Here is a 72,089-nt window from a genome sequence, read left to right on the forward strand (position 1 = left end):
GAAAGTGTTATAAATGTTATAAATTTCCCATTTTGGGAAATTTGTAGTTTTTTCACCACGACTGAAGACACTAACTTGCGCCGCCGTCGGATTATTATTACGTCACCTAGTGGAAGTGCGGTCCGACTGTCACAACAATGTGATTGATCACCTTTCACTAACACCTTTAGGAAGCCTCTTAACACCTTTCTTTAGCCCCGTGATGTCATCCACTGGGTTAAGGAAAAGTGGATATTTAAGGAGAAAGGAGGGGCTATTCAGATGTATCCCGAGAGACTCAAACACCCAGAGACACAAACACCCGGAGCCTCAGACTGAGTTCAGTCTGATTGGATGATTCCTTCTGTTAAGTTTTATATTTATAATTAACTTCTCTAGATTCTGCATGTTCCACAACTGTGGCTGACTATAGAAACAACAGATCTGAGAGAGTTATGAGTTTACACAATTATTTATCAAACAAAGATATTCTCACCACATGGTCAGCTGCACAGGTCACAGCCCTGCTCCCCCCCAACTTAATGATTGGAAAGAGAGAGATGCTACACCAACATTTACTTTTGAATCAGAGAGGCGGTCCTCCTTCCGTCTCTGTGACCACTTCCTGTTTTACGCTCTGCACCAATCACAATGGACTCTGTCCTCTGAGGCGGGCTCCAGTTTGCAGTCACTTCCTTGTTTACACATCAGCAGGCTGTTGTCTGAGTACCAATGAAACTAACATGGAGGTAAAAACACGTGGGAGGATGCAGTCCTATTGTCTCTAACAGTGAAGCTAGAATGGCAGACTGCATAGAAGAATTCTAGTTAAGATAATCTTCCTCTTATTGATTCACACATTTCATTTTCACTGATTTTTGTGACGTCACTCAGTTTGTGTCAGTCTGAAGTTGTGGGTGGGGGGCGGGGGGGGGGGGGGTGTACTATAGAGTGACTGCCTAATGTGGGGGGGGGGGGGGGGGGGGTTCTAGAGTGGGGGGGGGGGGGGGGGGGGTCGACAGGGACCGTCTCATGTGGGGGGGTCGACAGTGATTGTTTCTTGTGTGTGGGGGGTCACAGTGAAGTGGGACACAGCAGGAGAACCACACATGGATCGTTACACAACCAGCAGCTTCGCCGTCGCAGCGTCGGTGACCTGAGTTCAACGTCTGAACCAAAACATCAAACCACCTCAGAGTCTCCTCCTCGAGGAGCAGGAATCACTCCAGAACAAAGAAATCATTAAAAACATCCTTCATGCAGTGAAGTTCAACCCTCCACTGGCCAGTCTGTCCTCCGTCCAGGTAAAAGCCTCACGTGTCAATTACAATTGATCAATAGTATCAGTTTGATAGTTTCCACAGCAGCAGCCATGTTTCACCTCAATTAAATCAAATAACTCTATCCTGAAAGTCACCACAGGATAAAACTGAATTACAATAAATATTTCCAATGTGGAATTTGTAACGTGAGTAACGGAGAGTCAATATGAGGCTTCATCCTCAATAGTTGTGAACAGTCATAAATATTACTATTTAACAATGTGAGGAACAGGAGTTCTGCCCTTATTCCACCTTTGGTCGTTGAATGTGATTTTACCCTTTAAATGACTTTTTATGGTCACTTTCAGCTTTTTTCTTTAAAACTTTATCGTTTGGAAGCAGGCAGTGAGGATTTTAGCCTTTCAAGAGAAACTTGAACGTTAAATTGGTCAAAAGAATCAATCCAGATGATTCCGCCTCCCATCACGAGGTGAGTGAACGATGGTCAGGGCTGAGCCAGGAGAAGGGGCCAGGGCGGGGTCAGGGCCGGGGTCAGGAGACAGGACCAGGCTGGAGAAAGGGCGGGGTCAGAGTTGGAGGGTGGGGCTGGGGTGCCGTCAGGGGGCGGGGCGGGGTGGGGTGGGGCCAGGGGTGACCGATGGTAGCAAGGTCCCACTTACAGGGAGCTCACACAAGACAGCACAGGCCCCCCTGCTTCAATGATATTATGACAAAATACTGTGTCTTCATGGTAGAAACAGATGGTGGACAAGTGGAGAGACAGGCCCTCTCACAGACAGAGGAGACAGGCAGCAACAGGCCCCCTCCAGAGACAGAGACAGGCAGGTAAAGGTAAAGTCCAGGATACAGGTCATTTCCTGGTCGGGTAACTGGCCTCAAATGAAAATATGAAAATTGAATGTAACAATACATCAGTATCCGTATATTTTGTTTTGGTTTTAGAAATGAAAATTGAGAAAACAAGTCCGTTTTTTTCATTTTTGGTTTGATATCCACGTTTCATTCATGAGTGAGTGAGTGAGTGAGTGAATGAAACATGGATTTAACTGTTCAAAGAATGAACCTTTTCAGAGGATCAAACTGTTCAGAATTAGACCTGAAGAGGCTCTAATCCACTGTCATAAACAAAGAAAGGAGCTGTCCCTCGTTAACGATCCTGTCAGATGAAGCGTCTGGAGCTCTGGTTCTGGGCCTGATGTCTGACTCCTCTGTTGTAAAGGATCTGACATCAGGATGGACTGACGTTCGTGAACACAGGCGGAAATGTTAAAGAAACAAATGCATGAGGTTGTAGATTGAGTTATTGACGCTTTGTTTACGTACAGAAAACTGTGAGTAATGAAAACATCTTTGAGAAGTGTGACCGACTCACATGATGCTTGTTTGGATCCTGATGACTCAACTGAGCTGGGAGGTCTTACAGCTGCTCCACTGACCTCTGACCTCCAGGATCCACAGGCGGCATTACATAACAGGAGCTGTGAAAACACCAGATACCCTGCTGGAGGTTCCTGGAGGAGCTGAAGCCTCACGTCACGCCGTATCGTCACTCAGCCGGACTCAAGTAGGTTAGTTAATGAAAAGCACCTGTTTCTGTCGGCCTCCACGACCACGTGGACTTTCCTCAGAGGCACTAAACAGTCCCTACAATCATTCACCTGGGTTATCACCCGAGCCCTGCCCACCTCACCTCACTGTCTCACCGTGGCTGAACCCGGCTCACCAGACTCATAGGAGAAATTGCAGAACCAGCACCAGAGGAGAAACCTGCAGAACCAGTACCCCACTGTGCAGCCTCGGTGCTAATGCTGTTTTTCACTGGATCCACAAATGGAACTGAAGTCAATATTGATAGAGTTTGTCTTCGAATGTGGTCACAGAGTCGTATGTTAGACATCTCCTGTATTTTATTTTCTTCACAGGTGCACTAAAGCCAATTGATGAAAGTTCAATTGATATCAGGAAGTGATCTGGGGCTTCATTTATAACGGTTGCTTATGCACAAAGCGGACCCTGAAAGATGCATAAGCCACTTCCCACGCAAATTTTGTGATCTAAAATAATCAACTTTGCGGGAGAATGTGCGCAAAGCTGCACTGTAGACGCTCTGGTACCGCAAAGCGCTCTGGACGCTCTGGTGCTGGAGACAGACGACCTCCTTGTGAACCACCTCCTCCAACTCCAGTGACTGAGGACACAAGACAAAGTCCACTGAGCCTTTTCACAAGTCCCTGTTCAAATATGTAATTTATACATTTAGTAAACAGATAAAACACATGGTGGCCGTCACAACCATGTGGGTTGTTTTGGTTTCCAGCGTTGTGCTCGGGTGCTGGACACCATGAGGTCACTCTCCTCCATGATGTCACTCTCCTCTGGCCTTCACCTTCAGATCAGACTCTTCTCCACCTCTGCAGTCACTGATCTCCCCTGCCTTCCCGAATCACCTCTGTATGAGAGAGACCCCCTGCTGCTTTGTTTAACATAGAGGTGATCTCAAGTAGCCGGCAGCCTGGTCAAAAGCCTATCAGTAAGAACAAACACACAGTTACTATCTAATCTGATAACACTTGTGTGTCAGCCTCAGTGTGAACCCAGTGGTATTTATAACACACGACAATTTGGTCTACTTCATGTTAGGTCTCTGTCAGGCAAGTCACTTTTAATTAATCATCTTATGACTGAGGATAAAATAGATTTTATGTTTTTAACAGAAACTTGGCCAAATGAAAACAACAGTGCAGCAGCTCTTATTGAATCAGCTCCTCCACTCGTCAGGAGCTCCTCCACCCTTCAGTTTTATCAGCGAGGTCAGAGTGTTGAAGAAAGGAGGTGGAGGAGCTTCTTTGTATACTGACATGTATGAATGCAAACAACTGTCGTATGGAAAGTTTGACTCTTTTGAACATGTTGCTCTTCAGGTGAACTCTTCCTGTCGGGCAATATGAGCAACCATCTCCACACCACCCAAATACAAAGCAAACTTCTTTCATGACTTTAGCAACCTGCTGCCTGTTGTAGGTCTTGATTATGACTCTGTTGTGGTAATGGGTGATTTTAATATTCATTGTGATAATCCAGAAGATAACAGTGCTCAGGAACTTCTGAACATCCTCGGAAATGTTGGACTTTTCCAGCATGTGACAAATTCCACACACAACCAGGGACACATCTTAGACTTGGTTCTTTCTAAAGGCCTAAACATGTGTGAGGTTGTGGTGAAAGATGTGTCTGTTTCTCACCATTACCTTGTCTCATTTGAAGTCTCTATCTCAGCGGACGTCAGTAGCTGTAGCATGCAGCTCTGCCTGCAGCGTCTATCAGCCACCTTGTAGAGAACTTCAGCTCTAAAGTTAGAAACATCATTGATACCAATAGCTTCAGTCAGAGCTAAAGTAGTGTGTGATAGGAGAAAGTTCCATGGAGGAATAATAGACTGGTTAAGACCCAAAAAAGAGAGTGCAGACAGGTGGAGCGCAGGTGGAGAAAATCTAAGCTCCACCTTCATTATGACATCTATAAAGAAAGGCTTCACATGTAGAACCTAGAATTAAAAGGGGCCAGACAATCTTTCTTCCCTGAGATCATCAACAAACACAGTACTAATGCTGGTACTTTGTTTAGTGTGGTGGACAGACTGACCAATCCCTCGCCAACAGTACCTCCTGAACAGTTATCAGATACAAAATGTATTTTTGTCTTTTTCAGCCATCAAATTACAAAGAGTCAGTCAGTCAACCTCAGGCATTAAGACTGGAACCCCTGAGCCTCCACACAAAGATGTTCCGTCTAGTCTGGCAGATTTTCACCTGTTAGACTGAGCAGCACTAACCCACATTGTTCACCAGCTCAAACCCACAAGAGCCTTGACAATCTACCCACAACGTTTTTAAAGATGTTTTTTACTGTGTAGCTCCAGATGTACTACAGAGAGTACACAGCTCTCTTCAGATGGGCGTTTTTCTTAAAACTCTAAAGACAGCCGTTATCAAAGCTCTTTTAAAGAAGAGTAATCTGGACGCTTCAGTAATTAGTAACTACAGGCCCATATCAAACTTTTCTTAAGTAAGATGATTGAAAAGGTGGTTTGTACACAACTTAATGGTTTTATGGGACAAAACAATGAGCTGAATGTTTTCCAGTGTGGATTGAAGTTAAAGCACAGCACTGAAACATTCTGATTAAAGAGCTGAATGACGTCTACATGAGCAGGGACACTTCCAGAGTCTCAGTTTTAGTGTTACTGGATCTTAGTGCTGGTTTGGACACAGTTGACCACAATATATTGTTGGACCGACTGGAACAATGGCTGGGAACTTCTGGCTCTGCACTTCAAATTTACTTGCAAGATCGTGATTATTCTGTGTCAAAGGCTGATTATTCACTGGCTCAGATCATGGAACATTACAACATCTCTTATCATAATTACCAGATGACGCTCAGCTCTATATATCAGTGTCAGTGAATGACCACGCCCCCTTATACCGGTTGAGGAAATGCATAAATGAAATTAATGAGTAGATGGGTCAGAACTTTTTACAACTCACCTGGCCTTGAGCTTGTACAAAAGCCCAATAATGAGCTTCCTATTGCAATCAGGTATGCTGGAACTGGCACGTAAAGCATGTGGGACAGTGGCTCTCGAGGACACATGTGGTGGAGGGGAACCTGCCGGTAGCCATGGGAAAGGTCGAGTCTGTTGAGCTCTGAAACTGTGTAGAGAGCTCCTCCACTGTGGGTAGAGGGTATTTGTTTGGGACCAATGCAAGGGCACAGGCCGTCCATCTTCTTTGCCACCACTAGGTTGGTGATCCAAGCCAACGTGTCGACTCGCTCGATGATGCCAGCCTCCAGCAGTTTCTGCAGCTCGACTGTGACATCATCACTCAGGGTGAGGGGTAGCCTACGCAGAGGTTGGATGATGGGGTTCACAGCTGGGTCGATGAGTGGCAGGTGGTTGAAGACAGTGAGGCAGCCCAGCCCAGTGAAAAGCGATGGCCAGCGCTGCCGCCATGGCATGGTCACTGTCAGGATGGTGGCACGCAGGTTGCCAGTGATGGAGAATCCCAGGGAGCAGAACAGATCGGATCCCAGGAGGTTAGCACCATGACGAGACACCTTTACACGAAGGCTGGGAGGACTCTCGAGCCATAACAAACAGAAAAGACGGGGGTGCCGATCATGTTAATTTCGGTGTTTCCATAGTCATATAGTTCCTCTGCAGCAGCTTTAATCATCTGTGTGGGAAATACCGTTAGACTGTGGCTGACTGAGAAGAGACCAGGATCCTGTACCATGACACTGGATTCTCTCTCATCCAGATAACTTCAAGGATTAACCCTGGGTTTTCTACACTACGGCGCTCGTTCACTTCTTACTGGGATAAATCACCCCGGAAACTTGCTCAGAATGTCTAACCTGCTCCGGAGCAGGATACTGTACATTCGCGATAAGATCACAGCTCCGCCTCTCGACCAATCAAATCTCTTGAAAAATGACCTGCCCATTCTTAAAAGATCGTGATTGGTGCACTGTTTCAAAACTTTATTTATGTAGCACCAAATTCAACACAGGTTCAGTGCTGAGGGCAGCAGGGAAGAGATAAGAAAGTATTCAGAGCAAACTTTTTGACATAATAAAATAAATCCTGTTTGAAGAATGTTTTTGTTCTTGTTCTTAACTTGATCCTCGTCTGTTTAGCTCCACGAGGGTTGATCTGTGATAATGAGGTCAATAATAATAGTCACGTTGACAGAACTGCAGAAACATAAATGGAGTGCAGAACTTCTCAGGCTGTCGCAGTGATGAATTAATATTCCAACACAAAACAAACTCTCACAAGAGAAACTCAGGCTCAAAACAATGGGATGGAAAATCGAAACTAAAAGAAGAGCAGTGAGGAAGTTCAGCCCGACACGTTTCTACTGTAATACAGTGAAACTGAGTGATCACAGTGCTGTTCGTTTATATTGTCTGATGAATTAATATTGTATAATCCCACAAAGTCAAACGTGAACAAGTCAGGAATGTTCTGGCTTCGGCTGCAGCAGCAGTGTTGCTTTTAGCTGCTGGAGGGTGTGTTTTAATTCTTCATATTCTCAGAGAATAACTGCTCCTTTAGTAATCTGTAGTGATGGCCAAGTGAAGCTTCATGAAGCACTGTCTATATTTTCTGAAGCCACTAAATGTCCTTTTTAACAAATGTTTGAAAGTACACTTCATCGCCAGTCTTTCAGACTCCATCTTCAAACCAAGAGTGCCATCTAGTGGAGTCAGAAAATAAAGAAAGTGGTTCATGAAGGTTCATTGAAGCTTCATTTGGCCTTCACTAGTAATCTGTAAACTGCACAGCTGGATTTCTCTGTGTGTGATTGGTCAGACCCTGCAAACTCCACCCCTTTCATGTGAACGCGCAAACGTAGGTCTGGGTTGAATAAGTGAGTTGATAACCTGCTTCGCAGTAACGGTTATCAGGATGTCTGGGTAAGTTAACCCAGGAAACAGAGAGATCCTGGATATGGTGATCATGGTTCGTGGTACAGGCCCCGGGAGGCAGTCCAGTAGCAGTAGCAAGCACACGTCATCCAGCTCCACTGTGCACCAGATGAAAGATTTGTTGTTGGCGCCCACAGAGTGGTCGGGCTCCGTGGACGGGATGAGCGACTCTGGCCACTCGTGGAAGCGGGCGATGAGCCGCACACTTTATCAAAATGATTGAGCTTACCGCAGCGCTGGCATCTCTGTCCTGTGGCAGGGTGCAGGTGTGGGAGGGAAGAGGAGCCACAGTTCCCATGTGGACGGGGTACTGAGGGGTCCTGGGGTCTCACAGCCTGGAGCTTGTTGTTAGGATAAGTGGGGCCGGGAGCCTGAGCTGCCGGATCCACTGTCTGTGGCAGCGGGCCGCTGTCAGTGCGGTCGGAAGACGACCCGCCGGACAATAACGCTCTGTGGTGCAGCTTTAATTTAGAAAATAATTTATAGTTTTGAGTCTCAGTCACTCAGTAAAGATTGGATTAAGTTAAAGTCACATTTTAGTCTTTTAGTTTTACTTAGTTTTATTTAAAATTGAGTCCATGGAAATCAGTTTTAGTTTCAGTCTCATTTTTAGCCACAGTTTAGTCTTTTTCAGTGGCGTTTCTAGATGTAAATACTTGGTGGGGCAAGATTTTATTTCAGGTCTAGTGACGCCAAAGTAAAGTGGATGCACAACTTTTTAGCCACAACTACATTAATAATAATAATAATAATAATAATAATAATAATAATAATAATAATAATATTAATAATAATAATAATAATAATAATAATAATAATAATAATAATAATAATAAATAAAATTCTATTGAAATTAGGGTGTTGAACTTTTGTCTAGTGTTTCAGAGATGAAAGTATCACCATGAGACCACCAGCAAAGTTATTCAACAATGAGATACTTAAAAAGTGTTCAGCAGCGTGTCACTCAGTTTACCACCATTTACTTCCAGTTCCTCTCTAAAGTAAGAGTTAAGAGTAAACTCCTACTCCAGTAAATAATTATCCTAATTAATTTTGCTTCTTAACTGTTTGTTCTCGCTGGTCACGACTAGCGCTGGTTCTGTGAAGCAGTACTGGAATCAGCACCAGCCAATCAGCACTGAGCTTCTAAATGACGTTGTTAGTGGGGCTTCGGGCTTCAAACCCCACTAGGGATAAAAATCACGTGATCTGAATGAACATTACCACAGCCTGAGCATGCGCACTTACACTTTACTGCATGCAATACGCACTGCATGGTGAGAGAGGGGCGAGTTACACTCAGTGTGGATCAGGAGGAAACAGCCTGTAGCAGCAAGAGGAGACCAAGAACCAGGGAGTTGCAAAAGGATGTGTGTCATGGTAGTAAATAAAAAGCTACTGTAAGCAGAACTATAACTATGTGTTTTATCATCTACTCAGAACAAAAATATTATTATTATTATTATTATTATTATTATTATTATTATTATTATTATTATTATTATCCATCCATCCATCCATTTTCTTCCGCTTATCGGTTTCTGGGTCGCGGGGGTGGCAGTCTGAGCACCGTCACCCAGATCACATTGCACCTATTAAGAACCTTCCTGCAGGTGGTGAGCCCACAGGAAGTATTATTATTATTAGTAGTAGTGTTGTTGTTGTTGTTGTTGTTGTTGTTATTAAAATGATGTTGTTGTTGTTGTTGTTATTGTTATTGCTATTATTATTATTATAATTAAAATGTCTAAGGCCTGTTAGACAAAAGTGCACACAAGTTCTTGTTTATTTTCTGTATATTTGAACAAATGACTTACAACCTTCAAGAATAAAACTCCAGTCAAAAGATCATAACTGCTTAACAGCTTCATTCATTTTAATGTAGTATTTTTTTACATGGGCATCAAAACCCAGCCAATACATTGAAGTTCTTCTCTATCTGGGTGGTACTTTAATGTAAAAGTGAACATGTTTGAAATCGTTGTCTGTTTTGGCTTTTGTTTTCCTTTTCACTGTCCATCTTCTGTAGTACAGGTACAGTCTGAGTGTCCGGAATCTGAAGGAGGGAGAGAAAACACTTGTACTGCCTGAATTATTTCCTAATCATATTTATACATACCTAGAGCAATCAGGTTTGCAGGCTAAAACATAAAGAACACCATCATCTCAAATCAGATTACAAACATTAACCAGAACACGTGCTGGAGTCGCTGAGAATGTCCTAGCACAGGCCAAAAAGTTGTAGAACAAGTAAAAAACACCTGGTCCAATGTCTAAACATGTGGAGTTAATCACTTTAACAAATGTTACTGGCAAGGGCAGAAAAAACTGAATACTCAAATGTTCTTAAGCTATGTAAACGTTACATTATTATGAATAATGCAAAATCAAATCTTCAGACTGACATTTTTTTCCCGGCCAGGAATGTGTCTTTTATTATTATAAATATTATCAGTAAATCAAAGCACTTTTTAGTTTATACGTATTTCTTTTAGACCATCATTATTATTGTTAGTAGTAGTAGTAGAAGCAGCAGTAGTAGTGTCATTACTATCATTGGTTTACATAAAATAAGAACAATAAAGAATTTGTTTTTATCCATCTTCTATTGCACTTATCCTTTTCAGGGTTGCGGGGCGCTGGAGCCAATCCCAGCGTACTGTGGGCGAGGGCAGGATACACCTGGACAGGTTGCCAGGCTGTCACAGGGCAAACACATCGACAGACCGAGGAGCCCAGAGGAGACCTTGAACCCTCCGTGAGGCGAGAGCACAAACCACTGAGCCACAGTGCAGCCCAGAGGGTTTTATTTGAACAAAATGCCTTTCAGAACCAACAAATGACATTATACATTATGAAAAATATACAAATTACACAACAAAGAAAACATATAAAATACCAACAAAAAAAAGTAACAAAGCACCATGTCTTAGTTATGTCACATAAATAACGTATATCTGTGCCATCAGAGTTTGAATTAGATTTTTTTTACCATTGAAATGAGACTTTGATTTTCCCCCTGTGCTGCTGCACATTCTACAGAGCATGTACCCAGCAGACCTCTGTGTTCACTCAAAAATCACACTTCCAGTTTACTTAGATGAACCTAGTTTGAAACCTCTTTACGTAAAAGCGACTTCATACTCACAGTTCACGAGTTCACTGAACAGAATAGTGAGAAATAAGTCAAGTACACTAATGTGATTTAAGCAAGCACCGGTATAACCTTTTACAGTGTACCATGTCGCACCAATCTCATCAGAACAAGTTGCTCATATTGCGTAAACTAAATCTGGCAATAAATCCTTGTATCATTCTGATTCTGGTGATCTGACATGATGACATGATAATTTGATGATCTGATGATCTGATGATCTCAGACCCATTTATACTGTCAGCTTCACTGATCACATCTGGACACAAACTGTCAGGAACAGGAAGGACAAATCACTGAATCCAGCCTGAAAGCAAAGTGTGGAATCAGAAGTGTGGCTAGTTTGGTATCGATTACGGCTCGTGACTACATTCTCTATGATTCCCCAAGTGCGTGAGTGAGTGAGTGCGTGTAATTCATTAACGGAAGACCCGCCTCCCAGGAGTAAACCCCGTAAACCCCCCCGCAAAGGGAGAGTCGAGAAAGTCCGCTGGTTGGACGCACACACACACATATAAACACACACGCACACAAACACACACAAACACACACACACTGATCCACACACAGACCAGAAGCTCAGCTCAGGACCAACGCACAGACCCGGATCAGTACCAGATCACAGACCCGGATCAGGATGGAGAAGGACGCGCGTCCGAACTGGGACAGCCCGGTGCAGTTTGTCCTGGCGTGCGTCTCTTACGCAGTGGGACTCGGGAACGTCTGGCGCTTTCCGTACCTGTGCCAGATGCACGGTGGAGGTAAGAGGATGTTCCTTCTGCTTCTGCTCCCTCTGACGCAGAAAACAGTTTATTCTCCTTATATTCACCTGCCGCGTGACGGACACCTGCTCCAAATAAGCTGGAACACCTGAGCAGGTGGACGGAATCCAGAACTCTCCTCCTGTCTGCGCCTTTTAACTGCAGAGTCCGAAAACACGATCTGTTGTTATTAAAGAGAAGACGACGCTCTCATACAGAAACATCATCTTCATCTAAAGTCTCCATAAAAACTCCACAACCGAAGACGTGATTAGAATCATAATCAGAAGAACGTTATTATTCCCTGGGGGGATTGTTTGACAGCTCCACACAGAAAGTTCAGTAAAGTTGAATTTTTTTTTTATTGGGTTATTTGTCCAAATGTAGTCAAACTCAGTGGTGTAGCAGTGAGGGTGTAGCAGTGATGGTGTAGTGGTGAGGGTGTAGCAGTGATGGTGTAGTGGTGAGAGTATAACAGTAAAAGTGTAACAGTGATGGTGTCATAGTGATGGTGTAGTGGCGACAGCATAACTGTGAAAGTATAACAGTGATGGTGTAATAGTGATGGTGTAGTGGTGAGAGTATTACAGTGAAAGTATAACAGTGAAGCTGTAGTAGTGATGGTGTAGAGGTGATGGTGTGGTGATGATGTCACAGTGATGGTGTAGTGGTGATGATGTCACAGTGACAGTGTTACATTGATGGTGTAGTTGTGATGGTGTAATAGTGATGGTGCAGTAGTGATGGTGTAGAAGTGATGATGGCACAGTCATGGTGTAGCAGTGATGGTGTAACAGTGTAACAGCGATGGTGTAATAGTGATGATGTAGAGATGATGGTGTAGTGGTGATGATGCCACAGTGACGTGTAGCAGTGATGGTGTAACGTGTTTAGTATAACATGTTCAGTATAATATATTCAGTATAATGTGTTCAGTGTAATATATTCAGTGTAACGTGTTCAGTGTAACGTGTTCAGTATTATATATTCAGTATAAGGTGTTCAGTATAACGTATCCCTCCTCAGAGTGAAGGTTCTAAGTCTTGAGTTGGTGGATGGAGGAGTTGTTCTACTGCTGCTTTCTGAAAGCTGATCCAAACTGGTGCTGCTGCCAGGCTCAAATCTTACTTTATCTCCATTGACATAGTAAAGCGCATGAGAAGCTGATGAGAATCTAGTGAGAAGCTGATGAGAATCTAGTGAGAAGGTCATGAGAAGCTGAGGAGATCTTTAAAAGCTGTGTGACATTAAAAAGGCAGATTGGGTGTTGAAACTCTCTTTTGGAAATGGAAATCAATCCTCTGTTGCTCTGTTGGAAAAGAAAAAGAATAACGTTTCCCTGTTTCCTCTCTCTCTCTCTCTCTCTCTCTCCTAATGTTGACCTTTACCCTCAATGTGAAGATACTAATAATGTTGCTAATAGTTAACCTAATGGGGGGACTAATAAACATTTCCTACATGACTGTGTGTGTGTGTGTGTGTGTGTGTGTGTGTGTGTGTGTGTGTGTGTGTGTGTGTGTGTGTGTGTGTGTGTGTGTGTGTGTGTGTGTGTGTGTGTGTGTGTGTGTGTGTGTGTGTGTGTGTGTGTGTGTGTGTGTGTGTGTGTGTGTGTGTGTTTCTAATCGTTGTAATTGGTTCTGACGTCAGAAGAAGTTTTCTTTGGAGAAATCGTCGGTCAGCAGCTCGTCTATAATGATTCAGGACAACAACCCACAGAGTCTCGTCCAGGAGTTAATCCAGGAAGGAGGTTCTACAATCTCCGAGTCTCTCCCTGAAGCCTGAGTCCACTGACCCTGAGGAGGGACATTCAGAGTTTCCGGTTCCAGAACAGCAGATCTGAATTAGTTCAATCAACTCTCAGTGTGTGAACCTTGAGTTAAGCGCGTGCACAACCACAATAAAAAGTCATCATCAATGGAGCCCCGATACCACGAGTCACCATGGCAACAGACCGAAAACCGAATAATTCTGTCTTAAAAGTCTCATCGCTGCAGCAGCGGAGGAGAGAGACGACTGGGAGAAAGTTGCTGCGTGAAACAACCCGTAAGTTTGAATGAGCTACTCCATTGGCTAAACATTTATAACTTAAGATCGCAGCACACAGGTAGAAATAATAAATAGGTAAACTCAGAATTTCATTTAGGTGCAATCCAGCAGGAGGAAGGCGACTTGGAAGCAGCTAACAATGAAATATAAAAACATCTTTCAGGATGTAAAGGCATATATGTAGATATGCTCTGATTGTATCTCATTTTGATTTTAATTTTAGTCTTTAAATTGATGTAGGCTATTAAATGTAAAGAAAATATTTATTCAGGAGCAACTTCAAGTAGTAATTTAAACCAGCAACAAAATGTTGTTTGAACTCGTCCTCTGTTAATATCCTACTGAGTAGAGTAACTCAGTGTTCAGACAGTTTTATTATACTGGGGTCATTTAAAATGTGACGGTGTGGACAGCAACACTCAATAAATTAATAAAATACTACACACACAAATACTACGTCGACCGAGTTTGGAAATAACAGACAATCCATTTCTAGCAGCTGCTTCAGGTGGGAGGAGCCAGTAGAACCTCAGGTTTTCCTCTACAAAACCTGCCGGCAAGCAGGTTCTGTTCAGAGTCTGTTACCGTGGTGACTGACCCCGAGCTTCATTCAGCTCTCTTTCTGGAACGGAAAACTCTGACATTTCCCTCATTTCAGGTTTAACATGCTCAGAGTTTTCACAAAACCCTGGGGGTCACCTGGAGGTCATGTAACACCCCGCTTGTAGTGCTGGACCAGGACCAGGACCAGGACAATTATTACACCAATGAATTAAAGTTTGTTTTTGTTGCTGGTGTTTCTACAGCTTGAACCAGTTCTGAGTAAACTGTAACATACACGAGCTTCATACAGGTTGAATGTGTGTGTTGATAGCCGCTTGAGATTAAATGACTCGTCTCACTCTGTCCTGTCTCACTCTAACTTGTCTCACTGACCCTTCTCACTGTGACCCATCTCACTATACCTCTGCTCATCTCACTCTGACTCATCTCAACCTGACTTCTCTCACCCTGACTTGTCGCACTCCGTCCTGTCTCAAGCTGTCCTGTCTCACTTTGTCCTGTCTCAAGCTGACCTGTCTCACTCTGTCCTGTCTCAAGATGACCTGTCTCACTTTGTCCTGTCCCATGCTGTCCTATCCCACTCTCACTTGTCTCATTGACCCTTCTCATTTTGACCATCTCACTCTGGCTCTACTCGTCTCACTCTAACTCGTCTCACCCTGACTCGTCTCACTCTGACTCGTCTCACAGTCAGCTTGTCTTGACTCCATGTAGAAGAGAGGTTAAAGGTCAGCTCATCTTGACAATAACAAAATCAGCAGGTTGAATTATTGTAACAGAGAGTTTGTCTCGGTGAAACATCTGTCAGACAGCTGGAGCTCATCCAGAGGGTGGAGCACATTACACTTCTCCAACATACTGGTGGAGCATGTTGTGTCTCACCAACACACAGAGGGTGGAGCTCGTTACACCTCACCAACACACAGAGGGTGGAGCATGTTGTGTCTCACCAACACACAGAGGGTGGAGCTCGTTACACCTCACCAACACACAGAGGGTGGAGCACGTAACACTTTACCAACACACAGCGGGTGGAGCATGTTGTGTCTCACCAACACACAGAGGGTGGCGCTTGGTGCACTTCGCCAACACACAGAGGGTGGAGCATGTTACGTCTCACCAGTGCGGCAGAAGAGAGAACTTTTTTAAAAGAGACAATATTCTAATCTCTATCAAGGCTCACCGACACTGTGTGATGTTCAGCCGTCGCAGATGAAAGGTTGGATCGTGGGAGAATCATTAGTAAATCTGTGATCGGGGCTCTGATTGGTGGTCGCACCGTGTGCAGGGTTCACCAGACAGCCCAGTTGGTCCTCATAAGCCTGCGATCAATACGAAACAATGTCAGATGTTTGGGGTAATTGTAGCTGCTGCTGCGACCTGCAGCCTGTTTGTTTGGTTTACATGGAGTGTGTTTTGTTTGTTGTTGTTGACCACAACAGGAAATGTTAACGTAAAATGCTGGTAGATGCTAATTGATGCTAAGTACCCGGCTCAAGCTCCGGTTGCAACATTACCCTCCAGGTCGTCCTCTCTCTGAGCCACGGCCGCATCCATATTGTCCTGCTTGTCTTTTTTCAGGGATTTCTTTCCAATCACAATGCTGAGGCTCCGGTCATGTGTATGTTTTGGCAGTTATGCAACCAGTTAACGGTATTACTCAATACTCAACACATTCCGGCTGTGAGCCAGTGTGTGTTCCTACAGGCTGCAGTCATGATTATTTACATTCCTCCCACGCTGTGTGAGAGGCTGTGGCTACTAAAGATTATTAAAATCGCGCAGTGTGGGGAAGACTTGAAGCACAAAGATGTCAACAACACATACTGACGTTTTTATCACGAATCGCTTCACTACGACGCCACTGGACCATCGTTCTGAATCACTAGACCATACTATGATATCGTTCTGAATCACTAGACCACACTCTGATATCGTTCTGAATCACTGGACCACACTATGATATCGTTCTGAATCACTAGACCACACTATGATATCGTTCTGAATCACTAGACCACACTATGATATCACTAGACCACACTATGATATCATTCTGAATCACTAGACCACACTATGATATCACTAGACCACACTATGATATCATTCTGAATCACTAGACCACACTATGATATCACTAGACCACACTATGATATCATTCTGAATCACTAGACCACACTATGATATCGTTCTGAATCACAGGACCACGCTATGATATCGTTCTGAATCACTAGACCACACTATGATATCACTAGACCACACTATGATATCGTTCTGAATCACAGGATCACACTATGATATCGTTCTGAATCACTAGACCACACTATGATATCATTCTGAATCACTAGACCACACTATGATATTGTTCTGAATCACAGGATCACACTATGATATTGTTCTGAATCACTGGACCACACTATGATATCGTTCTGAATCACTAGACCACACTATGATATTGTTCTGAATCACTGGACCACACTATGATATCGTTCTGAATCACAGGATCACACTATGATATCGTTCTGAATCACTAGACCACACTATGATATCACTAGACCACACTATGATATCGTTCTGAATCACTAGACCACACTATGATATCGTTCTGAATCACTAGACCACACTATGATATCGTTCTGAATCACAGGATCACACTATGATATCGTTCTGAATCACTAGACCACACAATGATATCACTAGACCACACTATGATATCATTCTGAATCACTAGACCACACAATGATATCACCAGACCACACTATGATATCGTTCTGAAGCACTAGACCACACTATGATATCATTCTGAATCACTAGACCACACTATGATATCATTCTGAATCACTAGACCACACAATGATATCACCAGACCACACTATGATATCGTTCTGAAGCACTAGACCACACTATGATATTGTTCTGAATCACTAGACCACACTATGATATCACAGACCACACTATGATATCATTCTGAATCACTAGACCACACTATGATATCGTTCTGAATGTCTTCCGACTGGAGGAAATACATGAAACTTTTCTGAGTCAGCTGATTCTTTGTCATCTTTCAGGTGGTTTCCTGATTCCGTATCTCATCATGCTGGTCGTGCAGGGCGTGCCGTTATTCTACATGGAGCTCGCCATCGGCCAGAAGATGCGTTTAGGAAGCATCGGAGCGTGGACGTCCATCAGCCCGTATCTAGGCGGGTTAGGTAAGAGTCTCTGCCTTCACATAGAAACCTGCCTGCCTGCTGAACACTTTAGACACATTCCATGGAGTTGATGGTTTCATCTGGTGAAGTGCTGAACACTTTAGACACGTTGTCATCTGGTGAAGTGCTGAACACTTTAGACACGTTTCACAGAGCTGATTGTTTAGTTTAGTTCTTATCTGAATCAGAATCAGAATCTAAGAATTATTGATGTATGTTTGCTGTATTTCTTTAACATTTTAGTTGTTTTATTGTGGTTTCCTCAGTATAGAGTTTTTGTTTACATGTCATTAAAAATGTCTTTCATTGTGTAATTCTTGGATTTGAAGCAGATTGACTGCCTGGTGAACTTTGCTCAGACGCGTTCAACAAGACGGGAACAACAGTGTTTTGGTGAAACACTGAGACTCTTTCGTCTTGATCCTGGACTTATTATTGTTGTAATGACTCAGAGTTGGTTTCTGTTGTTTGTAAAACAGCTTCAGTATTCCTCCCAAAGCTCTTTATTATGTTAATGATGTTGTTAAGCTCAAAATTCTAGCCCCTTTTGTTTGTCAAACTTCATATTCAGGAATGAAAACAAGGTTACTTTTGAATGGAGATGGTATGACACAGCGTGAGATGGTGTGAGACGGTGTGAGACAGTGTGAGATATGTCAGATCATATAACACAATGTGAGACGGTGTGACACAGTGTGAGACGGTGTGAGAATGTGAGACGGTGTGAGACAGTGTGACACAGTGTGAGACGGTGCGATAGTGTGAGATGGTGTGAGACGGTGTAACACAGTGTGAGACGGTGTGATAGTGTGAGATGGTGTGACACTGCGAGATGGTGGGAGGCAGTGTGAGATGATGTGAGACAGTGTGGCAGTGTGAGACGGTGTGACAGTGTGAGATTGTGTGAGATTGTGTGAGGCAGTGGGAGACTATGTGACAGTGTGAGATTGTGTGGGACAGTGTGAGATTGTGTGGGACAGTGTGAGATGGCGCACAATTCGGTATTTGTGGAGTGTCCTTTTGGTTTCAGTCGACTTAACTAAGCTGCTGGTAGTGGTGAGGAATTTACAGATGTGTCTGCGCCCATTGGAGCAGGCGCTGGCTCTCGGTCTGTCGTGGACACCAGGTCTGGCACCGGCTGAGGCTCAAGGTAAAGATGACGTAACGTGTCACTACAGTAAGAGGCAGGGCATGTCATCGCTGCTTGTCTGGTTGTGGTGAGAAAGGACGCTAAGCCGGTGGCTTCAGTCCACGCTGTGAACCGCATGAACCCATCAAGTGAGTCTCAACAACGCAATGATCTTGCTGCCTTCAAGCCTTTTATGATGGAGGGATTTGTGTCTCTATGCGGCGCAGGTGTCAAGGTCCTGGTGACGATCCTGTGCGATACAGCAGCCTCTCAGTCTTTCATCCTTGAGGGAGTGTTGAGCCATTGAGTCATGCCACGGCTGTTGGTTCACACGTTCCTGTGCTCAGCTTTGATATGCAGGACATCGGTGTTCCCCCACACAGAATTGTGCTTCAGTCGGACCTGTGGTCGAGAGGCGCTGTGGTGGGTGTGCGTCCTCGCTTCCCGATATCGGTTGTGTTGGTGATAATGGGGAACGACTTGTCAGGAGGCAGGGTGCTAGTTACACCCGAGGTTACGCCTGTCCCTGTTTGTGAGCATCTGGACCAGCTCACGGGGGCTTATCCCAAAGTTCTCACGTCTGGTGCCGTTGCGCATGCGGTGGCAAGACACAAGAAGAGACATAAACCCACTGTGACTCGGAGGAGCAGTGGGAAACAAGGAGCGACCACACCCGATGTGGATGGCTTCCCACGATTCAGATGGGAATTGTGCAGCCATGGTCATTCTGAGGAGGTTGCTGTGTCCGGTGACGCGCCCGGCGGTTTGAGTGACAGATGCGCTCAGCCTCGTGTCACTCAGGTGACAGTAGACCGGAGCTGTCCAATTCAGCACCACCTGGTGAGGATGGCTTCGCGGTGGCAGTGACTTGAGGATGAGGATTGTAATCATGCACATTTGGGCGAGGACAGTGTGGTTGCAGACGCACTGTCCCGCCTTTAGCTGAGTGCGACTAAGAAGTGGGATCAGTCTTGTGTGGGCCATTGCCGCATCTGTTCGGTTGGTTTGGCCGGGCAGTCACGCCCATCTTTAAACTTCCCCTGTTCCCTGGTTGTTTGTTTACTTTTTGGACAGGTGGACGAGGTCTTTGTGGGTAGGCTGCCCGTGTACCCTCTCTTCGTGAAAAGAAATCAAAGAAAATAAACTAAACTGTGTGAAACTTATCTTTTTGTCTCTAGTGAACATCAACAGTGTGGGCACACACTACAAGATTTTTCAAACCTTCACAGATATAAAGCCACGCACTTGATGATGACAAAATGCATATTGCGCAAAATCTCTCTCCTCTGATCTGGGAGTGTGAGGTGTGAGTATCAGGCTCTTCATGCTCAATATTCCAAATCTTGCATAGACAAACAAACATGGCATGTACATGTAAACAAATATGTTCCCACAAATCAAACTCTGGCTTATATCACAACTTAAGATTTTCTCTTATTGAGATAACTTCAGGACTAACTCTGGGTTTTCCATACCGTAAAGCAGATTCCCTTTTTACTGGGATAAATCACCAACATGATGGAGATGGAGTTTTTAGAGCAATCTTTTTGACAAAATAAAATAAATCCTTGTCACTGAGGCCTGAAAGGATGTTCTTGTTCTTGTTCTTGTTCTTGTTCTTGTTCTTGTTCTTGTTCTTGTTCTTGTTCTTGTTCTTGTTCTTGTTCTTGTTCTTGTTCTTGACTTGTTCCAAGTCTGTTTATCTCCACGAGGGTTACTCTGCCATCACAGTGATGAATTAATATTCCAACACAAAATGCATTCACACAGGGGAAACAGTCTCAAAACAAACTGATTGAAAATATAAAGTTAAAGAAGAGCAGCGAGGAATAATAAATAAAGTAATACTGAGTTATCTCAGTCCTGTCCAGGTCTGCTTATATTGTCTAATGAATTAATATCATATAATCTCATGAAGTCACACATTAACAAGTCGGGAACTTTCTGGCTTTGGCTGCAGCAGCAGTGTTGCTATTAGCCTGGTTTGTTTTCATACCGGTACACATGACGTCACACACCCTGCTGCTCGGCTCCTCTCGGAGCAGAACACACACTACAGGATTTCTCTTCACAAATATTCAACATATCTATGATCTCTCTTTCCGAGACCGTCTGAGCAGATGGGACCGAACAAAACCACTCTTAACACTCCCCACACCACGGGAAAATCACACACAATTTGTTTTGCAGACATCCGACAATCGGGCCTGTGCTCCCGATGCTCGGAGGGGAGATCGGGGCAAAATTCGGCCCGATAATCCTGTAGTGTGTGCCGGCCTTACAATGTGAGACAGTGTTGGTGAACATCAACGGTGTGAGACAGAGTGAGACAGAGTAAGATAGTGCTGCTGAACATTAACAGTGCGATTCTGAAGAGCTGGAGTCTCATGTGATGTTCTTCTTGCAGGTCTGGCCAGCATGGTGGCGTCAATCTATCTCTGTCTTTATTACAACGTCATCAATGCCTGGAGTTTCTGGTACCTGTTTAATTCATTTCAAGTGAGCTCCAACTAACATCTGTTTACTGAGCACCTTCTCCCGCTGCATGAACTGAGATCAACCCATACTGTACTGAACAACCCCCCAGGCCACACTGCCCTGGGCCGTCTGCCCCATCAACTCCAACCGGACGGGCTATGTGGAGGAGTGCGAGACAGCCACATCCACCCAGTACTTCTTCTACCGGGAGACTCTGAACATCTCTCCGTCCATTGAGGCCAGCGGCAGCATCCACACGGGCCAGGTGCTGTGCTTCCTGCTGGCCTGGGGGCTCACCTACCTGTTTATTGTCCGAGGAGTCAAGTCCACCGGGAAGGTACGACTCGCCGCCACCGGTGAAGGTTGCACTTTAGTTTGCTGGAAGGTATGGCTCAGCAATGCCAGCGAAAGTTGCGCTTCATTTCGCTGGAACGTACAATTTGCCACCACCAGCAAAGGTTGCGATTTAGTTCGCTGAAAGGTACAACTCGCTGCCACTGACGAAGGTCGTGGCCTAGTTCGCTGGAAGGTACAACTTGCCAATGCCGACAATGGCGAAGGTCCCACTTTAGTTTGCTGCAGGGCTCTGAATCAGCACAGAGACGGAGGACTGGTCAGCTGGACTTCCTCTCAGCCAATCACAGCATGTTGAAGTCAGGAAGTCTGTGCGTGATGAATACAATCTGGAGTTCATTAAAAAAGCGGGTGGGGCCTTCATGCTTCTTAACAGTGCCATTTCTATAGGCAGTAATCTTGACAAGGGTTAGGGTTATCATATTTCCCTCACATTCCGCATTTCACAACTTTGTTTTTGGATATTTAGGGACAAAGCCCGAAAGGCAAGGCCTCCGAAGGACCCTATTGGAGGCACAGACACTATTGTATTTGTAGTGTTTCTTTCTTTCAACCTCTCCAGATGTGTAAATCAACCAAAATTTGACCCAGTAAACACACTCCAAAACTCACCAAATGTGGCACACTAACCAAGACTGGTGAAAAATGTCAAATGTAAAAAATTAACCCCCCCGAGTGCCAAAATGTGTTCTATGGCCGGCACTGGGTACACTAAGGTCACCAAGGCCCGTAAAACTGGCAGAGAGCGATCAAACCAAAACTCACTTAATCAAGACCTAAAAATCTCAGCCCTGACCTAAATCCAACTGGAAGTCCACAACTTGCCCTTCAAAATAAGATTCCCACCCCAATTTGGCTCTCGCATAAAAGTTTTTTCTTCTGAGGACAAAGATCGTGTCGGCTTCAAAACACTATGAAGTGACAGAGGAGATGCTTTTGATGAAAACTTATATACACCTTAGTACTCAAGCAGTTTGGATTTTATTAGCTGTCATTATTTGTTCCTTCAGTGACTTATGACTGGTGTTGTTGGTTATATCTGCACTTCGGTTTACTAAAACATGCTGTTGGGAGTTATGTTTGGTTATTTGCAGTAAATTACTGTCAGTAATAGAATACTGAAACTAAGAAATCCCTGGAAGTAATTTATGAGAATATGAATTGGAATAAATTGTCATTTATTCATTGATAATTACAGAAAGTGATAGAATAACTATTTACATATGGCTAACAAATCACTGAAAGTAATGATTTCATTTGAATTGTAAATTAAAATAAATTTGTTGTTGATCAATTAATAATTTTGGGGCAACACCTGGAATCGGACAGTAATTACCAAACCATCGGTTGAAAGAATTCACTTCACACACAGGTTCTTCTGATACGGACGTCCTTTGTTCACCTGAGGTCTGAGTGTCTGGTTGAGTCATCAGTGTCATGTTGCCTCCTGATGGAGGTTGTCATGGTGAGCAGTAGAGAATGTTTTGGTTGAAAAGGTGAGGAGAGCAGTGTTAAGCGGGTTGTCCCTGACTAGGGATAAAGTCGGGTCGTCAATGATCGTCAACATCAGTTCAAGATCGTGAAATGAACTGTCAGTCAGCATGTCCAATGACTGCCATGCGGTCACTTTGGTCTGAACATGTGTCGGAATGTGAGCCCCGAAATCACATGAACCAGTGACTTTGCTTAAGGACTGAGAGGGACTGCGGAGAGTGAGCAGCAACTGCACTGCATGTGGACTCAACATTAATTAACGCTAGTTCAGAACACCAAACAGCATGAAATTAACCAGAAACCTGCTGCTCTGGGACTAATGTCAAGTTACAGGTGTAGGTCTTAGTTGACGCTGATGTCATTTTACGTTTGGCAGGTTTTTGTGGACACTGATGTCAGGTTACAGTTGGCAGGTAGAGCTCCATGCGATCACTGAGGGAGCACATGGAAACAATAACACTTGTTAGGGCTCGTAGTATTAACTGTTGATTCATCTGACCAGCCTGACCAGCAGTTTCCCTGTGTGAGCGTTACTCAAGTAATGCAGGTGTCTGCAGGTCAGGCATCGTGACTGAACATCCCCATCAGACTGGTGTTACTGCAGTTCTCTCTCTCCCCTGCAGGTGGTGTATTTCACAGCCATATTTCCATACATTGTTCTCTTCATCTACCTGATCCGCGGCTTCACTCTGCACGGCGCCATCAACGGAGTCAAGTACATGGTCACACCCAAGGTATGTGTGTGTGTGTGTGTGTGTGTGTGTGTGTGTGTGTGTGTGTGTGTGTGTGTGTGTGTGTGTGTGTGTGTGTGTGTGTGTGTGTGTGTGTGCGTACTTCACTCGGGTGTTTGCATGTGTGTGTTCAGATGGAGGAGCTGGCCAACCCCACAACGTGGATCAATGCGGCCACGCAGATCTTCTTCTCTCTGGGTTTGGGCTTCGGTTCTCTCATAGCGTTCTCCAGCTACAACCAATACAACAACAACTTTGAGCGCCAGGCCATCATAGTGTCGATCATCAACAGTGGAACCTCCATCTTCGCCTGCCTCGTCACGTTCTCCATTTATGGCTTCAAGGCAACGGTCAACTTCGAGAACTGCCTGGAGAGGTGTGTGTGTGTGTGTGTGTGTGTGTGTGTGTGTGTGTGTGTGTGTGTGTGTGTGTGTGTGTGTGTGTGTGTGTGTGTGTGTGTGCATGTGCATGTGCGTGTGTGTGTGTGTGTGGACAAAGGTGGGAGGGCAGTGGGGGCTTTTCCACCAAAAAGAACCAGATACTAGTTCAGGGCCAGTTCTCAAATGAGCCCCTCCAAAGAACTGATTGTTTTTCCATTGTCAATGGAGCAAAATGAGAGCCACGTCATTGCATCACTCCAAAGCGTCGTACGCCACTGATTTCACCAATGTAGCGTGCATACAGGAACAAGGAGACGGACTGTATTCATCGGTTTGGTCCGGGTCGCTCCATCTAGTTTAGCCTGAACCTTGCTTGCAGACCAAAGAGCAAGAAAACATTGCGTCTCCTTGTTGCTCGATTGCTGTTTTTTCACGTCCGTCTTTTTAAAATAATAACACATGAATGAGCCTGGGGCTTATTTGTCAACATAAGGGCATTACATTGTGAATTTCTGCTCATTTCACTTTATGTCTGGATAGAGTGGAAGTGTGAGTCTAAAAGGATGAACGTCAGGGTTCCTCTGTAATGCTTCCTGTTGTTCTTCCAGGTCTCGCATCCTGCTGATGAACACTTTCGACCTGGCAGAGGACAGCATTTCCATCAGCAATGTGTCAGACTGGATCCAAGAGCTGGACTCCCTGTACCCAGTGGAGTTTGCTGGGATCAGTGGAAAGCTGGAGAACTGCAGCCTGGAGAAGGAACTGGACACCGTATGTATCCGATGGCTTCATTTGCTCTGTCCACTCAGTCACCTCTGATCCGTCTCGGGTTGCAGGGATCCAAACTGAGACCAGGGCTCAAAACCAAAACAGATATTCATTAGTTCTTTAAAAAAAAACAGAAGACTAACCGCAATTAAAATAATGTAACGGTACACAAAAGTCACGGTTCGGTACATACCTTGGTGTGAAGGTCACGGTTCAGAACATACCTCGTGTGGGGGTCAGGGTTCGGTACGGGTTTGGTTCGTACTTGGGTGTGGGGGGTCATGGTTCGGTACCTCCCTCGTGTGGGGGTTGGGGTTTGTTACAGCTTTGGTACAACTGAAAATGCAACAAAAAGTCAGACATTTATGAGGCAAGCTTTTTTGCATTTATTTTGAACAGACAGCATAACTAAAAACAATCTCCTGTAATAACAAAATAAAAGAATAAATAGAATAAAACATAAAACAAATACATTTGGGAGGGTTCTCATACCATTCATTCCTATAGCACTGTGAATTACCCTGTTTGAATGGTGCTCTATAAATAAATTTGCCTTGCCTTGGCATATAGAGGAAAAGAAAGCAGTACCTTGTAGGAGATGCGTTTGTAGATCTTGTCTTTGTCAACAGGATAATTAAAAGCAGCGGTGATAAGTTGTTACACACGAGTAGCTTTTTTTCCTGCCAGTGATAGACATATCGAAGTGATGCTGTCTTATGAGCGTTGGAATGTTTTGCGTTTTTCTAGCGACATACCGCCGCACCTTCATGAGACACGGGCAATGGACGGTCTTTGTCTTGCGTGCCAACACAGTTATGTTGCACTGGAAAGCCAAAGTTCCGATACGCGTGAGTTAAATGAAGCTGACAGCTCTCCCTCCACGTTAGCCATCACTTTTCTTCTTCATCTGTTTTTGTAACTGTTTCTTCTTCTTCTTCTTCTTCTTCTTCTTCTTCTTCTTCTTCTTCTTCTTCTTCTTCTTCTTCTTCGACACCTCATCAGCAGGGTAAAACTAACCTGTCTCACGGAGGTCTAATCCCAGCTAACGTTCCCTGTTAGCGGGTGAACAATCCAACGCTTGGTGAATTCTGCTTCACAATAATAGGAAGAGCCGACATTGAAGGATCAAAAAGGAACATTGCGATATAAGAAATACTTTTATACCCCTTGTAAGTAATAATCCAACTCAAGCTGAGAGGTCTGAAGAGACCAATGAAACATCTCAAAGGTCAGAGCAGATAAACATCTCCTGCAAATAAACAAGTTTACAGTCGTTCACACAGATAAAAAGGCTTCTAACTTTTACAGAATCAAGTTTATTCATTTTTACCCAAGCAAAGAAAATCTGACAACTGTTTCCATTTCAAAAATCAAAGTCGGAGCTGGAAGTGTTTCCCAAAATGACTATGTCTGATTAAAAATCAAACCATGCATGATATTGAAATATCAGCAGTTCCTATTTGAAGTTCATCTTTGTGTCCTGAAATGTGAAACCCAACAGTTCTGGCAAATATTCCCAACCAGGTTTAGAAGCTATGTTATCTTTATTGTGAAATCAAGCATTGTTGGATAGTTGTGAAGATTGTAGCTGTGAATGAAAAGAAAGCCTCTCTCCTTCCTCAACTCCCTTCCTCCCTCCCTCCTGTCCTGTTACTTCCTTCCCTCCCTTCCCTCCCCCTCCCTCTTGTACGGTCCCTTGAGGAGTAAGTAGTGTTCAGTGACATGTGGGAGTGTTCATAGACATGTAGGAGTGTTCAGAGTGAGGAGTGTTCAGAGGGACTGTCGGAGTGTTCAGAGACATGTAGGAGTGTTCAGAGTGAGGAGTATTCAGAGGGACTGCAGGAGTACTCAGAGGGAGGAGTGTTCAGAGACATGTAGGAGTGTTCAGAGGGAGGAGTGTTCAGACACATGTAGGAGTGTTCAGAGGGAGGAGTGTTCAGAGAGACTGCAGGAGTATTCAGAGCGAGGAGTGTTCAGAGACATGTAGGAGTGTTCAGAGCGAGGAGTGTTCAGATACATGTTGGAGTGTTTAGAGCGAGGAGTGTTCAGAGACATGCAGGAGTGTTCAGTTGAGCCTCCAGGGACTAAAGGCTCTGTTCCTGTCATTCATCTGCAGGCGGTGGAGGGGACGGGTCTGGCCTTTATCGTGTACAGCGAAGCCATTATGAACATGCCAGTGTCTCAACTGTGGTCAGTGCTCTACTTCTTCATGCTGCTGCTGCTGGGGATGGGCAGCATGTTGGGAAACATCATGGCCATCGTCACACCGCTGAGAGACTTCAAGGTCTTCTCTTTCATGAGCACGGAGCTGCTCAATGGTAAGATCCTGAATCTCGTCAATCCACGACACCAAGACTGAGACTCGTTCTGACAGGGAAAACATGCTCTCTTTGAATCGGTGTAAGGTGTACCTCATAGTCAAATGTAATGTAACCTGGGGTTGTTGGGTGTTTCGGACCGTTCAACATCAGACACCTTTGCCCAGACGACCCGACCAAGGTTGATCAGATTCCATGAGACCCGACCAAGGTTGATCAGACCCCAGATTACCTGACCAAGATTAATAACACCCCAGATGACCCGAACAAGGTTGATAAGACTCAGGACAACTCAAGATCAGACCCCAGCCTGGGTCCCAGCAGTTTTTGTCCATGGCTCTGCCCTCTTGGTCCCACCTTGTAGCTTCCTCTGCTCTGCGGCTTTTGATGCTGATGCGATGACCTTCCTATTTGTCTTTCTTTGAGGTCCAGCAGCCTGAGCACTTTGTAGAGTGACTGCCTTGCATACCCTTTTCATTCCACCTCCAGAGGTTCACAGCAGTTCTCCAGCCTCAACTTTTGCACTCATCCACCAGCTCCTGGTACTTGGCACATTTCCTCTGGTTGGCCTCATCCACGGCTCCTCCCAGAGCACTATGGGCTCCAGAATGATCAGCTGCGAGGTGGACTCTGACACACCGACCATATCTGGTCTAAGCTGTGTTGATGTTCTGCTGGCTGGGAACTTCCAAGGGCGCACTGAGAGTTGCCAGTCGGTGACGAAGATGAGGAAGTTCAACTTTGTCTGAGGGTTGTTTGCTGTGTTTCTATGGAACATTATCTTCTTTGGCTTGTTCTGGCCCTTGATAGTATTAATGGCAGTGGCTATGCTGTCAGAAACTACCTTGAGTTTGAGCCACCTCTACAGCTTGGTCGTAGCGCCAGTCTCCAAGAGCTTTTGGGCTCAGTTAAGGAAGAGTTCTAGGGATCCCCGGGTTGGGCATTGGGGACAGGAAGGTGTTTCTGTATTGCCCCAGATGTGAAGGTTGGCTGGAATTGGTAGAATGTCGTTAACGAACTGGACTAAAAACCTGATACACTGGAAATGTTCTTTCCAGATGTTAGACCAGGTGATCTTGCATTGCAGACTATTGTCCCAGTTAATCCATGCTCCTTGTCGTCCCATTCCTTCCATCCTGCTGGCTCTTGATTCTTCTACACTTCCTCCTGCAGAAGATGGCACCTGTCTTTGTCTTTGGCCTTGTCCACTCTGGTTGCTCTAGATCCCACCAGTGTCTTCTGCCTCAGTCATGTCTCAGCCACCTCTAGAGCTTGGTCTGGCCTCCATTTCCTGCCCATTTGCACCTGGATACAAGCTGATGCCACCTTTCGATCCTTTGACACCCTGTACTGCAACCCCTCTGGTGTTCTGGACATCAAGAACTCCTTGGCAACGCTGTTGAACAGGAGCTGCAGGGTGGTGCTTGTGTCATAGAGGGCAACACTTCTCAGATAGGTCAAGCCATCTGTGCATGTAGCTGCTGATCTCCCTTTCCATGAGAGAGGGAGATCAGCAACACATAATCAGTTGAGTAAAATGGTCTAATCCCAGCTCATGTTCCCTATTTGTGGATGCCAATTCAATGTGGTCGACCCACCAGTGACTCTTAGCCTGAAATTATTGTAGTAATCCATAATATGGCCTAAAACTTTGACATGTTGTTGAAGGGTGAGCTCAACAAGCTTTGTGAGGTATGGAGCCGTCTGCATTGGCTTGGTCCAGCCAGAGTACAGTGAGGCCTCTTTACCATTCATGGGTTTCCCTGATAGGTTGTGTCACCACCCCAGTGTGTGAACGCCAATCTTTAACTCGGACCACAGATCATGATGTCATGATATCCCTTGGATTGAGGTCTTGGCTTTGACGAGGCCATTTTCTAATTTCCCCTCAAACCCCTGATGTTGTTTTAGCAGGATGCTTCATGTCATTGTCCTGGACGTTGAATCTAGTCTCGGACACTTACAGTCTGGTACAGGATTTTCTAAACAAAAAAAAAAAAAACTTTATTCAGCACCAAATATCCTTCCTTGGATTCAGCTAGTGACCCAGTTCTTCCTACTGAAACACATCCCCGCAGCATGATGATGCCTCCACCATGTCTCACTGTGAGGATGGGGTTACAGGATGATGCTGATGTCTCACTGTGAGGATGGTGACAGCATGATGATGCTTCCACCTTGTCTCACTGTGACAATGGTGGTGACAGCATGTTTCTACTTCTACCATGTGTCACTGTGAGGATGCTTCTACCTACAGGTTTGGTGGGGGGGCTAATCTGGTCCTAGGGCTTTGCTTCTCCCTGCAGGTCTTATGGGGTGGGATGTGAACGTGGTGATGGTTTGGTGTAGGGGGCTCTCTGCTTACCGGGTCCTGAAGCTTTGCTTCTCCCTACAGGTCTGGTGTGTCTGTTCTGTGGACTGCTGGGTCTGGCCTTCACAACCCCTCCTGGAAATTACTGGGTCACTATATTCAATGACTATGGAGCAACTTTCTCTCTGCTCTTCATCGTACTCATCGAAGTCATATCTGTCAGTTACATATATGGAATCAAGAGGTTTGTGTTCTGTTGTGATGTTATTATTAAAGATCATGAATTAAATGAAACTGAGCGATGCCTGAACAGAGTCCGTTCTCTTCTCCTGCCAGGTTTGAAAAAGACATAGAAGATATGATTGGCCATCGTCCCAACTGGTACTGGAAGATCATGTGGACCTTTGTTAGTCCTGTGCTCCTTGTCGGCCTCTTCATCTTCTACATCGTGAACTACATCATGGGAGGGGTGCCTACCTACCAGGCCTGGAACAAGGAACTGGTGAGTTTGGTTTTCACCCTCTGATGTGTGTGTGAGGATGCAAAGTGTGAATCAAACGGAGCAATGCCCAATCAGAGCTGCTGTGAACGAACCAAGCAGAGTTGCTGTGGTTGATTACTCATGGACTTTAGAAAGACCATTGATCTTCCTTATAACCATCTTCTTTGTAAATCTTTGTATTTATCACCAATCATATCGTTATCAAACTCCTCAACCTGATGTTCACCTGATATCAAGCTCTATAACTCTACAACTATAATCCAACATCATAAAGCTTCTCCTAGCACACATTCAGGACAGCCAACCATCACAGGGTGATGGTTGGCTGTCTCTGATCAGACGATTCAGAGACAGTGATACTCAGTTTGACCTCCCAGGTAAATGAGAGGAAACACCCCCACTCCACCCACTCCTGGTGATAAGCTCTTTGACCACTTTGGCACTATGTTGAACAGACATGTAGTGGGCGTGGCCAGACACAGGTCTCTCTCATTGTCGGCCAAGACCAGCACCTCAAGCAGGGTGTTTTATACTTTTATACTGGGGAGGATCTAAATACAAATGGAAGTCAAAACAAAAGTGTCTGTTCTGTTGAAACCTGAAGCACCAAGAAACACTTCAGAAGCAAATGTAGAGAAACAAAGTGGAAATCCAAGCAGATCAATGGCAGAAGTGCAGAATCGAGACTGAGAAGAAGTTATTTTGGACAAACAGACTGCTCCCAGCGGATAGACTGAGCTCTGCATGGCGGCCGCCTCCATTGGTGTGTGAATGAGTGTATGAATGGGTGAATGTGACTAACAATGTAAAGTGCTTTGGGACTACTCAGGCAGCACTAGATAAGCACTATACAAGTTAAACCCATTTATCATGCAAAACAGCCGAAACAATCAGGCGTGATCCAGGTAAAGGGAAAAGAGTCACAGGTGAATTTTCTAGAAACATGATCAGTGAACTAAATGAAACTGGACAAAGAGAGGAAGACAGGAGCAGAAAATAATATAGTTTAAAGACCAAAACAGGAAGCACAAACTAAATACTGAAGCTGTGAGACTTAACGTCGGTCATTACATGAAGCAAACTATGAACTTAGACATGTGCACTGTGCAGACTCGACTCCCGTTGCAGGAAACATCCGTCCTACTTCTGGACGATCCAACTGACTGTGGGCCAAGAGGAGACGTTGGTCAGGTCGTCAGGAAGGTCTTCAGTCCATCACAGAGTCATCCAGTCATTCATCGGACAGAGGACATGTTAGTCAGGTCATCACAGAGTCATCCAGTCATTCAGCCATCATTGCCACTGTTGACTACCAGGAGAACATCTACTCAGAAAATCTCAAACGTTAGATGTCACCACGATGAAGGGAGAGTTAAAGCCCACCGACAATGAATGCTGGTTAACATCAGTACTCGTGTTTGTTCAGGTTGCAGTTTCTTTGGTTATTATCTCAGTAAACTCTGCAGTCTGTGTGTTTGTGTGAAGAGAAACCGTCAGCTCCCGATGTAACGTTTGGTGTTTAGTTGCAATCAGCAGTGTGGACATTGAGCTAAGTGTCCCTGTTGTTTCTTCAGGGGAAGGCCGAGGTGACTCCTTATCCTCTCTTTGGTCAAGTCGTCATCGGGCTGCTGCTGGCGTCCTCGATATGCTGCGTTCCCCTGGTGGCTCTCTTTGTCTTCTGCAAGAAGAGAAGGGCTGGAAACCTTGTGGAGCGCCAGCGTACTGTTAGCACAGTGTCTAAATAGACTGTTGGAAAGACTCAGCCGCGCCCCCTTCACCCTTCACCCCTTCATCCGTTCACGCTTCACCCTTCACCCATGACCCCTTCAACCTTCACCCTTCACCCCTTCACTTCTACACACTTCCACACACACATCAGCCTTTCTTCAATTCCTCATCAACAGTCATCACTTTTACATGAAGGATGTTTGAACCACGTGATGTCGTTCATCTTGAGTCGGCTAAATGGTGGTTTGATGTGAGCTTGATCTGTGTAGATATGGATCATAGTCACAGGTGTTTACTTTCAGGATCTTTGTGTCGTAGAAACTACAAACCTGTTGGACTCCTGTTGATAATCAGACACAAACATTCCTTCTCTGAGCAAAGTTTTGACTTCCTGTGTGGAAACCAAAGTCCCACAGTGGGATTACCGTCCAGCAGGAGGATTACAGCACACCAGCCCCCCCCACCCCCCCTTCACTCACTCACACACACGCACACACACACACACACACACACACACACACACACACACTGATGTTTAACACTCTGTCTGACCACAGGAACGTTCTACAAACATTACAACAACATCACTGATACCAACCAGGAGAAAGCAGCTGCACGTGTGTGTGTGTGTGTGTGTGTGTGTGTGTGTGTGTGTGTGTGTGTCCCAGCTGTTATCTCAGAGCAGATTTCTATGTGATCTTTGTAAGAAGGTGTATAAATTCTGTTTTTCCTAAAAGAAATGTATTTTTGATAAGAAGTTTTGTATCTTTTGTTTGATTGTGAAGCAGGAAGTGGCGGCGTCGGCTTCCTGACGTGGACAATCTGTAGTTGGTGTTTCTCTGTTAAACTAAAACCGTCGTTTGATGATGTTTGTCAGTAACTTCTAACCACTTTCAGCTGTATGGGCTCACTTTTATTCTTATATCATAAACATTGTGTCTGATGTTTCTATTAATAAAAACCTGTATGCTTCTTCATTATCTCTGACCAAACTGACATGATGACGTTAAGAAAGCCAACAATACTGACACACACTGTTCTGACTGATCCGTCTGGGTCCATGAGGAGTCCTGACACTCACAAGGACATGATCACTGCTCATCTCTGCTCCTCCTGCTGAAGGGTGTTTGTCATCGAGACGTGATGAAGGTCAAACTGAGGATGAGGGGGATGAAGAACATGATGAAGGTCAAACTGAGGATGAGGAGGATGAAGAACATGATGAAGGTCAAGCAGGATGAGGAGGATGAAGAACATGGAGATATGATGAAGGTCAAACTGAGGATGAAGAGGATGAAGATGAGCTGATGAATGCCAAACTGAGGAAGAGGAGGATCAAGAACGGTAAATAAAGAGACTCTGAACCTTCATGATTGTTTATCAGAGTATTTGATTTCCATCATGATGTCGAACAACGTGCTTCACCCTGCTGATCTTCTCCATCATGATGTAGAACAATGTGCTCCAATCAGCTGATGTTCTTCATCATGAATTAGAACAACATGCTTCACCCAACGGATCATCACCATCATGACGTAGAATGTGCTCCACCCAGCTGATGTTCTCTACCATGACGTAGAATGTGTTCCACCCAGCATTTTTTTCTCCATCATGATGTAGAACAACGTGCTTCACCCAGCTGATCTTCTTCATGATGATGAAGAACAATGCGCCCCACTTCGCTGATGTTCTTCATCATGAATTAGAACAACATGCTTCACCCAGCGGATCATCTCCATCATGACGTAGAACGTGCTCCACCCAGCATTATCTTCTCCATTATGATGTAGAACAACGTGCTCCACCCAGCTAATGTTTTCACTTTGAAGAGCACTCATGCAGTATTTTGACCCTATTGAGAAGAAGCCTGAAGGTCCAGCCTGGTGTATGAACAGTTCAGAGGAGCTGCAGCTCTTCTCCATGTCGGGAACATGAAGAACTTGGAAATGCAGCCACATCCACATCCCACTTTACTGCCCTTGTACTACTGGAACCAGTACCACCAGAACTGATACCAGTGGTGGAACTCTTACCACAGTGTGAGAATCAACATGTTTGATTCATTTCAGGAAGGTGGAGTAGATAGACCTTTGATTTGTTTATTTTTTTCTGAAACTTCCGTACATTAAGCACACATGCTCATCATAACGATGCATTAAGTTTGTCGGCAGCTTCCATGGATCTGTCTGGATACCAGAGGTCACAGTACAGAATACAGTTAACAAACAATAAAATAAATTTTAAAGGTCAGGAATTTAGCAGACGGACATTCAAAATGGATAAAGGAGGTCAATGAGGTTATAGAAGAGATCAATGAGGTTATAGAAGAGATCAATGAGGTTATAGAGGAGGTCAATGAGGTTAGAAAGGAGGTCAATGAGGTTAGAGAGGAGGTCAATGAGGTTATAGAGGAGGTCAATGAGGTTAGAGAGGAGGTCAATGAGGTTAGAGAGGAGGTCAGTGAGGTTAGAGAGGAGGTCAATGAGGTTATAGAGGAGGTCAGTGAGATTAATGAGGAGGTCAGTGAGGCTATAGAGGAGGTCAGTGAGGTCAGTGAGGTTATAGAGGAGGTCAGTGAGATTATAGAGGAGGTCAGTGAGGTTATAGAGGAGGTCAGTGAGGTCAGTGAGGTTATAGACGAGGTCAGTGAGGTTATAGAGGAGGTCAGTGAGGTTAATGAGGAGGTCAATGAGGTTATAGAAGAGATCAATGAGGTTATAGAGGAGGTCAATGAGATTATAGAGGAGGTCAATGAGGTTAGAGAGGAGGTCAGTGAGGTTATAGAGGAGGTCAATGAGGTTATAGAAGAGATCAATGAGGTTATAGAGGAGGTCAATGAGATTATAGAGGAGGTCAATGAGGTTAGAGAGGAGAGGAGGTCAGTGAGGTTAGAGAGGAGGTCAATGAGATTATAGAGGAGGTCAGTGAGGTTAATGAGGAGGTCAGTGAGGTTATAGAGGAGGTCAATGAGATTAATGAGGTGGTCAGTGGCGTTATAGAGGAGGTCAGTGAGGTTATAGACGAGGTCAATGAGATTACAAGAGGAGGTCAATGAGGTTAAAGAGGAGGTCAGTGATAACTGAGTGGATATCTGATTGTAATTCATTGTTCAGCGCTACATATTAGTTATAGCAGTGATTAAGTCGATGATAATGCCGAGTCGTGTTGTATTTTTCTGTACAACCAAATCATTTTGTTTTGATAGATACATGTTTGATTAGTTCTGATCTGGGATCTGGTTTGGCGTCTGGCTTTGGGTGAAACATTGAGTGATGATGACACAGAAAATACAGGCGTGCTGACGCTGGTCATAATGACCAGCTGATTTGTAGCCAAGTTTGATCCATTAGGGAGAAATCATTATAAGTGGGAGATCTCCATAGTTTTGTAATAATAATGGCTTGGATTTATATCATGCTTTTTTCACACTGACTCAGACCATTATTCATTCATACCCATCCCACCAGTGATGGTAAGCTATGTTGTAGCCACAGCTGCCCTGAGGTGTACCTGCTATTTTGTGCCAATGGGCCCTCCAACCACCACTCGTACGAGTCAATGTGGGTAAAGTGCCTTGCCCAAGGACACAATGACAATTACTTTTTGATAGAGCCAAACTTTCGATTATAGGACGACCGACTCTACCACCGAGCCACGATCGCCCCACATATGAATGTTCTCAAGAAATATTTGGAATTCCCAAACTTGGTGGTTTAGTTAAGTATATAAAGTAATTTGATTTACTGAATATAAACACTCTTTAAATGTGTACTTATAAAGTCTGTTGAATAAAATGTTTGTTTGTCTAACTGCCATGCTGTCTTCAGTATTACTGGTAGTGAAAGACTCATTTATCTAACAAGAATGGGATTACAATGGTAGTGAAAGAGTCATTTATCTGAATGGAAAGGGATTAGAAAGGTAGAAATTAGTTGTTGTGGGTGCTAACCAGCTAATCTGCTAACCAGCTAATCTGCGTTTTACTATTTTTAACATGATTACTGTGTCAGTATAGAGTCAAATGTCACTTTATTCATGTTTAAAACTATAAAACTTCTAAAAATTCATACACATTAATTCATAAATTTCATAGGCATACATAAAAAGTGCATGTATCACATATTCTCATACTATGAGCATGGTGGCGCAGTGGGTGGCGCTCTCGCCTAACAGCAAGACGGTTGTGGGTTCAAATATCGCCCCAGGTGATTTCTTTGCGGAGTCTGCATGTTCTCCCTGTGTGTGCTACCAGTCTGTGACAGACTACCAACCTGTCCATGTGTGTCCTGCCCAGTATAGAAGATGGATGAAGGAATGATAAATAAACAAAATCTTCCTGCAGGTTGGCGTGTGCTGCTGACCTCTTGGCCAGGTCATCGACTAGTACAGATCTCAATGGCTTCTTTTTTCTGGTTAAGTAAGGGTTAAATAATTTACACTTTAAACAAGGAAAACCTATAAAAGGATATGCATTTGAAACAGACATATAGTTCAAAACTACAAAGCTGATATGAAACGTATGAAAATGTAACGTGCCTACACTTCCCTTGACCCACATACTTTGTTTTTACTTGTTTCATACTTGTATCTTTTAACTATGTTGTACGAAAAGAATTCCAAAGTGGCCACTGTCAAGAGCAAATCACAGCATGAGACTAATATACGCAATACATATAAAACATGAAGATGCATTACTGGAACTGATGTACATTTTCTTTTCCATAAGGGAATGAATGAGGAGGCGAAGGGGTGAAATGTTCGAAGGTGAACTTCTGTAGGAAGCAATAAAAAAGTCCACTTGACTCCTCCGTCCGTCTCGTCTTCCACGGCTTCCTCGTCAGATCAAATAAGTTTATGAGCTGTGGTATCTTTATGTTGTGTGTAAAATTATCAAAAATATCCGTCACGGTCATAAAGACGTAGCTGTAGCTCAGACCAGCAGAGCACTTCTAGTTTGTCCTCTCTGTTGTAAGGTCAGGCGATAAGAACATTTCCATTGTGGGCCGCTTTGAGTTTCACTCTGTTGTGTTTGAGCGGTTTCTGCAGGAGGTTTCTGTACTTCCTGTCTCCTAAACAAACAGCCGAGTGCGTCTATGATCTGACCTGCTACCATGTGTTGTTTCCACCTGGCAGACGTAAGCAGGCACGTGCAGTGACCTTTGGAGCGGCAGGTGCTCCAATTAAGAAAAAGGCACATGGTCCCAGGTGTGTCGCAGCGTATTGGCAGGTATATATATGTATATATATATATATATATATATATATATATATATATATATATATACATACATATATATATATATTTAAAAAAAAAGTGGTAGTATGGAAACGGAAAGCGATTTTAATTAAAGATGATATATGAAACAAACCAGCTTCAGCACATATTTTAAGCAAACTGTTTTACTTCAATAAGAATTGAGAGCTGCTGCTTTGATTAGAAGGTTATTCGTGGCTTCACATGTGACTGCGGCTCGGCTGAGGAGGGATTAGGGAGCGATTGTATAAACGTTGAGCCTGTGGCGCAAACACACAAGTTGACACTGACTGACTAAAACTAAACCACCATTTTATTCATATTTTTAATACGAGAATTAGAACTTTATTAGTCCCCTCGGAAATATTTCTTCACAGAATTGACCCATCGGTAGGCAGCCGGTGCACCCCTCCCCTACACATACCTGGAGATAAGGTATCAGGGAGGAAGTGGGGAAACACGACCTGCAGCTTGAGGCCAAACAAGAACATTGAGCCCAGTCTGGTCTGAACCATCACCTCTTGGTATTTAGGGAGATTCCTGGGGACCAGGCCGTCGCTGCATATTTACCCCTTCTGAACACGAACAGAGGCTGAACTTGTCTAAATGAAGCAGTTATTTCCCTTCCATTCCAATCCTCTGCTGTTCTTCCTTCTGGGAGCAGTGTGGTATGAAATGCCCTGGCGCTGCTCACCCAGCAGGTCTCACTTCCTGCTCACTGACACTAATCTCAACCGGCATTTTAAGCTTGTTTCCTCATCCCGGCAAATAAGCTCTTAAACATCACGCTACTGGGAAAAAGGACTTCAGTCCGTTCAATTTTCACAGTTATTACCTCCCGAGCATAGTGAAGCAACACTGTGCTAAAGGAATTCATTTAAAACTCCACATGAGAATCTGGATTCTGACATCAGATCCTCATCCAGTCATCAGTCTATGTGTTTGTTTGTCAAGATGGAAAAATGAAAAATCTATATCCAGTGTCAATGTGGAAACTGCTGAGTCGCACTTTCGCACTTTCACCTCACACCCTCTCCTTTTACATCACCCCCTCTCATGTCACCTCACCCCCTCTCATTTTACCACACCCACTCTCATTTCACCTCATTTCACCTCACACCCTCTCATTTCACTCCACATTCTCTTATTTCACCTCACCCCCTCTCATTCTAATCTCACCCCCTATCATTCTGTATCATCCCACACACTCAATCCCTCTTTGACGTGGATTGATTATATTTGTCAGGGTTTGATGCAGTTTGACTGGAATTGACGGTGCATTTTTTGGGCGGGGGTGGGGGGGTAGTTAGTATATGAAAATATATCAATTGTCAATATACAGTCATGCATTACAGTTTTCCAGTTTTTTTCTTTTTTCTTTTTAAACACAAAAACAACAAACAAGCAACAAGAAAACACAAATTAAACCAAACAACATTCACCCTCTCCACCCTGGCTCAAATACAGATCACTCAAACGATGCTTGACAAAACAGCACTTGGTCTTGCAGGACCTGTAATTCCTTGAAAGAAAAGGCTGCCATTTACAAAAGAACTTATCAGTACACCCTCTCACTGTGTATTTAATCTTCTCACGTTTAAGGAAGAACATGATAATTGTAATCTACTGTGCTACAGAGGGAGGGTTCAGGGATTTCCACTGAAGGAGGAGGCGGCGTTTAGCAATTAAAGAAGTAAAATGAATAATTTCTCTTTGCGCCAAATTTAGTTGTGTTGGCTTAACAGGAGTGCCAAAGAGAGCAACAAATGTTCAAGGTTGTAGATCAATTCCCATTATGGCAGACATTATATTAAAATAACTGGACCAATAGTTATTCAGGCGTGGGCAAAAGAAAAACATATGACTCAAATGACTGTGAGTTTAAGCAATGGTCACATTTGTCCTCTGCCTCCAGGATGATTATAGACAACTTTAATTTGTAAAAATGAACCCTGTGTATCGCCTTAAACTAGATAGGTGCCAGCCGTACACAGGATGAGACAGTTGCTGACCTACTCACCACCCCATCCCACCAATCTTCATCAATTTAAAGACCCATCTCCTCCTCCCATGCAGCCCTCGTTTTTGAGTTGGAGTGATCACCCAGGTCCAGTATGTGGTTATATATTAAATCAAATGAAATCCAATCAAAATGTATTTGTACAGCACTTTTCATACTATTGTTGTAGAACAAAGTGCTTCACATACTTTAAAAAGAGAAATAAACACACACACGCACACACACACACACACACACACCCCACCAACCCCAACTGCCCGTATCAAAATATAAAAAAACTGTTGTAAGAATGTCCGGGTACTGATGATCCAGGAGAGAAAACATCCTCCTCGGGGTCCGACCACATAGAGAGGAGCCACAGCCTACAGCTATGGAGGGGCCCGCCACAGGGACCCCGACCCAGCAGGTCAGGAGCCCACAACACGGTCCGTGAACCACAGTGCAGAGCTCCCACCGCCGTGGCCGGAACGGTCCCCAGGACGACGCCCCCCACAGGCAGACCAGACTTGACTCCCGATGAGGAGCGCCCCCATGAGGAGACAGTGGGATAAAATAAATAAGAGCTTATAACATGAATCAATAAATGCAAATACAAGAAATTGACATTGGCTGCATCAGAAAGATATGAAAAATAAAAAGGAAGTAAAATAAAATCAAAATCAAAATTGAATAGGAGCTTATAAAAGGAATTGATAAATGAAATAAAATAAAATAAATTAAGCTAAAACATTCACTATATTAGAAAAAAAGGAGCAGAATATAAAGTAAGTAGAATAATCATCTAATTAAAGGTTAAATTAAAATAGTCGATTTTGAGCACGATTTTAAAAACACTAACAATCTCTGCAGCCCTGAGGGCAGCCCTGAGGGCCCCCGGCAGCCTGTTCAACAAACGTGGACCATAGTGACCGAACGAGGCCTCACCATAGGTCCTGGTCCTGACACTAGGAACCCTGAACCGGCCGGTGCCAGAGGACCTCAGGGTGCACGAGGGCTCATTTTGTAAAAGCAATTCAGGAAGATAAGAATGCCCAAAAAACATTTAAAATCTAATAATAAAATCTTAAAATCAATCCTGAAACGCATGGGGAGCCAATGCAGTGACTTTAAACAGGTGTAATGTGCTCCCATGTTCTGGTCTTCGTCACTCGTGCTGCTGAGTTCTGGAGCAGCTGAAGGCCGGGGAAGTCCAGAAAGCAGGGCATTACAATAATCTAAGCCACTGGAGATAAAAGCATGACTCAGCACCTCCTGCTCGCCAGAGAGAGAAATGGGCGGAATCTGCTTTGTTCTTCAAGTGATAAAACCCTGTTTTTGTTATATTCTTATGGGGAATAAAATCCAGCCCAGAGTCAAAGAGAACGCCCAGGTTTTTAACACACTGCCAGGTTTTCCAGTCCTGCAGTGACGATAAAAGCCTCTCTCTCTGGCCTTCAGGACCAATAACTTCCTCCAGCTCAACAATGACAAAACTGAGGCTGTAGTTGTCTGCCATCCATGATTTTAAATCTAAAATACAATTAAACAGGGCGTCTAATGGCCCTGTGTCATCAGGAGACACGGCCATGTAAAGCTGCGTATCATCAGCATAGCTGTGAAAGCTGATGCCATGTCTCCTGACGACGTCCCCAAGCGGCAACATGTAAAGATTAAAAAGTGTTGGACCTAACATTGAACCTTGAGGAACTCCACACTTGATTTTATGTGTTCTTGAGGAGCAAGTATCCATGCTTACATAAAATGGAGGATCTGAGAGATAGTAGGTGAACCAGTCAAGAACAGTGCCGGAGAGTAAATATTCCAATAACTGACGAGGGGGTACGGATTGACGGTGTTTGACTGGGATTGACAGAGATTGACGGTGTTTGATGGTGTTTGACGGGGATTGATGGAGATTGACGGAGATTGATGATGTTTGACGGGGATTGATGGAGATTGACGGAGATTGATGATGTTTGATGGGGATTAATGGAGATTGATGGAGATTGATGGAGTTTGATGATGTTTGACGCGATTGACGGTGTTTGACGGTGAATGACGGGGACTGACGGTGTTTGATTATGTTTGACAGGGATTGATGGGGATTGACAGAGATTGATGGTGTTTGACAGGGATGGACGGAGATTGAAGGAGATTGACGGTGTTTGACTGGGACTGGCGTTGTTCAACTATCTTTGGTCTTTGGTGTTTTTGTCGACAGTTTATTTGAACTGGGAGTTTACTTAGATGATGCTGCATAAATAAGAACGATATTAAGTGTATTAAACCGCAGTGTAAATGTGTCAGATCATGACAAGGTTCGGACGGTGAATGAATCTGATGTGTGTGGTTTTACTGTGAGGACGATTCCAGGCTCGTGTTGTTTCTTCTTATTTCCTGAGACGTGGTCAAAATTAACACCAAAGAAGAAGTAGCTCACACTCGGACCTCAGTAACACTGTGACTCACAAATCAACTGATTGTCTTGTGATACAATGGCAGTAAAATCTACTGAAGGAAACTCAAAGGTGCTTTTTATGGCCGAGACGAACTGCAGAGTCAGACTGGACCTTCTTCCAGGTGACCTCAGCAGAACCGTTCTCCTGTCGGGCTCAGCAGAACCGTTCTCCTGTCGGGCTCAGCAGAACCATTCTCCTGTCGGGCTCAGCAGAACCGTTCTCCTGTCCGGCTCAGCAAAACCGTTCTCCTGTCGGGCTCAGCAGAACCTTCCACCTTCTTTCACTGGGTCTGAGAAAGGTTTTGGTTGAGTTTAGCGGTGAATGATTCTACTGTGAAAATCAACAGTTGCTGGTTTCTCTAGGAATCAGTTGTGCCCATTAACGGAATGTTGCTGGAGAACACCTCCATGTTATTCACTGACTTTATAAAACAGCTGCATGACAGCCGGCCCGCTATCAGCTGGGTGGGAACCATGTGGAGACAATGTCTAACCAGAGAACCAACAATCTGGATCAGCCAGTCCATTTTATGGCTTTATGGTGTGATGACTGTAATATTACTTTTCTCCCTTCCTGCTTCATTTTAATCATCTACATCGTCCAAATAAACATATTTTCCCTTGGTTCTCTTCTCACTGTGGCTGAGACTTTTATTAGGTTGTTTATGATCAGTTTATACACTTAAATCTGGCTCTTGTCAGTCTGTTGACCGTAACATTGCTTATCAGCTCGGAATAGAATGATTACAGTACTTGACCTTCAGCTGATACTGTTTGATGCATTTTAATGTACATGTTTTGTTTCTGAGCTCGTTTTATTGTGTGTAGTAAAGGTTGTTTTATGATCCTGCAGCTTCACTTTGTTTTCACCATGAAAAGCAACTCAGACCGGTTCTGTCCGGAGAACTCTGTCACACACATGCAGCTCTTTAAATTATCGAAACTGTTTAACTTTACTTCCTTCATTCTTTGTGTTTGGTAGAATTTTGGTATAAACGTCTAACTTGGTCCAGAAGTTTGCAGAACTTCTCCACAGCTTGATGTCTGTGGTCAGGTGAACTCGAGAACAAACAAAGAAGTCTCCTCGCTGTACTTCCCGAAGTACCGTAAATCATACTTCCTGTCAGCAGTCGTCCTGTTGAACTGCTGATCCTACTTCCTGTCGGACCATCAATCATACTTCCTGTCAGAGTGTCAAGCCTACTTCCTGTTTGAGCATCGATCCTATTTCTTGTTGGAGAATTGACCCTACTTCCTGTCGAACTGCCAATCCTACTTCCTGTAACAAGTGTTGGGACCGACATGGACTCAGAGGAGCAATGACCACGTCTCTTTTAGCACATGTTTCCTTCACAACAGAGAGACACCTGAAACAAAGAAAAAGACCACAATGGGAACCAATAAAACACTTCAGACCTGGACATGAAATCCTGCGTAAGATGCACGCTGGTCAAGGCGGACCAGATTCAGCAGGGGTCCAGGAAGTCGGACACGAGACGAAACCACTCCGGTTCGACCCCTCCTCGCTTTGTCCAAGCGGACCGAGTTCGGGGACGAAGAACCAAAGTATCATCTTGCTGGATGAGTAGAACCTGGTTTGGATTACTTTATTTGAACCTTTTTGGATCCTGGAGGATGCGACACAGCCGCCTGTAGACGTGAAGAATTCACATTCCCAAAGGAAGCTGTTCTTCAACTGCACCAACTCCACAGCTCCTCTACCGAATTGTCAAATCAGCAGCTCAGCGCCCGGCGGTCAGCTCAGAGCTGCTCCCTGGCCTCTGGTTGAACGGGGCTGTGGATCGTAAGCCGCTTCACCAGAACTTCCCTCTCATTCTTTTGTACCTCTGAACTAACCCACTGCTCGTCAGCGCACTCACACCACCGCCCCGTGGCGTTTTCTTTCAACGAACGCGGGAGGCAACGCCAGCTCCCCCTCCACATCAGGAAAACACGACCGGTTGACACACGCCACATACCGGCCGAGCCATGCCAGTATCCTGTCCCGCAACTATGTCCACAATTCGCCATTTTGTGCTTCGTTACATAACAACAGGACACACTCCTGTGCATTTTCAAGCTGCCATCTTGTTTTCTGGTTGCATAGCAACTGCCATGTGTCCCGGTGCTCCGACTCCACCTGGTGGACACTCAGTGGTGTTTCTAGATGTAAATACTTGGTGGGGCAAGATTTTATTTCAGGTCTAGTGACGCCACTGAATGTCAAAGTAAAGTGGATGCACAACGTTTTAGCCACAACTATAATAATAAGGATAAATAAAAAAAATTAAAAATGTCAGATTAGGGTGTTGAACTTTTGTCTAGTGTTTCAGAGATGAAAGTATCACCATGAGACCACCAGAAAAGTTACTCAACAATGAGATCCTTATAAAGTGTTCAGCAGCGTGTCACTCGGTTTACCACCATTTACCTCCAGTTCCTCTCTAAAGTAAGAGTTAAGAGTAAACTTCTACTCCAGTAAATAATCAACGTCATTCATTTTGCTCCTTAACTGTTTGTTCTCGCTGGTCACGACTAGCGCTGGTTCTGTGAAGCAGTACTGGAATCAGCACCAGCCAATCAGCACTGAGCTTCTAAATGACGTTGTTAGTGAGGCTTCGGGCTTCAAACCCCACTAGGGATAAAAATCATGTGTTCTGAAGGAACATTGCCACAGCCTGAGCATGCGCACTTACGCTTTACTGCATGCAATACGCACTGCATGGTGAGAGAGGGGCGAGTTACACTCAGTCAACCATCAGTGTGGATCAGGAGGAAACAGCCTGTAGCAGCAAGAGGAGACCGAGAACCAGGGAGTTCAGTCCTCACACAAGAATTATGTGCAATTTAGGAGGACGTTTTATTCACAGACCCGAAAATGGTGTAGATAATCTTAAAAGAATGAATAACATACTTTGCATGCAGTCCTTTCTGATGACAAGTCTCCCCTGTGGACACTCCAGGGCATTGCTCCATCCTTCCGCGCTCTGCCGCCACCTGGTGGATGCTCCAGGTATTGCAAAGCATCTCATTCTCACACACACACACAACACCCCCCTCTCTTCATTCAAATACACACAGGCACGCGCGCGCGCCTGCACACACACACACACACACACACACACACACACCTGCTCATGTATATAGTTTGCTGTTTGTAGATTAGATCTTTGTGTTACATGACAATTGCTACTTAGATGTGTTTGTTCACGAATGAATAATTTATTAATAAAAACATTTTTGTTCATAAGAGTCCGTTAGCTGAATTGAACGATTCCTGGCGATCATTGTGTATGCCCTGCATGCACTGATATTTAATATTATTTATTATATTGATTCTGTTGTATTGTAACTTCTATTCTATTTACCCTGTGTTCTTTCTGTGTGGAGCTACGCTGCAAAGAATCTCCCTCTGCCATTAATATTCCTGTTCTTTAAAAAAGAGAAGAAGTGGACACAAAAGGAAGGAGAAGGTGATTTCAAACCTGAATCTCCCACCTGGTTTACGATGGCGTGGCTTCAGTTGTTGTTACAAAAACATCAGAAAACGAGATAAGAAATCATAAAGTCACATAAGAGTCGTTAAGTGTCATTTCAGCAGAGGTCAGTCCAACAGTAGCGACTGTAAATGTTAGAGCCTGATATGTCACAACAACTCCAAATGTTATACAAAACTGTACGGAAGGGGGGTGGGGGGTCAGAAAACCAGTCATACTTCTCATATAATAACCCCACCGCCACCAGGGGCCGCAAGTTTTGAGAGCGCATGCAATTGGCAATCTGGCATATGTTATGGACAACGAACACAGGTGCATTTTATTGATGGCATTTTGAATGCACAGAGATACGGTGACGAGATCCGCGACCATCACCTCATGTTGCAGCATGATAATGCACGGCCCCATACTGGAAAAGATCTGTACTCAATTCCTGAAAGCTGAAAACATCCAGTCCTTCCATGGCCAGCATACTCACCAGTGTTTGGGACACTCTGGATCGGCGTATACGACAGTGTCTTCCAGTTCCTGCCAATATCCAGCAACTTGGCACAGCCATTGAAGAAGAGTGGACCAACATTCCACAGGCCACAATCAACAGTCTGAACTCTATGCCAAGGAGACTTGTTGCACTGCGTGAGGCAAATGGTGGTCACACTCCATGGTGACACTCCGATACACCCCCCCCCCCACACACACACACACACACACTGCCACAGACGCCCCTAACAAAGCAAAACTGGAGATAGGAGGGACTTTTCAGACGTCCCCTTAGATTTTCAGCCTGTGGCAGAGAGGTGATAAAGCCCCTGATGGGAATCAGGTGTGCTGCCTCACCTCCCTGCCCATATAGGAGGAGCGGCCCAGACACATGGGGTGACGGGCGGTAGACACAGAAAGTACGTCCAAAAAGTCCCTCCTAACTCCTTAACTATGAACTTTACCTTAACCCCCTGGATGACTTCTAGCTTCTGCAGCTCGACCGGAGCTTGTAGTCCGTCATTGTTGTGGTTCTTAAGTGACGTTGCGGACCGCGGTGGGGGGAGGAGGGGGGCGATAACGTCATCTTTTTTCCACGGATCATCGTCTTTCCTGAGTGTACTCCGCCGCATGTTTACTTTTTAGATGTCTTATCAAATTAGTTGTGTTAAACGAAGCTCTGGTGCTCCACCTCTCGGGACTGTGGTGAAGCAAATAGTCCAACTGGCCGCTGGACTGGTTTGGTTGTCAACCTTAAAATACCTCCAGACTGCTGACATTTTATCCTCTCAATGGCTTTAGGCTGCCAACGGCAGTTTACGGCAGGTCGCAAACGGGGCTCACTTTACTGCAGCTGACGTGAAAAAGGTTTTTAGATCGGCGGGGTGATCGGCTGGATTAGCTGATTCCCGATCACTCACAAATCATCAATATCGGCCCCGATCTGATCTGATTCGGGACATCCCTAGAAAAAAACCTTTGGGGGGAAAAAAAACTGTCAAGAAGTCACATGCAGTGCGAAGTTTGAGATGGAAACAAGAAATAAGAAAAAGTCTTTATCATCCATTTCGTCCTCTTTAACCTGCTGTTCAATGTGACATTGCCACATTGCGTGTTGATGGTTTCAGAGAAGCTTTGGACTTTTATCCCACTTCTGAACTGATGATCCAACATATTCACAAAAGAAAGCCAAAGATTTGGGTCAGGATGTGACTTTTAATCCATCAACAGCTCAAACAACACAGACATTCTGGTGTTTGGAATTTAGCATTTTTGAAGTTTGAAAGTGAATTATGCTTGCTGCAGTACAAGGATACTGTTCTTCTGGCTCAGAACAATCACTTGATAATTCATGATTCATCTACAAAGTATAAATCAAAATGTTCTCAATGAGGTGTTATATCACATCAAACATCAACCTCCTTGTCACAGTTTTAATGATCATGCACATCACAATGTGTAAGGGCCTGTGTCTGTGTCTGTGTCTGTGTCTGTGTCTGTGTCTGTGTCTGTGTCTGTGTCTGTGTCTGTGTCTGTGCCGTCAAGTCAACGTCTCGCACTCTGTTCACTTCCTATTTTATTGTGAAGCCTCCGTCTGTCTGCGTCTCTGTCACTTGCCCTTCCTGTGTATTCCTCCCCTGTGTGTGCTTGTGTAATCAGTCTGATTTCTCTCACCCGTGACTTCCCTTTCCTCATGTATTTAAATCCCTCTCCTTCATGTCTCTGTGCTCGATCGTCATTGTTGCTTACTTCGTGACCCCAGCCCCTTCCTCGTATGAGTCTTCATGTTTTGGATTTTCCCGTGTACCGACCTCGGCCTGGACCTGGACTCCCTTTGTGAACGCTGTTGGTAAACCTGTCTGCCTTGGTCATTCTAATAAACCTGTAAACGCCAGTCTTGATTTCGAGTCGGCTTCTGGGTTCTCCTCGGACCTTGACACAATGGAGCCACTTCACAGATTTGTTGCTTCCTGACATCTCATGTAGGACTACCTGTAATAAAAACATGCTTTCCTTTATCTTCTCAACTGGATAAACAATGATTGGTGATAATAGAAATGATTGGTTTGATGATGGGTTAGTAATCATTACGCACACATTTTATTATCAGTTTATTTTGGGTTATTACGGAAGCGTATTGCATTCACATGAAAAAATATATATCAACTCTTTTTCTGAATTAATGACATAATTATCTCATAATAATGAGAAAAAAATTGTTATAAAAAAGATTTGGCCCTGTTTTGCTGAATTTATAAAATAACGGTTTTCTGAAAAAATTTGAAATTGTTTTTTTCTGAAAAAATTTGAAATTGTTTTTTTCTGAATTTATGAGATAATTATCTCAGAATTCTGAGATAATTATCTCAGAATCATTACTTCCGTAGTTCTGAATTAATGGGACAGTTGGGTGTTATTCCAAGCAGAAGCTCTGCTAGACCGTTGTAGGAAACAGCTCTCATGTTTAATCCAGCTTTATTTCCATTTGGTTTGAGACATTGGGAGATACTCTTGTGTTGTGTGTTGTATTGTTGATGGTATTGTTATTGGTTTGTCAACTTTGCACAGTGTTCCCTCTGCCAGTTTATAACTCCAAACCGTAGTTGGGAGACCCGGTTTATTACTGAGCTGTACTACTCATGAAGCAGGCCACATTTGCCCAGTTTTTCCTGGAGAAACATTACAACCACCAACAAATCCAAGCGGTATTTATGTCCAAACAGCCGCAGGTTCCTGAGGTGCCTGTTGTTACATGCTTAGCCTGTCACGTTACGGGTCTGATGCATTGTGGGAAGTGGAGTGTGACTTATTTTGGCTTTGAGTATTGTAGTTCGTTGTTCCCCGTGAGATGCAGCAGATTTGTGATCAATTTTTTGTTTTATAATTTATTTTATCTCATAATTCTGAGATCATTGTCTCATAAATTCAGAAAAACAGAACCGATTTTTTTTTTATTAAGAAAACCACTATCTCATTAATTCAGAAAAATAGTCGATTTTTGTTTTTTCATGTGAATGCAATACGCTTCCGTAAGTTATTACCCCCAGTTTGTGCTTTTTCTTCAGCACTGCTGATCTTCTGCCCTCTGTTAAGAGAATACTGTCCTTACTTCTGCTCCAGGGCAAGATGGGCGGACTGCAGTGTCCTTCTTGTGTCGTGCACTAAGCTCCAGTCCTCCTGGAAGTTGGTGACAAAATCAAAACAGGCTCAAAGTGATCAGACAAAAAGACAACAAAATCCAGCCTCACAACACTCTGGCAATTTTAGAAAAACAATCGTTAATCTGTGTGAAGGTGAAAGCAAAACAACCTTACGTCCATGAAAGTAGCTGCTCATGCTCATATCACATCTGGTCCCGTCCTGCGGTCCAACACTACAGGACCTGTTTTTTGTTATTGGAGAAATACTATTCTATTTCATTTTATTTTATTTATTTATTTAATATTAATTTAATGACTTTACCTTTTCTGCTCTGCATTTTTAGAAGTGTTCAAAGAAATAGGATGGTTGTCTGACACACATTCACTTTCACAGTCCTCTGACCGCCGACTCTCCCACGGCTTTTCTGGGTTCCGTGTTTTTCTTCTTTCTCCTTCTTTTTATTGCTATATTCTTCTCAACTTCCTCCATCTCTGCCTCCTCCCCCTGTTTACCCATGATGCTCCTGTCTCCTCTCCTTCCTCCTCCACCTGCTTCTCCACCACGACATCACCCTGTTCATCCCCTTTAAACACTTTTTCATTTTCTTTCATTTTTACATAAAGCACTTTAATACGATTACGTTCAATGAATACTTTAACATGATTACATAATAAAACGCTTTACATGATTACGTGCATTAAACATTTCATTGAGAGCAAATTCAAAGCGCATGCAGTTTTGTGGAGAAATGTGCTCATGTGGAGTGGTGGTCCTGGTCCTGGTCCTAGTCCTGGATCTGATTCTGGTTCTGGTTTTAATCTTGGTCCTGGTTGTCGACCTGGTCCAGCCCGGACCGCTGCTTCAGAGTCAAACCTGCCGTGCTACCAAACCAGTCAATGATCTGTGAGTGTTTTGTGGTTCCCTGGTGGGGCTTTTCCACCGGAAGGAACCAGGTGCTAGTTCTGAGTCAGTTCTTTGTCTTTCCACTGCCAAAGCCCCGGCCTATCAGGGGCTAAACTGGTGCTACGCTGGACCCACTTCGTTGCTGGGCCCGACCGGAGCTAGAGCAGGGCCTGACACGTCATCAGCTGGGGGCGGAGTTATCACTGGACTTATCGCTTCCTACAAGGCGGAAGAGAGGTTGAACCGGCTTTCTGAAAACTACAGTGAACACGGAGCCCCGGAGTGGTTATAGAGGAAAAAATAATAACGATATAATCAGTCGCTCCCTGAAGTTAATAATACAAGGGAACGAGATATTTTAATTCGTTATCGCGGAGCCGCGGCTCTCGAGATGCTGCAGAGCCCCTCCACTGTCAGTCAGCTGCATCGGATTTATAATTTAGACGCAGTTTTCCATTGTCTTTTTTTTCACGGTTTTCATGGTAACATCATTGTACCTAACTTCCACGGTTGCCAACTTGGCGACTTTGTCGCTAAATCTGGCGACTTTTCAGGTCCTGTTGACGACTTTTTTTGTGAAAAGCGACTAGCGACAAATCTCGCGACTCTTTCTGGTGTTATTGGCGACTTTCTAGTGTGTTTGGCGACTCTGACGTGAAAGCAGGTGTGATTCTGCAGTCACTGTCGTCAACGAGCAGCGGGTCCTGCTGTCAGCCCCTCCTCCGTCCTGAAGCATTGACAGACCTGCGGTCAGTCTGAGAGTCCCTCCCCCCCTCCTGCAGTCAGACCAGAGGAGACCCTCACCACACTGCGTCCACATGCACAAGGCCGCTGCTGGTTTACTGAGAGGTAAGTAAATATAAATGTTTTTTTTAATCACACAAAATCAGATCCAATAAATCACTGCATTTGACTCTCAATAAAAAAAATGTAAACAAAAGCAATAGAATCAGCAGCAGAAAGCTCGTTTGCAGTTCTAAACATTCAGGATGGGTTTTTTTATTTTTTTACTTTGTCTCTTCCACGATGTTATTCCTGTTTCCTAGGGAGTGCTTTACAATTACACGCTAATGTCCAATTACCCAATTTATGTGATGACGTCATTTAGCGACTTCTAGTGACTTTGAGGACAGCCAGTAGCTACTGTACTTTCCTTCCTGTGGAGTTGGCAACACTGCCGCCTTCACATCCAGGTCTTCTTTTGTGTTATAATCGCAGGCTGAGGTCTGCATGATGCTGACGCTCCGCTTCGAGACGCTCCACTATTATTTTCTACCCACAGAAATTTATAACGAAGCCATAGTTTTGGTTCATCAGCAACTACAAAACAAACTACATACTACTGTAAATGAAAGCTTGGATTTATTTAGCCATAAAATGAGCCTTTTAATAGCTTCATGTGAAAGAGAACTTTAATCAGTGTGTGTTTTCGTAGGTTGCCATTAGAAACGGCTGTAGAGCTGCGTTCCATCATTCTACACCTCCATTCCTCCATGTTGAAGCATTTGATTCAGACACATCCAGAAATAAAGTGAAAGGAGCAGAAATTCACAATGTAATGCCGAAATGTTTATAAATAAGCCCCAAGCTCATTCACACATTATTTATGTTTTCTCTCTATGGCCGCTCCGGGGCTCCGGACTAAAATAGATGGATGTGAAAAAACAACAATCAAGTGACGAAGAGAAGCAATGTTTTCTCGCTCTTTGGTCTGCATCCAAAGTTCAGGTCAGACTAGACGGAGCGACCCGGACCGAACTGATGAATACAGTCCGTCTCCTGGTTCCTGTATGAGCGCTGGCAGCGCTACATTGGTGAAATCAGTGACGAATCACGTTTTGGAGTGATGCAATGACATGGCTCTCGCTTGGCTCAGTTAACGGTGGAAAAAGAACCTGTTCTTTGGCGGTGCTCCTTTAAGAACTGGCCCTGAACTAGTACCTGTTTCTTTTTGATGGAAAATCCCTATGAGGGGGACCTGGTCTAGAGCATCTCCATGCCGTGCTCCAGGTCCAGGACGGGCCTCCTCTCGGAGGAATAGTCTCTATCGGTCTTCTCCACGTAGCGCTGCAGCGTGCTGTAGAACTGCTCACTCCTGTCGAAGCTGTAGTACGCTGAGATCTCCTCCCACGCCTTGTGGTTTGGAAAGGGGAAGGGTTCAGGGTCCGTGTTCTCAAAGAAGCTGTGCAGGTTCCTCTCAGCCAGCTTGGTGGCGTAGTCCACGGCGAAGGCGTCGAAGCGCTCCTTCTCCTTCTCCACATAGCGTTTCCAGAAGGTGAGCTGCAGGTAGCTGACCTTGGAGCGACAGTTCTTGCAGCAGGTACCCAGGAGGCCCACCGTGGCTGCGATGATGACGATACACCAGCCCAAAATCTGCAAGAACAATACGCTGTCAGATCAACTCTCTAACACCCCCGGTGGTCAACACCAAAAGCTACGAAGAGGAGGAAGAGGGCTCGTCTAAATCTCACAAATACCTTTACCATCAGCGTTTCTGCCTCATGTCCCATCCCTGTGGAATACCAACACCGCTGCAACAGGCTAGTCAACCGGGGTGGGGGTTGGGGAGGGGGGGGGGGGGGCATCAGGTCAGCCACAGACTTCCGTCCATCTCCCCAGACACACCGAACATCTTTCTGGGTGATATACACACTAAGACACACAGTGACACTTTTGCAGTCCATGCCGGAGGCGGGGCGGGGCAGGGCGGGGCGGAATGCTACGGTACAGCAAAGGGCACCCAGGCCCAACTCTGTCGTGCGGTCAGACCACAGAAAGTACAGGTAAAATGTAAGCAGGGTTGTGGACGACGCAGGGACACGTCGGCCGAGAGACACGTAAACTCCGCAGCCGTCGGAGAAAAGCTTCGAGCCTCGTTCTCTGTGACACAGCATAAACCTTGTCACTGTGAGAATCTCCTCCTCTCCTGTTAGAGGAGCGTCTGCACCTCGTTGAAAGACCATGATGTTGTGTCGCACGCCAACGTTTCAATAAACCTGGTTAACTAAACAACTCTTGAGCGCAAAGCGGCCCATGTAAACAACAACGGGACGGTTTACTGCAGATGAAATATTTCAATATCGCGGGCAAGTCGAGAGTGATGATCGTCACCACCAATCAGCAGACGGCTGCGTTGTCAGGTCTCCTTATCGGACTCCTTCCTCAGTGCGAGGTACCTCAACAGAGGAGTGACAGGAAATTGTAGCAGGTGGTTAAGGTTTTTTCTGTACCATCCACAACTTTTTCAGTCGTACCACGCGAAAACCCGTCCTGCCTCGCCTCGTCCCGGCACAAAAAGTGCGGTGGGACCGTGTTTAAAGTCTCAGATCTCATATGGCAATGGTGCTTATAAATCCAACCCCTTCACCTCTGGGTTCCTCCACCACAACTGCATCCACCTGATCCCGTCTACTGCATCCACCTGATCCCGTCTACTGCACAAAATAAACAAGAGAAAACGATTTAACCCAGAAATTAAAGCTCACTCCACCAACACACACACTGCACGCGGCACACGCTGTTTGGCAGCATGAAGATGGCTCCGCCCCCCTGATCCAAGCTCTGCCGCCTGGTAACGTCATCCTTCCTCCTTTTGAACCAAGGTACTTCCTGAGTTAGGCCAATCAGGTCGTTGGGACGGCACAGCCCTATTGCCATGTTTGATTGACCTGGAGAATGACACAGGACACAGAAAACAAACAAATACGACCACAGTCGTAACATGCATCCACCTGATTCCATCTACTGCATCCACCTGATCCTATCTATAGCATCCACCTGATTCCATCTACTGCATCCACCTGATCCTATCTACTGCATCCACCTGATCCCATCTACTGCATCCACCTGATCCTATCTACTGCATCCACCTGATTCCATCTATCACACTGTGCAGGACACCTGGAGGCTACTGACTCGGACATGTTTAACGTGTCCTCAGCTGGTTTATGAACTGACTGAAGTGGTGAGCAGCTGGATCCAGACTGTGAAACCAGAGTCTCACCTGAACAAACTGGTTTATCTGAACACTGAGCCGAGTGTGTCTCAGAACTCAAAGATCAAAGATCAAAGGCACAGGAAGAGAAAGGCCTTCGGGGAGGAAACCGTCTCTCCACAGAACCTCCTTCAATAAGGACAAAGTAATGAGACGTTTCAAACGGTGCAGAGCAGAGACAAGTCCTGGATCTGATTGTGTCAGAGCAGCTCACTGAGAATGAGTGCGCCAGTTTTATTATGTTTTAATGAGTCTCTGTGGCCCTCGGCCACTCTGTGACATCTGGCACTCTGAATTACTCTGACACTCTGTGACACTCTGTGACACTCTGTGACACTCTCAGACACTGTGACACTGTTCACCATACATACTGTAAACATTTCGTTGATGAAGGAAAACAAATCAAATTCCTCATTCTGTTAAAACTGTTATTCAACTGACTTCTATTTCCAAACGATGACAGCAGACGTCTGTTTCAGATGTAGAGGAACTGAAAAACCACAACTCTTCACGTGTTCAGAGGAAGTTAATGATGGAGCCGAACCACTTGTTCAGACTTGTTTTCAGGAGAGTCAGTATCATTCAGCTCAGGGATTTGACTTCAGTATAGGTGTGTTGGGACTCGATTACAGTTAGTACTTTCTTGACTGAAAGTAATTATTTACCTTTAGCTGTTTTTCTCAGAACGTCTTAATGAGGCACATTTATTACTACTTCTGGATTTAGTCTTAGAAAAACGTCCCAGATCCTGTTTACTACTGAGGTGAATTATAGACTTTGAAAATGATTCTGTTAAGTGAAACAGGCTGTGGGATAGTTGGTTGGTCCGGTCCGTGTTGGGTCACACAACAGGTGAGCTGTTCACCTGCTGTGTTGGTGTGACTCAGGTGTTCTGCTCACCTGCGACTGAGCCCTGAACATGAGCAGCAGCTCCATGCGCTCGTCCTCGGACAGCCTGGATCGGCCGCAGGGCACCCGGGACAGCTCCTCCCGACAGGTCATGGTCTTGTTCTTACAGAACAGATCCACCACCAGGTTCTCGTCCAGCCCGCTGACGGCGCACTCGTAGAAGGTCCCGTTGAGCAGGGCCACGCAGAGCCACATGATGGGCGCCACGCAGGCCCCGCTGAAGATGCTGAGGAACACCCGCACACAGCCCAGGCAGTTGCCCCGGGGGCAGAGCTTGAGAGGGTCGAGGCAGCAGCCGGTGTAGAGCCGCCACAGCCGACTGCTGAAGAACAGCCCCAGAACCAGCAGCACAGCGGCTGGGCCCAGCAGGAACGTCAGGCCGTACGCAAAGTTCTGCTGGTGGTTGCAGGGGCACTGGAAGGACACCATGGAGAAGACCCGCTCCCCCCCGATGGTCAGCAGAGCCATGAAGCTGTAGCCGATCGTGGCTTTCTGGTTCATGAAGAACCGCAGAACCGTCTGGAAGTTATCCATGGAGTCCGCCGTAAGACCTTCGATCCCCTTCACCTTAAAACCAGAGACACAACGACGACAGAGTCAGAACGCTGAGTGTTTTCTTCACTGCTCAACAAGAAGTCATCTCCCAGCCTGAGAGCCCCTCCCTGCTTGGTTCCTCCTCCCTCAGTGTATGACTCTCCCCCAGTATGTGACACTTCCTCAGTATGTGACTCTTCCTCAGTATGTGACTCTCCCCCAGTATGTGACTCTACCTCAGTATGTGACTCTTCCTCAGTATGTGACTCTTCCTCAGTCTGTCACTCCCTATGTCTTCCAGTTCACGTCCTCACTGGGTTTTTATCTTCAGTGAATTTCAGAATCCTGCTGGGTGACTTCATGTTTACAGTCTGACGTGATGTAACCCGATACACACACATGCACGCACACACATACACACAGAGTGGGCCATGCAGCAGAACAACATACCATTGTCAGTGAGCAGTGTGTCTCTCAGGAATCTTCACATCCGCTTCTGCAGCCGCTCAGCACTGCTCCAGCTGACGCAGCACACAGGAAACATCTGCTGAGGCGCCGCCTGTCAGTCTGCAGACCCGCTGTCAGTCTGTGGTCCAACCATGGAGTCAGAAACAATCAGAAACAGAACCTGTACTTTGGGTAAAACTGAAACACCCATTAAAAAAAAGGCGGTTTGTTTTCCTCAGTGATCAAAAACAACAGAGGAAGAACACGAAGTGAATCACGTCAGAAGAACTAATCATGTCAGCTGCAGACCCTTACAGGAAGAACCAGGTCCTCACTGGAAGAACCAGACCATCACAGGAAGAACCAGGTCTTCACTGGAAGAACCAGGTCCTCACAGGAAGAACCAGACCATCACAGGAAGAACCAGACCATCACAGGTAGAACCAGGTCCTCACAGGAAGAACCAGGTCCTCACAGGAAGAACCAGACCATCACAGGTAGAACCAGGTCCTCACAGGAAGAATCAGACCATCACAGGTAGAACCAGGTCCTCACAGGAAGAATCAGACCATCACAGGTAGAACCAGGTCCTCACAGGAAGAACCAGGTCCTCACAGGAAGAACCAGGTCCTCATAGGAAGAACCAGGTCCTCACCGGGAGAACCAGACCGTCACAGGAAGAACCAGGTCCTCACAGGAAGAACCAAACCATCACAGGTAGAACCAGGTCCTCACATGAAGAACCAGGTCCTCACCAGGAGAACTAGACCATCACAGGAAGAACCAGGTCCTCACAGGAAGAACCAGGTCCTCACATGAAGAACCAGGTCCTCACCAGGAGAACTAGACCATCACAGGAAGAACCAGGTAATCACATGAAGAACCAGGTCCTCACCAGGAGAACTAGACCATCACAGGAAGAACCAAACCATCACAGATAGAACCAGGTCCTCACATGAAGAACCAGGTCCTCACCAGGAGAACTAGACCATCACAGGAAGAACCAGGTCCTCACCGGGAGAACCAGACCGTCACAGGAAGAACCAGGTCCTCACCTGGAGAACCAGACCCTCACAGGAAGAACCAGGTCCTCACCGGGAGAACCAGACCCTCACAGGAAGAACCAGGTCCTCACCGGGAGAACCAGACCCTCACAGGAAGAACCAGGTCCTCACCGGGAGAACCAGACCCTCACAGGAAGAACCAGGTCCTCACTGGGAGAACCAGACCATCACAGGAAGAACCAGATCCTCATTTATAAAACATTGTGTAGGATTCCTACAAAATTGTACGTGCGCTATCGTGCGTGATCTGTAAACTAAACGTACTCACATCTACACACACTTTCCTTCTATAGGTCCCAGTCCACCTGGAAGGTTGCCAGTTCATATCCCGCCTGGACACGCCCACTTTCTACCATCAATGGTCAAAGCAAAGGGCCTCGTCAATATTTTTGCATCTGATTCAGCCGGTTGATCGACGGCATTTGATGCTAAATCCTGACAGAAAAGACAAAGAAAAGTATGAAGAGAGAAATAGTCATGAGGAGGTGGAGGTCAGAAGAGAGTGACATCATGGAGGAGTGTGACATCATGGAGGTCAGTGACACCATGGAGGAGTGTGACATCATGGAGGAGTGTGACATCATGGAGGTCAGTGACACCATGGAGGAGTGTGACATCATGAAGGTCAGTGACATCATGGAGGAGAGTGACGTCATGGAGGAGAGTGACATCATGGAGGTCAGTGACATCATGGAGGAGAGTGACATCATGGAGGTCAGTGACATCATGGAGGAGTGTGACATCATGGAGGTCAGTGACATCATGGAGGAGAGTGACATCATGAAGGTCAGTGACATCATGGAGGAGAGTGACATCATGGAGGTCAGTGACATCATGGAGGAGAGTGACATCATGGAGGAGAGTGACATCATGGAGGAGTGTGACATCATGGAGGTCAGTGACATCATGGAGGAGAGTGACATCATGGAGGTCAGTGACATCATGGAGGAGAGTGACATCATGGAGGAGAGTGACATCATGGAGGTCAGTGACATCATGGAGGAGAGTGACATCATGGAGGAGAGTGACATCATGGAGGAGTGTGACATCATGAAGGTCAGTGACATCATGGAGGATAGTGACATCATGAAGGTCAGTGACATCATGGAGGAGAGTGACATCATGGAGGTCAGTGACATCACGGAGGAGAGTGACATCATGGAGGAGAGTGACATCATGGAGGAGTGTGTCATCATGAAGGTCAGTGACATCATGGAGGAGAGTGACATCATGGAGGCCAGTGACATCATAGAGGAGAGTGGCATCATGGAGGAGTGTGACATCATGAAGGTCAGTGACATCATGGAGGTCAGTGACATCATGGAGGAGAGTGACATCATGGAGGCCAGTGACATCATAGAGGAGAGTGACATCATGGAGGAGTGTGACATCATGGAGGTCAGTGACATCATGGAGGAGAGTGACATCATGGAGGAGAGTGACATCATGGAGGAGTGTGACATCATGAAGGTCAGTGACATCATGGAGGAGAGTGACATCATGGAGGCCAGTGACATCATAGAGTAGAGTGACATCATGGAGGAGTGTGACATCATGGAGGTCAGTGACATCATGGAGGAGAGTGACATCATGGAGGAGTGTGACATCATGGAGGAGAGTGACATCATGGAGGCCAGACCACACCGAGTCACACCACTGGACACCAAAATGGCCTCCATCATTGTGACGGCCAGAGAGTGTGTCAGAGTGTCTGAGAGGGAAGGAGATACAGATTTGGAGGAGACCGATAAAGTCCAGTTTTATCTGTTTCAATGTCTACATCTACATTTGTCTATTTGAACTGGTGAAAAGGCTCAGTGACTTTGTCCTGGAGTTGGAGGCTCTGTGTGATGAGGTCGTCTGTCTGCAGCACCAGAGGATCCAGTGCAGCTTTACACACGACTGTCACTGCACTATTTATATGTTTACTCTGAAATTAGACTGATTGTTACACACAATGTCACAGCTAATGATCAACCAGTTCTGTCCACCGCTCTGGATCATTTGAAGATGGAAGTTTGATTCAGTAGAACCGTTCCACTAAAGAAACATCCAGAACGCTGCAGCTCGGCTGTTTATGATTACATGGATCAATAAATCTGATATTTGAAGACATTAAATGTACGAGATGAATCTAGTTTCAATTCACCACCTCACCATCTGCACCGCCAGTTTCCCTCCAAAATGTGCGGTTGGTGTGCTGGTACACACATTCTGCCGCAAGGTTTAGTTTTAGTTTGTACACAGACTTGGGAACAAGAACAAGAACATAAACATCTTTCAAAACCTTAGTGACATGGCTTTGTTTAATTTTGTCAAAAGGATCCTACCACCACCCAGGCACCAATCAGGATCTTCTGAGAACGAGCAGGTCGTGTCCAAGAGATCTGATTGGTCAGGAGGCGGAGCTTTAATATCAGTTATCTAGAACATAACCTGGTTCCGACCCGTCTCTCAGGACCGGTTTCTTTCTGCTGGTTCTGAATTATCTTCATGGACTGGGGAAAAAAGACTGACCGACCAGCAGGAGGTGCAGCTCCTCTGCTCCTCCAGCAGGGGGTGCAGCTCATAGACATACACTGTATTTTGCATAGACATATTAAAGAGTAGACGCCTCATCGACTGCTGCCGCCCACGAGAGCAGTGCGTTTACAGGGCGGCCATCTTGGACCGGTGGCAAGCGCTCCTGCAGCGCATTACATCTATAGAGGAATGATGTGTTTACACTATTAAAGTTGTCATAAATCACACAATTCTCAAGCAATTTTCACGGAGTTTGTTTATAACAAGAGTCAGACATGATATATATATATATATATATATATATATATATATATATATATATATATATATATATATATATATATGTATATATATAGAGAGAGAGAGAGAGAGAGAGAGAGATTTAAATAGAACAAATAAAACGTTCAGGTCATGTTTTTATTGACATTATTGCTTAGGACTATGGCTATACATTGCATTTGACAATTATTATTGTATAATTGTACTACTTCAGTATTATTGTTATTGCTATTCTTATAATTATTACATTCTCATATTATTATTTAATTTTATATTTACTGGTATTCTCATTGTACTATTATCATTGCTATATTATTCCATTCTATTACCTTATTATAATTATCTAATGCTGTTTATTATTATTATTATAGTTTTTATTATTGGATTATAATTACTGGATTCCTATATTATTATTGATATTAGTATTATAACCATTACTATGGCTGAGTATAGCCAGTAACCTATTTGCCCACAACAACAGTATAATCACAATACAGCGATTCTGCTCGGTATATCACTGGAAATATCATCCCCGATACATTATGATATCTGTCTCGCTGAAAAAATGCAGAACTTATTCCACTGCACCCACTTCACATGAATTAGAAAACATTGTCAATCAATTCGACATGACTGACAGCCCAGTAAAACAAAGTGTATTATGCACATTAACACACACTAAACAAAGTGTATACTGCACATTAACACACACTAAACAAAGTGTATACTGCACATCAATGCACACAAACAAAGTGTATACTGCACATTAACACACACTAAACAAAGTAGCTACATGTATGATGTTTTTAAGAACTCAAACAGTTTGGAAATCGGTTTAAAATTCAACTTATAATTCTACTTAGAGATTGAGGAGTACCTCTTTCCATCGTCGATGTTCATTCACCCCTGTCGCCACCACCACCGGTCCAAGATGGCGGCGCAGTTGACGTGTCCCACCCCAGTCATTGAGGCGTCTACTCTTTATTATGCCCCTCTGCTCTTCCAGCAGGGGGCAGTGGCTCTCAATCCTACGCTCCTTGAAAACTATCAGGAAGTCGCAGAAGAAGAATTTGTTTGGAGCGGACATATTAAAATAATAATTTTGTGTCTCAAGACTATTGCGTCTGTCACTCTCCATTTTAATTTCTCTCCATCGAGTTATTATCACGCTGGTCCTGCAAATTGCCTCCTTGTTGAAAATCCCCGAAGAAATGGCAGAAAACACCGGTGAGTGTCGGCTAACGCTAGCTGAGCTAGCTCCAGTCCCGAGACGTTCTGAGGAAGAAAAGTCTGAATATGTGTTCATAACGTCCTTTAACGTGTTTCTAATGTCTGTTAACGTGTTTATGGCGTCCTTAACCTGTCTTACATGCTTTAATCTGTTTCTGACGTGCTTCAATGTGTTTCTAGCGTCCTGAGCGTGTTTCTAACGGGATTTTAATGTGTTTCTGACGTCTTTCCCGTGTTTCCAATGTGCTTTAATGTGTTAATAGCGAGTCTTTAACGTGTTTCTAACACCCTCACCGTGTTTCTAACGTGCTTTTTGACGTTTTGACCCTATTGACCCTTCCTATGGAGACCATGGAGACCCCTGTCCTCTGTAGACCCTGTCCACTGTAGACCCTGTCCTCTGTAGACCCTGTCCAATGTAAACCATCTGAGTCTGAGGAGACCGGCTGGTCTCATGATCTTCTGGTTATTTCTCAGTTTATTTATGGGATTTGATTATTTTCAACACGAGTTAAGAAAATGTCTTATCATTTTTGTTCCAATCAGAACCAAACGATGGGAAACACGACAGCTCGCCATCTCCCGGGGCAACGGACCAGGAGAAGGAAATGGCTGCCAGCGCACACCAAGCTTTTGTGGTAAGTCCTGCCAGATCCTCACCAGATTTTAATGCTCTGAGATTTCCACCAGATCTTGATCCTCTGAGATCTCCAGCAGATCTTGAGCCTCTGAGGTCTCCGTCAGATCTTGATCCTCTGAGCTCTCCACCAGATCTCCATTAGGGCTGCAAAGTTTTTCTTTAACATGAGAAACACGATGCGTTGCACTTCATCACAGTACAATTATTTCAAACCTGTCAGAGGACTGAACGATTTCCTGCTTCATCACTAGATCATCACTGGTTCATCACTAGTTCATAGCCGTTTCACCACTAGTTCACCACTGATTCATCGCTGGTTCATCACTGGTTCACCACTAGTTTATCACTAGTTTATCACTGGTTCATCACTGGTTCACCACTAGTTCATTGCAGTAATATAAAATTACTCATAGAAAATTTGATAATATAACACTTGTTACAATTTAAGTAACACACATTACTACAAGTTTTAACATGTTTGGGTGTTTAGTTGTTTTTTTTTTACTTTAAAAAACTCTGCAAGACAGGATGAAAGAACTCTGAGAACATGTGAGTAATTTCCTGGTGCTGGACCTCAGATGACTCCAGACACAGATTCTGCATTAGTGAGATGGACAAACTCCCGTTCTATTCTGTTCGTCAGAGTAAAAGACCAGTCACAAGGACAACTCTTCTTTAAAGGACACAGTTCGATAAAGTTGGACAGAGTCGGACTTCCAGCATCAATAACTCTTTAATGAAGCATCATCAACACATTAATGAAGCTTCTCTCCCATCGGTGTGAGGGAGGCAATATGCTAAAAGCAGCAGCAGCAGGAATAACATTGTTCTCTATGAGCAGCCGGCTGTTTGACAGTGAGCAGGGAACATCTGTGATTTATAAACCGCTGCAACAGTGAAGACAGATCCTCCAGAAATATCTAATAAAGTCACTCGTTTTCACTGCAGTGACACCAAATCTTGTCTCCTGCTGATTATACTTCAACTAGAGTTAGGCTGTAATAAGGTATCTGAGTAATTCAGTAAGGTATCTGCGGTAATTAATTGTGATTAATCGCATTGTTTTTCTACTGAAAACTGAAACTTGTAATGGATATTTATTCAGGGAAAACCACAGAATTAATGTTTTTTCCCATGATGCCTCGGCTGTGTTGATATGAGAACTGTGCAGAGACAGCTGTCGTGTGTTTCCAGGCTGGGAGGTACGAGGAGTGTCTGCAGCAGCTGGACGCTCTGCAGGAGCTCAACAGAGACAACTACAAGATCTCCCTGAACCGAGCCGTGGTGGAGTTCCACCGCAGTGGACAGACCACCACCGGAACGCTGAGACAGACCCTCATGTCCATGAAGAACCAGGCCAGTGCTGCTGTGTGCTGCACGTCATCTCACTCTCTGTCTGCTGTCTGCCATCTCACTCTCTGTCTGCTGTCTGCCATCTCACTCTCTGTCTGCCATCTCCGTCCATTTGCTGCACATCTCCGTCTGCTTCACATCATCTCACTCTCTGTCTCACTTTGTCTGCTGCTCCTCTCACTCTCAATCTGCTGCATGTAGTCTCACCCTCTGTTTAACTCCGTCTGCTCCACATTATCTCACTCTGTCTGCTGTATGTAGTCTCACTCATCTCATTCTGTCTCTCTCACTATCTGTCTCACTCTCTCTCCGTCTCATTCTGTCTCACTGTCTGCCGCATGTAGACTCTCTCTTCGTCTCACTCTGTCTTACTCCCTGTGTGCTGCAGGTCCACTCAGCCTCGGAGGAGGTGGACGGTCTGGACGATGTGGAGAACAGTCTGCTGTACTACAACCAAGCCATCGTCCACTACCACCTGAGGCAGTTCTCTGAGGCCATTGCCATTGGGGAGAAGCTCTACCAGTTCCTGGAGCCCTTCGGTACGTCAGCTCTTCATCCAGCTCACCTCAAATCCACGTGTTGGTGTAGGTCAGGGGTCGGCAACCCGTGGCTCTGGAGCCACATGTGGCTCTTTCGTCCCTCTGCTCTGGCTCCTTGAGCCTCGGTCCCACTGCACAGTACATGGCGGTACGCTACGGCAAAGCGCACTAAAAACCCAACTCTGAATGGCAGCCTGCCAGTCCTAAATGAATGTCGAGGAAACACTGGAGTCTCTCCAGAGTCACGTGGGAGCAGAGCTGCCGGTTCCACACTCCAGGTCTTGTTTCTCTTCAAGTTCTCCGTGGACTCACGTGTTTCTTGTCCTTTCAGAGAAGTTTGCTCAGGCTGTGTGCTTCCTGTTGGTGGATCTGTACCTGCTCACCTTCCAGCCTGAGAAGGCGCTTCACCTTCTGACTGTGTTGGACAAACTCTCCGTCCAAGGAAGCAACAAGAACGGCAAAGGAGAGGTACTGATGGCTTCTTCACCGCCGTGATGTGCTTGAGACTACAGTGCATTGAGTTGATGTGTGAGGCTGTAGTTTGCAGTAATGAACACTTGACTGTTGGCAATGATGAACACATGAGACTGTTTTGTTTTCCTCAGAACAGCAGCTCAAACAAAGATCAGAAGGCTGAGTTTGCAGCCATGATGGAAGCTGCTAAATCCAAAATGCACCAGGTGACATGACGCTGCTTCTCCGGTTGAACATGTGGGTCGTCTGTCTTCCTCCAACTCTGTTTGCTTCTTCACAGTACAAAGTGCGAGCCTACATCCAGATGAAGTCCTCCAAGGCCTGTAAAAGAGAGATCAAGTCAGTGATGAACACCGCGGGGAACGTGAGTTTGAGATGCATCAACACAGCCCAAACACAACCTCAAACGCACCCTAAAAGGAGACTGAATGTTTTCCTGATTCAGTCTCCTTGGCGTTTACATCCCGCCGCAGGCAACTGTGTGCGAGGCGCCGCGCACACTGGCTGATCACATAACGTGTCCGTAGTAGTAAAACGTGGACGCCTTGGTTGTTGTTGTTGTCAGGGACTTTAATAAAGGCAACCTCTCCAAAAAACTCCAAAAGTACAAGCAGTATATTAAATGCCCGACCAGAGAGGGGAATGTACTGGACCACTGCACCGTCAGCACTGCGCCAGTCCGACCACGTCATGGCGAACTTGATTCCTGCATAAAGGCAGAAACTGAAACTCTGTAGACCTGTTGTGAGGACTTCAAAGAAGTGGACCAGTCAAGTTTTGGGGGAACTTCAGCGATGTCTGGACAGTACGAACTGGGATGTTTTGAGGTCTGCCACATTCAGTCTGGACAAATACACGGACACTGTGACATCGTACATTGAATTCTGTGAGGACATCATCATCCCATCATGCTCCAGGGTGAGTTACACTTAAGAAAAACCCTGATTCACAGCTGAACTCGGAAGGCTCAGGTCAGAGAAAGAGGCTGCGTTCAGATGTGGGGACAAAGACAGACAAGGAGGACAAGTACACAAAGAGGTGTGAAGAGCTCGATCATTTCATGGTGGGAAATTGAAACATCAGAAGACATCTCCTCTGTCTGGAAAGGGCTCGAGGGTATCACCAGCTACAAGCCGAAAGCCCCCCACTCTGTTAACGCCCTGCGCCTGGTCAAAGACAAAGACCTGAATGAATTCTACTGCCATTTTGAGGGACAATTGCACAGACCTGACACCTCCCACTCCCCCACCCACCAGCCACTGATCTGCAGCAGCCCCCCCTCCACTGTATCACCTAGACCCTCCACACCACACCCCTCCTCCCCACCACTCACACCTCTCTCCATCAAAGATAGAGATGTGAACAAGCTAACTGAACCCCCATAGGGCCGCAGGCCCAGACTCGATGTCTCCGTCCGTCCTGACATACCATGCCAACCAGCTGTCTCCACGTGTTGACTAACATGTGCCAGTCTGCTTCAAGACCTCAGCTCGTCTGGTGTCAAGGTTCAGCAGGAACAACCTGGAGCTCAACGCTCTGAAAAAGTGGAGTTGGTTGTGGACCCAGCAACTTCGCCTCCTGGGCACCACGATCACCCAGGAGTTCAAGTGGGAGCAGAACATCAGCTCCGTCACCAAGAAGGCTTAACAGAGGATTAACTCTACTGCCGCCATTGAATCCGTCTTCGCCTCATCATCACTGCGTTGTCGGCGGCAGCCACGGCCAGGGACAAAGCCAAGCTGCAGGGAGTCATCTGCTCTGCTGAGTAGGTGATCAGGTGCAACCCCTCACCTCTCCAGGAGCTGTACTCCTCCAGGACCCGGAGACCAGCAGCCCGGATTGCAGCCATACCTTTCACCCCGGACACAAACTCTGTCAGCCCCTCCCCCTGGCAAAAGGCTCCGGTCCTTCATGAGCAGGACCTCACGCCACCAGAACAGCTCCTTCCTCACTGCACTCAGACTTATGATCAGTTTACACCCCGCCACCCACCAACACATATTACTATTCACATTATTTTTGGAGTGTACATACTGAATTAAGAGAACTCCCTCTCTAATGACCTTTGTTTTGTGTTTCATGTTGCACCTCGCATCAAACAAAATTCCCTGTGCTGTGGAAACGTTACCATTTTGATTTGAATTTATTGAGAGGAAAGCCCCTTGAGATGCAATGTCTCGTTTACAAGATGTACCTGGCAATAAAAAAAATTATGTTTCTGATTCTGTTTCACTAAAAAATGTGTGTAAAAACATGAGGATCACCTGGCAGAGAGACCTGAGGTGTGACCTGAGTGATTGGCTACAAATAGGATCAAATACTGTCAAATATATATATATCCGTACAGGTAATTCCCTGGGTTTATCTAATGTTCGAGGTCGTATATGAATATGTGCTGGAGAACATCAGTGATCATATGGAGAACTTTTAAGAGGTCGTGGGACCATTACTTTGTAACGCTACTGTGACAATCTAATTGGCTTTTTGACGTTGGAACAACTGATGAATATCTACTCTGGTTGTTTTATATGTAAGTATTTATCACAGACCTTTAGATGGAACAGAGGTTCCCCTGATGAATAGTTCCATGAAGGATGTTTTAGCCAATGTTTAGTTCAGGTCTGTTCTGGAAGCTTCTCAGACTTCAGTACACGCTCAGTGTGTCGGCCATCTTGAATGAGGACCCAGTCCTCCTCCAGTACGTCCACTGAGCTTTCAGCACATTTCCAGCTGCTTTGATTAGTTTCAGACGTTGATTCCACATGCTGAGATGTAGCAGTGAAGCTGTTAGCGCTGACCTCTGACCTCTGCTTCCTGTGTCTCCTTCAGTCTGCTCCTTCACTTTTCCTCAAGAGTAACTTTGAGTATCTGAGAGGAAACTACAGAAAAGCAGTGAAGCTGTTGAACAGCTCAAACATCGCAGAACACGCTGGACCTCTGAAGACAGGTAATGCTCGTCTGCCTCCTTCTCCTACTTCTCCCTTCCCCTCGCCCTCCTCCCCCTTCTCTCCCTTCTCTCTCCATCTCCCTCCTCCTTCTATCAGGACTGTCCTGGACCAGAACATGACCTATTGGAATCTGTTGTTGTATGGAGGACAGACTGGTCGCCATTCGGCCACTGACAGTGGGAATGATATGGCGCTTTTCCATAACACATTTCTGTCACTACTCGCTTTTCCTCACTTCGTTTCGTTTTGCTCGTTCTCCATTACAATATCGGACTGCCGCAGAGTTGTCGGAGCTTTTCCCCGTCGTAATCACCTCCAATGGAATCTGTGTCCCCTGCTGCGGAGCGCTCATCCATTCTGAACGGCCGAACTACAACTCTGCGCTGATATCAGCTCAAATTATTAATATTACCATATGTGTATTGTCATGATCACCCTGTTAACTGGTGACCTCCTTAGATCACCAGCTGGTAGTAGTAGCTGATGTTTAAATAAGACAAACAAATGGTATGATAATTAAAACTTTAATGGAAATGCATTTAAACGGCGTTCGACAGGACTGCTGGGGATTTCAGTCGGGTTTTCAACACAAGAGACGATCGAGGAAGCCAGTCACCAGTTAACAGGGAACCCTGTTAATCCGACACACCAGTGCTATCTGTGGGTGGCCCTCAGGTCAGACACCTCTCGATACACGTAGCGGGTCGCTCTATCTTGCTCCCACTGAGTCTTCTCGTCGGCAACCAGACAAAGAAACGGGGTTGATTTCTGCGCGTCCATCTCTGTTCGTGAGCATTCTTGTTGTGATTGGGTTTTAAAAGTGGAAGGGCGAGAGCTCACTTGAAACTTCGGTCGAGTAGATCCCAGGAGATTACCTGGTATCGGCTACTGACACGGAATGGAAAAGCCTGAAAACTGAGGCGAGTCAGTCTCAGTAGATGCTCGTGAAAAGACCCCAATAGACCATAGGTCACCGTTTGACCACTGGCAGTGGGAATGGGTCGGCGGTCCTGTTGAGCGTGCGGTGGCTCATTAATGTTGATCAGACCTCCAGCTGACTGGATGATTCTTCAGCAGTTTAAGATCAGATATGAAGGAGAATTCACTAAGTATTGGATTGTTCACCTACAAATGGGAAAGTGAGCTGGGATTACCCCTTATGAGACAGGTTAGTTTTACCCTACTGATGATGTGCTGTTTCAATAGTAATTCTGCATCGCTCGGTTGATAGAGGTTGCAGGTTCCATTCCATTTCCCCCAGTCCACATGCCAAAGTGTCCTTGAGACTGGATTGGCAGAAGCCATGAATGTGATTAACTTGTGTCCTGACTTGTTCCCTGACTTGTCTCCTGTAGGTGAATGTGTCCGCTGCATGTTCTGGAACAATCTGGGCTGCATTCACTTTGCAATGGGGAAACACAACTTAGGAATCTTCTACTTCAAGAAGGCATTGCAGGAGAACGACAACACCTGTGCACAGCTGGGAGCCAGCAGCAGAGGGCAGCGTAGGTCACCTGGATGCCTTTCACTCCATATCACACATACAGACTGACCACAGACCACTGACTGACCACTGACTGACCATAGACCCACGGTCACCAAAGGGCGGTCCGGGTCCAGGCCCAAACGCTGTCCCGTACGGACCCGGACCTACCTCCAGCAAAAACAGAAAGTTATCTTTTAAAAGTGGTGAGTTGCTTCTTTTTCAACCAGCGCAGCTTTTGTAGTCTTTACAGTAACGAAGTAGTGCACAGGGAAACGCACGGTCCAACTACATGTGAGTTAAGCAGTCACACGTGGTGCCACGCAGCCAATCAAATCTGTGTATTTAATGGGCGAATGTTGAAAATTATAGAGGGAGACGGACCGACAAAGCAAGAGAAAAACAAGAGAGACGGTGAAAGTTGAGGAAAAACAGGGACTAGATGATGCTCTCCAGAGAATGAAGTGAAAATAGAGCATTTAGACCGGATGGACAGTCATTTCTATTCATAATTTCCACTGGCAGCGCTGAACCTCTTGAGCAGTAAACGTCAATGTAAAACGGTATTTTTAAAGAAAACAAAGGTTTTGAACAGACTAACCCATTCAAATCAGAAGTGAGATCATATTATATCAGAGTCCGAGAGTCCAGTATGACCAGTCCACCAGGATCCTAACAAACAGTCACTTTCACTCAGATGCGTCTTCTTTTGTTGACTTAATTAATAAGCTGAACTTCAGAAATCATTGTGACAGCTTCAGCTTTGGACTACAGCTCATCATGTTCTTTTAGATTCATTTCTCATCAGATGTGAGGAGATTCTCATAGGAATTCACACCGACTTTAAATGGTTAAATGCTGCTAATGGTGGATCTCCAAGCAGAGGTGTCCTGAAAAATCAGTTTGTAAAAACTGATGCTTCCACTTTCTGGCTCCAAATAGTCCCTGATACACTTTCTCAGGTCTGAGGGAAGTAGCTCTGTACATAACACACAACTGCCAGGCAGCTTTCTCCACAATGAACATAATCAAAACTAATATGTAAAGTTCCAGGCTCACCAATGAGCTCCTCCACCTTTAAGTCCAGGTTGAATATCGGAGAAGAAGAAGAAATATTGTCAATACGTTTTAGAATTGCACTGAATTCATTCGATTTGACAATCGGCTCTTTATTACATGCAGATGTTGAGAGAACGACGAGGCTACTTAAATATATCTACCCCTCTATCTTCTATACCTCTTATCCTGTTCAGGGTCACAGGGTGCTGGAGCCCATACCAGCCAACTATGGACGATGGCAGGATGCACCCTGGGCAGTCTGTCACAGGACAAACACACACAGACCAACAACCATACAGACTCACGTTCACACCGAGGGGCAATTTATCGTCACCAGTTAACCTCACATGTATGTTTTTGGACTGTGTACACTTAAATACCCATCACACTAAATGGTTCGACATTCTGATCTTCTGGACCTCTGAAGAGTTTAGTTGAATACCCCTACCACAGACTGTCCACAGACTGTCCACAGACTGACCATAGACCGACCACAGACCGACCATAGACTGACCACAGACTGAACAGAGATGTCAGCAGTCTTCAGTAATAACAGAGTGCTTTCCTATCACACTGAACTGTCTCGTCTTCTTCTTCTGCAGCTAAAAAGTTCACCGGCATTCCCATGTGTGCGTTGCTAGCCAACAAGCGCTACGAGCTGCTGTATAACTGCGGCATCCAGCTGCTGCACATCGGCCGGCCGCTGGCCGCCTTCGAGTGTCTGATGGAGGCTGTGCAGGTCTACCACTCCAACCCCCGGCTGTGGCTGCGGCTCGCCGAGTGCTGCATCTCTGCTAACAAGGGGGTACGTCCAGCTCTGCACTGTGCTCATGCTACTTCCTGTTTACACCATGCAACGTCATCCTGGCCCTTGGGCCAAAACATTAAGACCAGTGGTGTAGACGATAAAGACATTTCCTCTAACGGAGATCTGTGATCTGAAGCTCTGCAGCCACACAGGACTCCACAGCTCCTCTTTAGAGACTCTGGAGACCAGGAGTGTCCAAGCTCGGTCCTGGAGGGCCGGCGTCCTGCAGGGTTTAGCTCCTCCCAGTTGCAACACACCTGATTGCAATGAAGGGCTCGTTATTGGGCTTTTTCACAACCTTGGTGATGACATCAACATTAGATTCAGGAATGCTGAAGCAGGGAGAGAAGTAAAACATGCGCGACGGGTCCTCCAGGACGGAGTTTGGACACCCCTGCTGTAGACACTCTGTTAGAGACTGTAAAGACCCTGTAGTGACGATATAGCTGGGGTGGCCAACCCACAGCTCACGAGCAGCATGCAGCTCTTTACCTTTCAATGTGCGGTTTTTTGATCCCAGTCAATGGATCGTAGAGACAACCCCCCAACAAAAGTGTCCTGGCTGGTAGTCGGACCGTTACCTCTGAACCATCAGTGCACCAGTGATGTACAGTGTTCTTACTAGAGTTTTGTGAGTGCGTCACTCAGTTAAATCTTTTCCATTTGACTTTGTGCCTGAATTAAATTAGTCCTCAATTGACGGTAAACAACATGAAACGAGAGAGGGAGGATTGGCAGCTCCTTTTCTTTCTGTTAAGAGTGTGTGTATCCCTTTAAGAAGTGAGCGAGCGAGACAATAGTGCTGCATGTGCAGGTGAGGGGACATGAGTTCAGGAGTAAAGCGGGACAACGCAGTTGCAATAGGAAGCTGAACACAGGACTTTTCTAGCCAAGTGGGAGAGTGAACCTGTCTGTCTGTCTGTGGTAGTATAAGACAGGGAGACACTGAGTGTGTCTCTATTCATCGGTATTCTTTTGTGTGTGAATAAATAAATCTGACTTGGAAAACATGGATTTTGATTTTATGCTATTTTGGTGTTTGTGTAAAAAAGGAAGTTGGTTTGGAAGTCTACATGTGAATGATGTGGCTCTAAGTAGTACCACTGTCATTCTTGCGGCTTTCGGTCTCTGACCGGTTGGCCACCCCTCCTACATTGACTCTGTAGAGACTCATTAGAGACTCTGTATTGACTCTGTAGAGAATCTACAGCTCCTCTGTAGAGACTCTACTGTACAGACCAGGATGTCTTGTGGGAGGTGCTTAAAGAGCACAGAGGACCAGAACCGCCGCAGCAGGAGATCCGATCCTTGTTCTCCCGGTGTGAGAGCCGCTTCTGTATCCTCGGCATTCAGACAGACTTGTTCAGGACGGACGCTGGACTTGACCCGGGTTGTGTCTTTTCACCCTTGTTGTTCATGTTTGTCATGGAAGCGCAGCTGGGGTCAGGAGGGCATCATGTCAGGGGGCCGGAGGGTGACGTAGCTGCTCTTTGCAGATGATGTCTTCCTCCTGGCAGCATCACGAGGGCCTCCAGCGTTGATTAGAACGTTTCACTGCCGAGTGTGAAGCGGTAGGGGGTACGGACCAGCACCTCCTGATCTGAGTCCATGGTCGTCCTAGGGAAACGGATGGCCTGCCCTCTCCAGGTGGGGGCGCAGTGCACCTTCCTCAGGTGGAGGAGTTCAAGTATCTCTAGGTCTTATTCAGGACTGATGGGAGGAGGGATCGTGGGATCGGCCACAGATTCTGACTGACGGCTGCAGTCTTGCCGTCACTGTACCAGACTGTTGTGAAGAAGAGCTGTAAAGTAAAGTAAAGCTCTCTGTTCTCCTGTGGTCATGAACTTTGGGTCATGATAGGAACCAGTTGAGGAGGTTCATGTGGTTAGGATGCCTCCTGGTCTTCTTCCTCTTCTTTTGGGTTTAACAGCAGTTTGCATCCTTAGAGTTGCATTACCTCTATCTGCTGGTTTTATATATCTACAAAGATAGATGGCCTCCCTTTAGAGGGTTACCAGGTACGTCCCACTGGGAGAAGTGGCAGAACAGAAGCTCTGTCCAGGACTCTGTTTGTACTGAGAGCGACTCGGGAGTTGGTCCAGGACTCTTTGGGAAGATAATATTTCTGGTTTGGACTGAGCAGGTTTGGTGTGGGGGACAGAGATGTCTGGACTTCTTTGCTCTCTAAACTGCCACTGCGACTCCATCTGGAGTAACCAGTGAATAAGATGGATGTTTGTGAGTTGTGTTGTGACGTCGCGCTCCAGTAGCAGTGAACGCTGTACTGTTTCCTCCTCAGGGCTCGGAGCAGGAGAGTAAAGGTTTACCCTGTAAGAAAGGAATCGTTCAGTCTGTCGCCGGGCAGGGTTTCCACCGCAAGATCATCCTGGCT

The 72,089-nt window shown here is 45.2% G+C and overlaps 3 protein-coding genes across 4 annotated transcripts in view; 2 read left to right on the top strand and 1 right to left on the bottom strand.

The window, feature by feature from the left end:
• Positions 1–11,548: 11,548 nt before the first annotated feature.
• Positions 11,549–32,989, top strand: slc6a20 (solute carrier family 6 member 20; the record flags this gene model as incomplete). Its single annotated transcript, XM_080472436.1, has 12 exons — positions 11,549–11,672; positions 17,348–17,488; positions 21,025–21,116; positions 21,205–21,432; positions 23,567–23,677; positions 23,809–24,050; positions 24,663–24,825; positions 26,939–27,140; positions 29,536–29,695; positions 29,788–29,953; positions 31,528–31,677; positions 32,804–32,989. The coding sequence occupies 12 exons, from the start codon at positions 11,549–11,551 to the stop codon at positions 32,987–32,989; spliced, it is 1,965 nt and encodes a 654-aa protein (XP_080328562.1).
• Positions 32,990–49,125: 16,136 nt separating this feature from the next.
• On the bottom strand, positions 49,126–55,369 carry LOC308114531 (calcium homeostasis modulator protein 5-like). Of its 2 annotated transcripts, none has more exons than XM_080471472.1 (3): positions 55,301–55,369; positions 54,308–54,883; positions 49,126–51,786 (listed from the first exon to the last, which is right to left on the bottom strand). In XM_080471472.1, exons 1-3 carry the CDS (start codon positions 55,301–55,303, stop codon positions 51,397–51,399), a joined length of 969 nt encoding a protein of 322 aa, XP_080327598.1. In that variant the 5' UTR covers positions 55,304–55,369; the 3' UTR covers positions 49,126–51,396. The 2 variants fall into 2 exon arrangements, with proteins under 2 accessions (XP_080327598.1, XP_080327599.1); XM_080471473.1 differs by lacking the exon at positions 55,301–55,369 and adding an exon at positions 55,087–55,177.
• Positions 55,370–60,195: 4,826 nt separating this feature from the next.
• Positions 60,196–72,089, top strand: part of cnot10 (CCR4-NOT transcription complex, subunit 10) — a gene marked incomplete at its 3' end in the record, with an annotated part of 14,072 nt that continues 2,178 nt past the window's right edge. Inside the window, 11 exon segments of the mRNA XM_080470645.1 lie at positions 60,196–60,390; positions 60,940–61,031; positions 62,228–62,389; positions 62,775–62,925; positions 63,257–63,393; positions 63,531–63,605; positions 63,680–63,763; positions 66,229–66,346; positions 67,703–67,852; positions 69,492–69,694; positions 71,997–72,089. The exon segment at positions 71,997–72,089 is cut by the window's right edge and continues 29 nt beyond it. Of these exon segments, the coding sequence (XP_080326771.1) occupies positions 60,375–60,390; positions 60,940–61,031; positions 62,228–62,389; positions 62,775–62,925; positions 63,257–63,393; positions 63,531–63,605; positions 63,680–63,763; positions 66,229–66,346; positions 67,703–67,852; positions 69,492–69,694; positions 71,997–72,089 (1,281 nt within the window). The 5' untranslated portion in view covers positions 60,196–60,374.

The sequence above is a fragment of the Lipophrys pholis genome, assembly GCF_963383615.2.
Source record: "Lipophrys pholis genome assembly, chromosome: 9".
In the NCBI taxonomy this organism is placed as follows: Eukaryota; Metazoa; Chordata; class Actinopteri; order Blenniiformes; family Blenniidae; genus Lipophrys; species Lipophrys pholis.

Coding starts and splice junctions, on each gene's coding strand:
- LOC308114531 (XM_080471472.1), bottom strand. Junction 51,787..54,307: donor TGTTCAGGGCTCAGTCGCAG/GTGAGCAGAACA, acceptor TTGTTCTTGCAG/ATTTTGGGCTGGTGTATCGT.